This window comes from Ochotona princeps, chromosome 25 (genome assembly GCF_030435755.1).
Source record: "Ochotona princeps isolate mOchPri1 chromosome 25, mOchPri1.hap1, whole genome shotgun sequence".
Taxonomy (NCBI): Eukaryota; Metazoa; Chordata; class Mammalia; order Lagomorpha; family Ochotonidae; genus Ochotona; species Ochotona princeps.
In genome coordinates, this window is record NC_080856.1 from 13248229 (window position 1) to 13309842 (window position 61614).

Consider the following 61614-nt stretch of genomic DNA (forward strand, 5'->3'; position numbering starts at 1 on the left):
AGGAAGCAAGAGGTTGTGCCCATCACAGGAAGAAAATAAAGCAGAGGAGGAAGATCTCAGACAACTCTGTAGGATGAAGGAGATGCCACTGGAAAAAAAAAATCTCCCCCACACACCAAAAAAAAAGAAAAGAAAAGAAAAGAAAAAAGAAAGAGAAAGAAAAAGCCACGTAAACTTGGTCCAAGAACATTAGGTTATTGGAGAAAAGGAAAGCAGATCTAGGGACTGCATTTGTCTGAGTCAAAGGAAAGAGCCTGAAGAATAACAAATGAAAAAGCAAAGTTGATTTCACCCAGCACTGTGGCATAGAGGGTTAAGCTGTAATCTGCCGCACCAGCATCCCATATGAGCACGGGTTCAAGACCTAGCTGTTCTACTTCCAATCCAGCTCCCTGCTTAGCACTAGAGGATGGTCCAAGTCCTTGGACCCCTGCTCCCATGTGAGAGGCTTACATGGAGTCCCAGGCTCTTGGCTTCAGCTTGGTCCAGGTCTAGCTATTGTGGCCACTTGAGGAATGAACCAGTGGATGGAAGCTTACACTCTTGCTCGCCCTCTCACTCATTCTCTCTCTCCCTCCCTCCTCTCCCTTTTTTCCTCTCTCTGTCTCTTCTTCTTTATGTGTAGTAGCTCTTTCAAATAAATGAAACTTTAAAAAAACAAAGAAAATAATGCTCCTATGCCTTGTGACATGGAACACGGATAAGTCACGCATCCCTTCTGACGCCAGTGGATCATGGAGCTCACTGGAGCAGAGGCTGAGGCAGCTGAGCCATGAAGGACAGCACAGCTGACCCCATGAGAGCGGGGAGTAGAACAACGCTTTGTGTGGTAGAGAAAAGCAGAAAGGACAAGTGGGCAGAGAACACTTGCTCCTGAGCACATGCAAGGTTTCTCAGGAATTTCCTGAACCAGCTGGAAAGATCTTAGACCCAGTGACAGGATGACCTGGGAAACAGGCATCATCCACTTAATAAATTGTGTGCTGAAAGATACCAAATATCCACACCTTAAATGAGCCTGTGATTAGCATCCAACACAGAGGAACAAAAGGAGATATTCATATGTATGAGGAAGTACCTATATACACCCACGCATGGTTTAAGGTTGTGTTTGTGTATAGGTACCTATATACACAACCCTTCTTCAATTTTTTTTTTCAGAAATGAGAAGTCTTACTGACAAGCTTGATGACACGTCAAAAGATAGGTACTGACGCATTTACAGAATAGAAACCAGAAGAAATTGGTCCAAGTCGGTAAAGAGTAGTAAACAAGAGTTCATCTCAGGACATCACTCCGTTTGAGGAAAGCATGCCAAATGGGCCCTGGATACACTGTGCAGTCCAGAGGGGAGTTGAGGATGATGTCCAATTGGGTGCCCCTGGCACTAAATGTCATAGCCCTAGATGAGATCTGAGCACAAGACAGAGAGTACAAGGCATCTTGGTATTGAGCCTATAAATCAGCAATGTTGTAACTGGATATGAGAAGTGGAAAAGGGAGAAACTGAAGCTTTGGGTTTAAATCCACTGAATTTGTTAGAATTGTGTTTCTCCAGCTCTGGTCATTGTGTTGCCCTATAGGGAAGAGTTTTAGGGTCAGAATGAACTGTGCCATATATATAGCTCTCTCTGGGACTTTTTTCAGAGCAGTCTTTGTAGATGAAAAGTTCTGAGATGCTGTACAAGGAAAAGTTTGCTTTATTTGGTTTAAGAGAACTTCTCGAGACAGTTCTCGGCATAGCCAGAATGATGAATATCACCTGGACTTATGTTAGAAATATTAATTCCCAGCCCGCCAAGCTTACAGATTCAGGGCCCTGGGATGGGACCCTGTAACCTGTGTTGTTACAAAGCCTGCCACAGGTGCTCTCATATGGGATTTGAGCACAACTGTCCTAGACCTTTATCTGCTCTCTGGGACAGAGTAAAGCTCTCCCTGGATTGACATACGTAGAAAACATGATTTCAAAGTCTAACTTTCAGAACCCTCATTGAACAAAGCTACTGAACATTAGGTCTAATATCTCACCACTTACTTCATTGTCACTAAACCAACACACCACAAAATATTCCTAACATGGTCCAGCACAGTAGCCTAGCAGCTAAAGTCCTTGCCTTGCATGTGCCAGGATCCCGAATGGGCGCCGGTGTAATCCCGGCTGCTCCACTTCTCATCTATGTCCCTGCCTGTGACCTAGAAAAGCAACAGAGGACAGCCCAAAGCCTTGGGACCCTGTACCCACATGGAAGACCTGGAAGAAGCTCCTGGCTCCTGGCTCCAGATAGGCTTAGCTCTGGCTGTTGTGGTCACTTGGGGAGTGAACCAGCAGAAGGAAGATCTTTTTCTATGTCCTTTTCTTTGTAAAATCTGAATTTCTAATAAAAATAAACTTTAAAAAATATTTCTAACAGTCAGAAAAGGCTTTATTTTCCAATAAGCAACACTTGATTACAGGGCAGATTATATATTTTATCTTTATTACAAAATCATATATACTGAGAGGAGGAGAGACAGAGAGGAAGTGGAGCTGCCGGGATTAGAACCAGCGGCCATATGGGATCAAGGCGAGGACCTTAGCCACTAGGCCACGCTGCCGAGCCCAGGGCAGATTATATTTTAAATTAATTTTAAATATATAGTGATCCCTTTGGTCCTCATAAGCAGATCAACATACCTGTATATACTACAAATTAGACAATGGCCACATGCGATGGCTTAATTTTAAACCGGTTAAGATGAAATAAAGCATCAAAGTGCCTTAGTCATGCTAGCCATTACAGATACCCAATGATCATATGTGCCTAATGTCTACCCCACTGGAGAGTTCAGCTGTAGAACACAGGTTGAATAGCACTGGTTGAGATCATGAAGAGTCTCCCCCTTTCCTCTGTGATCAACAAATCCCTCACAATCAAGTCTGAAGAGGAACTCAACGGTGATTTGAGAGTGTACTCTTCATGTCTCCAGACAACACTGATACTGATAGGGGAGACTGAGAAGAGTATCAGCACACACAGAACCAAGGCGGTGCTCTAGAACTGTTGGCTCCAGTAGCTTTCTCATCTTTCTGCAGTTTTAAAATCCCCATGCTGCAAACTCAATAGGTCCTGCCCAGGAAACCCTATGCTCTCCACTACTGTCCTAATCCATCTTCTGTTGCTATAACAGAACATCCGAGACTGGGTCAGTTATAAAAGAAGAAAGTATATTGTAGTTCACATCTCTGGAGGCTGGAAGTCCAATATCAGGCAGCTACACCCAGCAAGGGATCTACTCCATCATAACGTGGTGGGAACACACAAGGATAAGCAACCCTTGAGACCAGCAAAAGGGGGCTGTGCCCGCTCTCTCCCAACAACTCTTTCAAGAAAGTCGTGAACTCCTGTCACTCACCTCACCATCTCTGAACAATCCTGTCTCCCAACACCACTGTAATAGTGATTGTTTCAATAAGGGTTTCAAAGGAGACAACCATAGCTAGCCATATGGCCTTGTTCAACCACCCCACCCCAATTCCGCTGCAGCTGCTGCTGTCCGTTCCCCTGCCACTGCCACTCGGGTCACATATTCTGGCCACTCAGCACCTTTGGAACTCTGTCTGTACTTGGGCTCTCCACTTCATGAAACCATGCTTTCATGGAACTGGTGCCTGCTCCCTCAGCAGCCTCCGTTGCTATGTAGGCACAGGTCTTTGGCCCAGGCTCCACTAGAGTCTGTGTGCATCCAGGGGAGATTTCAGTACACCAAGTACAACACAATAGCATGCTGGTGAGGGTGCAGGTAGTAACAAGAGACAGTGGCAGCAGAAGGTTGGAGGCAATGCCCCAGGCCACCAGCAAGACAGTTCCCAGCATGGCTTAGAGCCATGGTGGAACAACCCATCAATGTGGCTTGTATCTTTTTCCTAGCTACAAATCATCCAAAACCTCATGCTCTAGCTTCTTGGAAATTGTGAGAGCTATCTTTTAATAAACTTCTATTCCGGCAAGAGTAGATTGTAGCACATGTAAACAACATTCATAACAGAAATTCCCTATCCAAGTTAGAGTTCTCCAAAGCACTTACCCACACACATTAATTATGCATCTTGTGTCACATTCTCTGCCAGGAACTAGATATTGAAAAAAAAACACACAGGATTTGTTTTCAAGAGGTTTTAAATTCAAAGAAAGAGACAGTTCCATAAACCAGTAAGAACTTTAAAATATCATGGGTGGGGTTGGGCACTTGGCACATTGGTTCGCACACTGCTGAGGCTGCCCACGTCCCACACCAAAGGGCTGGTTTAAATCTTCAGCTCCACTTCTGGAATAGCTTCCTGCTAGGCGCAGGCTAGGCGCAGGCTAGGAGGGAGCAGGTGATAACTTATGTGCTTGTGTCCCTGACACCCTCATCACCCTCACGGGAGAGCAAGGATTGAGTTCAGGGCTTTTGGCTTTAGCCTGGTCCAATAAAGTATTTACAGAATAAACCAGTAGATTCTCTCTCTCTCTCCATGCCTCTTTCCCTTCACCCTCCTCCCTCATTTTCTCCCTCTTTCTCTTCCTTTCCCTTTTATGTAAGATAAAAGTGAGTGTTTAGAAATATATCACATGTGGCTATGTTAACAAATCAAAGATAGTAACATGGTGATCCAAAGGATAGGACCATCCTCAAGGAGAAGATAGCCCTCAGTTTGATGTGTCAGGCAAGTGGGTGTTTGGCAGACAAGCAACAGGACAGAGGTAGGGGGGAAATTTGAACAATGGCAAACAGATTTCAAGGCCAAGAAAGAATAGTAAAAGCATGAGGTTGAGTGGGGGGGAAAGCAACATAGACAAAAGGCAACAACAGCTCTCAAAACCATGTTAATAATTGTCAACGTAAGAGTTGAACATTCAAAAACTCAGTTTTTTGAGAGTTGGCAAGATACCACATGTAGAACATTCCATACCAGATTCCATGCGGTGGGTCACAATCAAAACACAGGTGTACTAAAAATATTGTGCAAAACTACCTTCAGGCTATGTGTGTTTAAAACTAATGTCTCTTGTGGGTTTTTTTTTTTAATATTTATTTTTATTTGAAAGGCTGAGTGACATAAACTGAGGGACACACAGATAGAAAGATCTTCCATGCATTGACTCAGCCTCCAAATACCCACAATAGCTAAGCTTGGGCCAATCCAAACCCAGATGCCAGGAATTCCATCAAGAACTCCTCTATGAGTGGCATGTGTGCAAGCACTCTGTCCATCTTCTGCTACTTTCCTGGGCTCATCAGCAGGGAGCTGAATCCAAATTATACTATCTGGGACTCAAACCACTCTTCATGTGGGATGCCAATGATGCAAGCATCTGTACCATAATGGCAAAACCTGAGTTACAGAGCAATAACAGTTGTTGTCAGCAAAGAAATGGAGACACTCAAACTGTGTGCTAGCGTTTTCCTCTTGATGACCATGAGCAGCTGTTCCCACACCCGGAGTTATCACCCTCGTCCTGGGGGTCTTTCTCGTTGTTATTGATGTTTGTTTATTTTCATCTACTTGAAAAGCAGAGCGACTCTCTGATCCACAGCCCACTCCACAAATTCCCACAACAGCAGGACTGGGTCAGATGGAATCCAGGAATCTGCATCTCCTTTGGGTGGAAGAAGCCCAAGCACTTGGGTCATCACCTGCCGACTCCCAGGATGCAGTAGAAGCAAGTTGGATCAGAGCAGAGCCGCTGGGGCTTGTAACGGGCACTCTGACACACAATGCAGGTGTCAGACAGCAGCTTAACCTGTTGCACTAGGATGTCTGCCCCCAAACCTCTGGCAGGCATTTTAAAATGCAGATTTTCAGGTCCCATCCCCAGAGATGCTGAGACAGCCCATCCAAAGGTAAGGCTGAGAATCTCTTCTTTGTTATGCTCAGATGATTCTGCTGCAAAGGCAGCCTGGGGATCCACTGACCTAGAAATTCTGAAAGCACAAAGCATAGGCAAATGACTTAAAATGTAGCCAAATTTTAATTTCTAGCCATTAAAGATATGTTGGCCACACTGGGGACAGAAAAAGAAATGACCTTGGACTATGAATGCAAACAGCAATCATCACTATTCACTTTGCCTGACCTTTGTGCAAATGACATAGAGACTTTGGGAAGGCAGCATGAAATTGTCAAGTGTGAAACCTAAAATTGGGTTGGAATGCCGGATGAATGCTGCACATCTCAAAGGCACTCCTAGGCAGCATTGCGTGGGGGACCGGCTGCTCCCTCTCACTCCCTCTCTCCAGCTCTTCCCCGCTCCCCAATCCCCCTACACTCCCACCTCCACCCGAGGAGAAGCTGTCTTCAATGGCAAGATGACACTTGAAAAATCAAATGGAAACTGAAAAATTACTTTTCTGGTTAGCATCTGTGTGGCAATACGTTTGCTGCCTCAACTCAGCCCTGAGCAACTGTCAGGGAAGCCAAAAAAGAGGGTAAGAACTCTCCTCATCTAATTACTTCAGCAAAAGAAAAATGTGCTAATTAACTGACCTTAATAATTCACACGTGTGTGTGTGTGCGCATGTGTGTATCTGAACCGAGGGATCATCAGCCTTATGTGCAAGGCCCGGCACCATCTCGGGGACTGCATCATGTTGAAGCGGTAATCTATTTTTGTTTTCTCAAGAACAAATCTACGGCTTCCAAAATGATTGAAGAACCTTTCTGCAAATTACAGGTTTGCTGTAATACCTTGATTCCTCCAATTTCCTCAGCCCCTCCAGGGAACAGGAAATATTTTTAGAATCACAACAACCTAACACATTAATTGGGTTTCATTATGCTGGTTGCTGATTGGAGCGTTATACAGTAGAGGGGGATGTGTCTCTGTGTGTGTCCTCCACTGACTTCCAGATCAGGCAGAGGAGGGACAGCAATGAGGTTGGCTCTTCTGGACAGTTAATAGAATCATTAAAATCACAGTTTCCTATCAACTATGCAACTGTGTGGAAACCAGTCAAGACAGTCATCGACCAGGCCCCCAGCTTTTGAAGTCGGCCAAAGGAAGGGAAAGGCAGGCGCTCCCCATGTTTCTGAAGACGATAGAATTCCTAAGTCCTCTGTACACATACACCCTCCAAGGGTCCTGGCAAAGGAGGCTGCAGTCTGGCCTTCAGTGCACAGAAAGAGAAGGGGAAGTAAGCGAAGGTGCGTCTGCAGTGAGATGAAATTATTTTCCAAAAGCATTCGGGACACAGACGTGCCAGCCTCACTGAGAAGCATGCTGGTGGACGCTGGGAGTGTGTTGGTCAGAGGATGAGCACAAATGGCAAATAAAGAGTCACAGAGGGGCTGGGAACAGTCAGGGAGGAGACATGGCAGTAGTGGTGGTGGAAACCAGAAGCAGCTGGCCACAGTGGGAAGGGGACGGAACACCTGCCCCTCCTTGCCATGGCTCCAGTCCCTCAGCCAAAGCTGTCAGTGCCCTGTGTGGACCACAGCTGAGCCCCAGCACCAGGAACACAGCCAGGGGATGCTGCCTACACAATGCAGGGATCCTTGCCAGAGGCCAAGGTAGAGGGGAAAACAGGCTGACTCGTGACACCTGACCCATGCCCCTGGGTTCTTGGGTTGAGGCGCACCCCCTCTGTAATTTTCCTTCTGAAGCCCCAGTCCACACCAACACTCTGAATCTGACCTTATCATGGAATGGTTTTATAATTAGGATGATGTCATACAAGAGATAAGCAAGCCCCTCATTCAGTGCCACTGGTTTCTTCACACAATGAGTGTCCTGGGAAGTGACAGACATGGGCACTGAGAGAATTTGTCTTGTGAAGACTGGAGTTGCTGGTATAACCTTAGAACCTACAAGGAGTGAGGCTAGAAACACATCCTTCTCTAGCAACTTCAAGGGGAACACAGCCCCAGGGACGCCTCAACATCACAATTCTGCTTCCAGAAATGGGAGCCAAGTTTCCACCATGCCAAGCCAGCTGAGGGCCCTTTGTTACAGTAGCCCTTGCAAACCAAGCTGCTGTTCCAAGGAAGACAATCTGAGCAGTGGGAGAGGGTTCCAGCCCCCAACACCTTTCTTACACTGAGCCAACTGTTCCATCTGTGTGCTAGAATTGTTTAGCTAAAGACTGTTTGCTGGGTTGTTAAGCAGACCAAAAGAGGTAATACTGAGAGGGGGGATAGCCCCAAGCTTGGCACACAGTGGGTTAGCTGGGATACAGGACCCAGCTGGCCTAGGCTGGAGGACAGTGTTCATCCATCTGGTCTCCCCTCCCGGGTTTCACTCAGTACCCAGCACAGCAATTGCAATGCACATCCTCTCCTGATGGCTACAATCATTTCTCTACATGATTGATGCACACATCACAGTGAAGTGGAAACCAGCCTACATGTGGGTAAAAACCAATCTCACACACAGGACATGGCAGTCACATAGCAGCAGCCAGGTTTCACCAGAACAGCAAAGTCAGGCAAAGAGAACATTGAGGATAAATTTCCAGGATTGCAACAGCCCCAAAGCTAATTGCTGTGTGTTTTGCTTCTATATCCCTGTCAGCTTGCCCCTGCCAGTGCTTAAAAAAAATAGCTCACACAACTGCTCTATAAAGTGTGGAGGCAGGCGATGATCGTGGTCCAGCCATTACAGAGTGATCCAAGCTGGTCTCCTCTAGAGTAAATTAAGGGCTACTTCCTTCCCACAAATGGTTATCGAGTCTCTGGTGGTCAGTTTCCATAACAATCTTCCTTGCTAAGCCACCACTGCAGTAAATCACTCCTGACTTCCAGATCCTCCACCAAATCCTCTCCCTGCACTGTCCTCACTCCCTGCATCTCTATCCATTACCACCTACATCCTTCACTCTGAGAGAAGAGGCCTTCTCTCTTTCCTTGCACCACTGGCCTCCAGTTTTCTGCTTCTGCACTCATACCACCTGCTCTGTCCATCTCCCAGTGCGGGCCCTCCCTTCCATTCCTTAATCATCAAGTGTCTTCCTCCCACACTGAGAGAGCCCTGGACAGGAAAAGGACAGCCCAGAGAGGGCAAGAAGAGGCACTGACCAAGTCACAATATCACCAGGACCCCAGCCAAGCTAAGTCACCCATGGAGCAGTATCTGTGTCTCCCGTCCCGCGGAAGAAATCACCCGATACTGGAGAGCGTTTCAGAGGCACTTTTATTCCAACCTTCAGTTCCTTCTTTGGGACAGAAGCCCCTGGCTTATATATCCCTCCTATCCATTAAATCCATTACCCAGAAGCCTTCAGTTAAGTCAGTTAATTCCATTATTTCCGTTACACAGAGAACCTCCTCACCCCTCCCCCAAGGCCCCTGGCTATCTCTCAATCCTCCAATCAGCTTACACGCCTGAGGCAAGCAGTAAAGGGCCGATCACAGGGCACTTCCTGAAACCTGTCTCCAAGAGGAAGTAGGGTCCAGGCGCCATCTTAGGGCAGGGCATTGTCAGTGCTCCCAACAGAGCAGACCCAGATGAAGTGCCAGGCTCCTGGTTTGTTCAGCCTGGCCCAGATCTTGCTGCTGAAGCAATCCGGGGAGTGAATCCATAGATGTTAAGATTGATAAACCAATCTCTTTCTCTCTATCTCTACTAAATGAATAAATCTTTTAAAAATAAGATCTGGTTCCATGTCACTCAGCACACTAAAATGGCGATGTCCTAAAGACAAAGGCAAGGGGACATGCACAAGAGAGTGATCACTCACCTCAAGGGCCAGGAAGGGCTGTCTTGAGATGCAACCTCACGGCTGCCCACTGGATTCCATTATCTTGGGGACTGTTTGATTTCCATTCAGGTGACTCTGGGAGAGCAGCTGAAGGGAGGAGGGAATGCTTGGACGTGGGCAGGAGAAGGTTGCCTGGAGGGAATGAATGTATGCAAGAGACGAGCCAGTGCAATCTGGGGGTACCAGCTAAGCCTAGAAAACAGATGTGCCAATCTGTTGCTTAAGACCAACAAGATAGTTCCTGATCACCCCTCAGATTTCTACGCTGAGCTTCTCAGGGCCTCTCATAAATAGGCTTCCCTCCTCCACTGAAGGATCTGCCAAGGGTATGGAATGTTCTAAGAACACAGGATATGCAAGAGGCTCATCTACCTTCCCTCACATGGGGGCCTCTTGGCCATCCCACGCCTGCCAGGAAGGTGCTCGTTCAGCAACAAGGGCATTTTCCATCTCTCAAGGGAATGAAAGATTTGCTGCATCGTTCAGCTTCGCACAAGGAGGGAGTCAGCAGCTCCCTTGCTTGATGCGCCTGTCCATGATGCTGTCTCATGCGGGAGACTGTGAGGTCATCTTCCATCCCTGGAACACCTGCCTGGGGCTGTGCAGTGTCCTGTTTCCATCCATGATTTTGGCTTGTACTCAGTTTGCAGTTTTGCTGCCACTGTCAGGAAGGGTCAGAGCAGACAAAATGACAATTCGGCGACTCAGAAAGCTTTGGATCTTGGGTTAGTTTTTTCAGTAGGGGAAACACAGCAGACAGGTGCATAACCGAAGCAAGAACTGTTAGCTCTGTGAACCCCTGAAGCATTATTACAAAGGAGAGTTAAAGGCAAATTTAGACTAGAGCTCAATAAGGGATATTGCAAATGGAAAATGATGAGTCTACTCAGAAAAACAAACATTTACAAGTTCCTGACAGGAGCCAGTCTAGGGCATTCCCTCCCCGGATACAGTAAAGGTTGAACCGTGCAACAGATAATGTCCTAGACAGAAGAAATGAAAAACTGGGACCAGAATGGTCTAGCAAGATAATCTGCCTGCGGTGTCAGCATCCCATAAGAGCACTGATTCAAGTTCAAGCTGTTCCACTTCCCATCCTGCCCTATGCTTACAGCCTGGGAAAGCAGTAGAGGATGGCCCAAAGCCTTGGAACCCTGCACCCATGTGGGAGACCAGAGGAAGCTCCTGGCTCCTGGCTTCAGATCAGCTCAGCTCAGGCCATTGTGGCCATTTGTGGATTGAACCAGCAGACAGAAGATCTTCTATCTATCTGTCATTCTCTCTCTCTAACTCTGGCTTTTAAGTAAAATATATAAATCCTCAAAATTGAAATAGGGGCAAGAACACCCTGAAGCCAATAAACCTCAACAATTTACTTATTTACAAGAAAATCCTTCCGGTTGATCAGGGAAACGAGGCTTCCTCACAGGGTGCTATAAAGTTTTGCCATTGGAAACATTATGGGGAACGGTTCTTCAGAAGTATCTGGTTACCTCCTGGTACCCTCCAGTGCATTCTTTGCCTGCATGTAACCAGGGTGATTTTTTAAAAAATCTAGTACAAACTTTACTTTGTATCTCTTCCTTAAACTCTAGCAACAGTCTCTGCTGTTCTACACAGTCTACAGCTTCTCACAGCCTCACCACCTGCTGAGCCTCCTCACTCACCATCTCCTTCAGGTCTGTGACAGCCCAGATAATGCCAGCCCAGATAATGCCAACTGTCTCTTGACCTTAGACTTTTCACCCATCCCACTCCTGCCAAGAAAACCACGCCTTCCTTGTGCCTAGCTAATTCCTGAACAAGTATTTGGTTGGTTCAAGAGTTCCAGCCTTCTGTAAGGTGTTCGGTAACATACTGGGTTTCTCAAAGATGGCCATACCACCTCTGTCATCCAACATGCCCTTTGGAGCCCTGAGCTGCCCATGAAAAGGGCATTGTTCTCTTGAGCCTGTGGGAATGCTCCAGTTGCATGGAGAGGCTGCTTGCAGGGGTTCATGCGGACAGCTTTCTGCCCAGATGCCTGCCAGACACATGAGTGAAGAGAACTCTCATGGCTCCAGCCCCGAGCCGTTCCAGTCCTCCAGGCTGAGGTCCCAGACGCTGCAGAACATAGAAAATTGATCTCACTATGCCTGTCCCAAATTTCTGACCCACACATTTTATGAGCATAATAAGCTGGTGGTATCATGGCATTCAGTTTTGAATCAGGCTGCTACCTAGCACCAGAAGCTATTCTATTTTTCTTGACCATCCAGGTCTGCATTTGGCTCGTGTTCTCTGGATTTCAAAGGCACCTGGGAGCTTTCCCATCCTGACTTCCATCTTAATTTCTTGTCAACCCACTCATCCCTGCTATCCACTTGACATTCAGTCTGTGGAAGTAAAGACCTCATTTTCTTATGGAAGTTGTATCCCCAGCATGACACACAGAAACTGCAAACAAAGTAGCTAACGAATTGAGATCTTCAGTAAGGCAGTGAGTACTAGAAGGCTGGCCAACAGCTCCCCATCAAAAGGAAAACCCATCCAGAAAATGCCCTCAATGAACTAGCTGCTTTACCTGCAGGTAAGGAAGTCACCTCCTGCCAGCATAAGGGTTAACAAGGGCCAAAACCCAATTCCCACTCTACAACAGGCTTTCAGTGTGTGAATATTTCATCAAAGGAAGACAAGCAGGCATGGGGAGAGAGACCCAGAAAGCAGAAAGGTTAAAAGGTTACGGCTGTGCCTCTCGAAGGCAAATTATACTGTGAATTTTGACCACAAAGGGACTCTGGGAGAGAAACAATGTCTGGCTGACCTTTTATCTGAGGCCTGGAATTAATTATTAATCACAGAGTCTGACCCAAGTTTATCAAGACTCAAGCAGAATACTGATTTCAACAGTGGCCTTTACGGGATTCGAAATATCTAGGGAAGAGGGTCGGAATGTCACACGGGGAAATGATGAAAGGAGGATTAATGTCCTGGGTGGGGAAGAGGCGAGGCAAGGCACACAGCCGTGGCATCAAGCTTTTCCTCAGAGAAACTGGAAGCAGACGTTAAAAAACAATAAGAAAATATTTTAAAACAAGTACTATTATTTCATTTTGGCTCCTGATTAGAATCAGAGACAATGGGTTAGAAACATGTCTTGCCACGTGGAAAATAATCGTTCCTGTCAATAAAACAACATTCAAATAAATCATAAAAGGCAGCTTGAGTAGTGGGATAGAGATTTTCTAAGAAGAAAATTATAATTTTTTAAAAATCTATTTTGACAGTAAAGAAAGATCCCATTTGAAATTTTCCTCTTACTTCACCCTCGTGGTTCCTTTTCAAAAGCACTAATAGAAAAAAGGGAAATTATTACTAAAGGAACTAATTCTGACAAATGTTAGAGTATATACTTTCCAGAATATTCCTCATTCTTAAAGAAAGAAAGGACTGGGATTTCATAGAAATAATTCCTTTACAATGAAAGTAAAAATCATACTGTTTTTTTAAGTATGCAAAACATGTACATAAATACAAACTGATCTCAGAGTATCCTTTGGATGTCCATTTCTTTCTTCTGAAACTTAAAAATCCTTGAATTGTTTTCTTTTGGACCTATTTCAAGAATAGCATTAGGGGTGATTTTTGGTGTTTGCATCAAGAAGAAAATAATCCATTCCATTGGTGTGTGATGTTATTACAGACATTTTCTATTTTAATTTTACTCATCTTAATTAAGGAACTGCCTTCCTCCCAACATGTTAGGATTTAGGAGCATGGCAAACTCCTACCACCTAGTGGAAAAACTCTCCACTCTTTAAATCTACCTCAGAGTTTGGAACACATTAGCTGTTGGTCAGTAGACACAGATCACTTTCAAAAGTGTTCTTTTAAGGCAATGAGCTGCTAAAACATGATTAATCAATGAAAACTTGTGTAACTTCAGCCCTGTTATCATTTCTGGGTAGACAGTGGTGACTGAGCAACAGAAATCTTCTTTCCTGTGCAGCACCTGTTTCCCGTTCTGCATTCGTTCAGTGTTCCTAACCTCAAGGTCTAGGCACGCATGGGTGACACTGGGCACAGTCTTCACCCCTGCACACAGCAAGTGTGACAGATTCACGTCCAGGGCTCCCTTCACTCCGAGAAGCAGTCACATGTTTTCCCTTCCCTCCAGCCTCACACAGGGTCCCCTTTTTTGAGCATATTTGAGGCTATGTTTTTATCCTAAATGGGCAATAATGTGATGTTTATTCACAGGTATGAATTTTTCAGTGCTTTGTTTAGTATGCTGGCCTTTTGCCTTAGAAATGATGCACTGGGGGCCAGTGCACTGGCCCATCTAGCTAATCCTCTACCTCCAAGCACTGGGATCCCATATGGGCGCCGGTTCGTGTCCCAGATGCTCCACTTCCCATCCAGTTCCCTGCCTGCAGCCTGGGAAAGCAGTTGAGGATGGTCCAAAGCCTTGGGACCCTGCACCCATATGGGAGACCTGGAAGAAGCTCCTGGCTCCTAACAGATCAGTTCAGCTCAGGCCATTGCAGCCACTTGAGGAGTGAACCAGCAGATGGAAGCTCTTTACCCCTGTATCTCCTTCTATCTGTAAAACTGCCTTTGCAATAAAAATAAATAAATCTTTTTAAAAAATAAAAGAAGTGATGGATTAAGGATCTGACTGGAACAATAAAGAAGGGAAGGAAAAGAGGAAGGAGTCAAAAGGTCAAGACACACAATCCAATAAAATGCAAGTATTCAGCAAGAATATTTTTTAGGTAATATCATGGATATAGACACATAATGTATTTATACTTTTTTATTGCTCAGAGGAGCCATCATGCCATCCATAAAATAATCTTGCATATGAAGACAGAGTCCTTGGTTAAATAAAACTCTGAAATGGCACAACAAAGGTAGAATTTCTGATCCTAGCACAAAAAAAATTAAATCCATGAATAGGTTGATACGGAGTCAATAAATATCAAGAAAGAGACATGGGCCCAGCACAGTGGCAAAACAAGATAAGCACCTACCTATAGTGTCAGCATCCTGTAGGGCCACCACTCGTGTCCCGGATGCTCCCTGTTTATTGACTGGGAAAACAGCAGAGGATGGCTCAAGTTCTTGGGCCCCCACACCCATGTGGGAGGTCTAGAAGTAGTTCCTGGCTCCTGGCTTCAGACTGACCCAGCTCTGGCCATTGTGATCACTTGAGGGTAACTCAGCAACTTGAAAGTCTCAGTTTCTCTCCCTGTAACTCTGATTTTCCAATTAAAAAAAAAGAAATAAAGTCAATCAAGATCTAACTAAAGGTGATTGCCATGATCATTAAGATTACAAAGATATTAAGAAAGTTTACGTACTATTCAGATATCGAACACATATTGTAAAGAGGAACTGCTAAGCACATCGTATGAGAGGAGATGATTATGAGAAAGAGTGTGAATGTAATTTGGACCATAAAAATCCTGGGAGAATTGGCAAACCATCCACTGCTTAGCTTGGTCTCCTAAAATTAAGTTAGTCCGGGCTTTGGATTTGCTTAGCTCCGGCTGTTGTGGCCCCTTGGGGAGTGAATCAACAGACAGAAGATCTCTGTCTCTCTTCGCTGTATATCTGACTTTCCAATAAAAATAAATACTTTTAAATTAATTTGTAGTCCCTAAATGAAATTTATAGGAACTTAGAAAAGTTGACCCCGACTTATCAATATTAAAGAGAGAGAAAGAATAGGAACCTAACCTGCTTCTGCAAATATTTAAAATAATTTTATGGCATGAAAACCCAGATAATTTTAGCATTTGAGAAGCCATGATTAAAGTACTAATCATTTTTTTGCTTATATGCTCTGCTCCATTTGTTCATCAGACAATAAATTCTCTGCGACAGCAGCATGCCACATTCAGACAAAAATAATTCCTTATGGAATAAGCTTCTTACAATTTCTGTCTTTGAGGATGCATGCATGAATAATGAATCAGGTTTGAACATTTAAAAGAGACCTGAGAGTTAGAGAAGACCAAGGAAAAAAGAAAAAGCGGGGTCATGACTTCCTTCGCCTGAATTCAGCTTAGTTCTCTCACAGCCTGCTCATCCTTTACCTTGTTGATGCGTGGAAAAACTCCAGACACCTCAGCTCCACAGGGAGGCGCTGTGCTGCACGCCAGAGCTGCTTTCTCTTCCTCACCTTCACAGCAGACCTCCCACACTGCTAGACAAAAATCCAGTGTCTACGGAAAAATGCTTAGATGTTCCATGGATAATACCAACCTTTAAGGGGGGAAAGAAATGTGTAGCTGATGCCATGCCTCCACCTGCAGCAGCAGCATCCCAGATGGGCACTGGTTCAAGTCCCAGCCTCCACTTCCAATCCAGTACCCTGTCCGTGGCCCGAGAAAGCAGTAGAGGATAATGGCCCAAGGCCTTCAGATTCTGCACCCACTTGGGAGAACTGGAGAAGCTCCTGGCTCCTGGCCTCAGATCAGCTCAGTTGCAGCCATTCTAGCCGTTTGGGGAGTGAACCAGGGGATGGAAGATCTCTCTGTCTCCCCTTCTCTCTGTGTAACTCTGCCTTTCCAATAAATCTTTTAAAAATAATAATAAATGAAGCAAAAGTAAGACCTTTCTTTTCTTCTGGCCAATTATCTGACTCCTTTTGATCAGGCTTCATTTCTCTTTAGGTAGTAAGAGAAACTTAGAGATAGCACGAGTGTTGTCCAAATTCATATTTTTACAGAGACAGAAAACTGAATTTATAGTGTTATGCTTATCACTATTTTAAGAGTCATTCTACATTGCATAACGGCCAAGCCACTGCTCACACTACGGCGTCAGTTTACTCCTCAGATGTTTAGACATAATCATTCTTCAAATCACCTTCAGTTCACGGTCCATGTTTATCATCCATCTCGGGTGACTAATTGATCATACTTCCAGTTCCACCAGCTCTGAAGAGCAGAGTTGTTTCTAAATCGCTTACAGCTGTTAGATTGAAAATCGAAGGCACCTGACCAGCCCCAGCCTATTCTCATCCTCAGGGAGTGTCAACATTCTCTTGCAGAAGGACCCATAAAAAGCTTCTGATGACAACATTCAAGAGCAGAGGCTGGGCCCGGCGGCGTGGCCTAGCGGCTAGAGTCCTCGCCTTGAAAGCCCCGGGATCCTATATGGGCGCCAGTTCTAATCCCGGCAGCTCCACTTCCCATCCAGCTCCCTGCTTGTGGCCTGGGAAAGCAGTTGAGGACGGCCCAATGCATTGGGACCCTGCACCGGCGTGGGAGACCCGGAAGAGGTTCCAGGTTCCCGGCTTCGGATCGGCGCAGCATCGGCCCGTTGCGGCTCACTTGGGGAGTGAATCATCGGATGGAAGATCTTCCTCTCTGTCTCTCCTCCTCTCTGTATATCTGGCTGTAATAAAATGAATAAATCTTAAAAAAAAAAAAAAAAAGAGCAGAGGCTGCCGCCTGTGTATGAGTGCTGGCTTAGTGGGGATGGAGCGCAGGTGGAACTCAACCCAAGCCCAACTGTAGAGGTTAGAACTTGAAAGACAGAAGGTCAAGGAATCTGACACAGGCAAGGGCTGAAGTGGGCGAGCACATTCTTCTGAAGACATTTGTGAGTTCCCTGACAGATTATCAGTTTGACTGAGAATAAAAATGATCAGATGTCTCCTTCCCTGATACCCAACTTAGATTCATTTGGGACTGGTGCTATGGCTCAACTGGCTAATCCTCCACCTTTAAGCACCAGCATCCCGTATGAGCACAGGTTCATGTCCTAGCTGCTTCACTTTCCACCTAGTCCCTTTCTAGTGGCCTTGGAAAGCAGAAGAGAATGGCCCAAAGCTTTGCGACCCTGCATCCATGATCAAGACTTAGAACAAGCTCCTGATTCCTAGCTCAGCTGCAGCCCTTGCAGCCATTTGGAGAGTGAACCACAAGGTGGAAGATCTTACCTTCCCTCCCTCCCTCCCTCCCTTTCATCCACTGGCTCAGTCCCCAAATGGCCACAGTGGCTGTGGACTAGATCAGACCAAAGTCAGGAGCCATGATCCAGTGTGAAAGACAGAGGCATGAGCACTTGGACATTTCATGCTGCCTTTTCAGGTGCATTGGCCAAGAGCTGGATCAGAAGGAGAGCAGCCAGCATTCACATAGGATGCTGGTAACTCAGGCAGCAGTTTAACCTGCTGCACCACAAAGCTGGCTACCGTCTACCCCCACCTTTTGTTGTTGTAAATCTACTTCCTTTCTGACTCCTTGGAAAGATAGCTTCCGCTCCTACTGCTCTTGCTTCTTTTCACAGCCTCTCCTGGACAGAAGAGATAAATGACCAGACTTTCCTGATGATCTATTTCTTCCACTCCTCCTTCTCTACTGAATATAAATAGGGTCATTATTTTTAGCTGGAATAAAATAATTTGAAACACCATGACTCAAGCAAAGCTTCTTTTCATTAAAATCTTTTAAGTAATAAAAATTGATTCTACCATGATGCTTTGTGACATATTAGATACAAGGATTCCTCAGTTAGTGCAAATGATATGTCCATCAAAATCTTCCCATTTCTGCGGGCTATGATTCACAAAACCAAAGCAATTGTCCTGTGTATCTTTAAACTTCCTAGTTGGCTTCATTCTTACCTAAAAATGTTGCTTTGGAGATAGATGTCCAGTAACAGGAGTCCCTCTGCAGGGTAAGAATTGTGTGCCCCTCAAGCTTTGGCTTTGTGGCCAGGCTAGATCCAGATGGCCACAACACTTAAGAGCTGGAGTAGGACAGTCGGAAACCAGGAGCTTCCTCCAGGTCTCCCAGGTGGGTACAGGGACTAAGTGCTTAGGCCATCCTTCACTGCCTTTCAAAGCACTTCAGCAGCGAACTGGATCAGAACTGGAACAACGGGGACTTGAATCCACATCCATACAGGCTGCCAGCACCACAGATGGAGGTATAGCTTGCTATATCACAGCGCTGGCTCCCCAAACTTTTTGAAACTCATGCCTAGAAGAATCTTCAATGTGTTCATGGAAAGCTTGTTTTATGGATAGAAAAACTATGCATAGGTTCCAAAATTTGTTTTGCACCAAAATAAACTTCTGTTAATTCCATTTTTCTATAAAGCTTTGGGCATTCCCTCATACCTTAGTGAGCTACTTTGCTGGGACTCTCAACCCCCACCTTCCTTGACCCAAAAAGCATGTGATCTTAAACCGTGCAACAGAGAAGCATATGGCCTAAACTGGAGGTTTAAATGGGGAAGTTCTCCCCACTATCCCACGCTCACATGAGTCCTTCCAACAATCTTCATTACAGTAAGTATTCATACATATTAGGTAGTTATTTTGGATCTAAGTCCTGTACTAAGGCCTTCCAGTTTATGAAACAGATCCTTAATTATCTAATTTTATTGATGAGATAGCCAAGACACTGATTTCCTCTAAGTCATGACAGGTCACCAGAATTCAAATCAGCAAATTGTATTCCCATGCCCATATTCTTTTCACTGTGTTGTACTGCCACGACAATGATGTGTAAATAGTTGATACTTTTTTAAGATTATCATATACTTTTTTTTGGAAAGTCAGACTTACTGAGAAAGGAGAGACAGAGAGAAAGATTTTCCATCTAAGAAGATCTGAAGCCAGGAGCTCAACAGATCCAAAGCCATGAGCTGAGCAGATCCAAAGCCAGGAGCCAAGAGCCAGGGGCTTCTTCCAGGTCTCCCACACAGGTGCTGGGGCCCAAGGCCTTGGGAACTGGATGGGAAATAGAGAAACCGGTATATGAGCCAGCACCCATATTGGATCCCAGCATATGCAAGGCGAGGACTTTAGCCACTAGGCCACCATGCCAGGCCCAATAGTTGGTACTTTTAAACACACTAAATACAAGCAGTTCATTTATGAACCCAATACCAAGCACTGTTATAACTGGAGTATTCCAGGATGGAATTGTCAGAGGCATTTCCTGTTGACAGTGTGGGCAATACACACAAAACAGTGCAGATCCGAAAAGATGGAGAAGACTATTGAGTGGTCACTACTGCATGTTGGGAGACTCACACTTACCCTGCATAGACGATCCCTGTTACTGAGCATGAAACAAACTCATCGTGGTAGTGGCATGTCTAGAAAGCATCACAGAGCAAGCAGGAAGGGAAAAACCTGCTTGGTCCTGCTGCTGTATTGTTTCACTTGGCAGAGTTATTTTGTCAGACCATCAGTACTTTCTGAAATGAATTTTACCACAAATATTGATTACAAGTGATTTTTGCCACATCCTATGAACAGGTCAATAAGAGTTTCCCAGATTAAAATTTAGATTTAAAAAAAATGTTCTGCATGGTACCCATCAATTTTAAGGAAAAGATTATATAGCATGAATTGTTTTTTGAGTGTGAAACTAAGGAAAACATCTTTTGTTTATTTTATTAACTATATAGTGATATAAAATGTTTGTATGCATGTATGTGTTTAATTTTCAGGTAAAGCCAAATATCTTTCATTAACTGAAAAGGACAAAATTGAGCCCAGCACAATGGTTCAGCAACTAAATCCTCACCTTACATGCACCGGGATTCTATATGGGTGCTGGTTCGTGTCCTGGCTACTCCAGCTCCCTGCTGTGGCCTGGGAAAGCAGTTGAGGACCTCCCAAAGCTTTGAGACCTGGAAGAAGCTCCTGGCTTCAGACCAGCTCACCTTCTGTCATTGTGACCACTTGAGGAGTGAACCAGTGGAGGACAGAAGCTCTCTCTCTGTCTCTCCTCTCTGTAAATCTGACTTTCCAATAAAAATAAATAAATCTTTAAAAAAAAACGAAAAAAGAAAAGAATTACAGTAAAGTCTTCACTTGACTTGCACAATATATGATAAATAAAAGATTTTCCTATGACTCACATGTTTCCTAAATTTACATATTTATCACCATATCTTTGTCATATACACCTTGCTTGTTGTACTAAAACAAAGCAGGTTTCAAGTATTCCAAATGCATCATGTCCTACAAACACCACAGCCTTATCAGACCTTTTCCAAGCTAACCAGTAGGCTCCTGAAGGATTTATATATAACTTTTCACCTCCTTTATCGCATATCTGAGTACACTGATTTACAAAGATGCTTAGTAAACACTACTTGAATTAAAAATTTAGTCTTTCTCTTTTGACCTTTAGCTCCACGTCACACATAAAACTACTACTCACACTTGCACACAAATCAATATCAAATCAATTGCCTGAGCACTCCTTTATTGAAAAGAATAATCACCTGGTTCTCTAATGGAAGAATTCTGGGGCTCTGGAAGGAAATTTCCAAGGAGTATGAGGCATCACAATGGCACAGTGACCCTCTCCCTTTTGTAAGAAAGCTACATATGCATGGTTAAATTCTCTTGCTTTTTTAGGATTCTCCACGTGAGCCACACTGCTGTCACCCCATTATAGCTGAAGCACGTCCCCCCAGAAGACGAGGCTGGGCTAACGGAACCCCTTTCTAGCTCCTCTTCCCCAAACCCGCTGGGCTTGGAGTTGCACCCTTCATGCTTGCCACACATAAGATCCAGGTCATGTTTCTCTTCAGACAAATACGTTGCCTGGAAGAAGTGACTTTCTCAGGCCTGAGGTGTCAGCAGTCATTCTTGCAAAATCATTCCTTCTTCAGTCCTGGGTCAAGTCCAGTTGGTTGAGCCGCTGGACAATCATGTTGTTGATTTTCTTCAGATCATCTATGTCCCTTCCCTCAGCTGTTAGTCTCCTTGATACATCATCCATCCTGTGTCCGGTTTGAACTACAAAATGGAAAACAGACAAATGTTATCTCAGTTTCCAGTGAGTTACCCTGGGGGACATCAGAGCCTTAGTGGGCAGCTAAGCACTGAAACACACTCTTGTCCAATCCCTGGCTCCCAGAGGCCAAAGGGAGAAGCGAGTGGAGACTGATACTGCCTATCAAGGGAGGTATTTTTACCACCTGTTGATGCAGCCGTTGGCATGTCCATGCAGACTTTGGCTGAGAAACTGCTGTGAGTGGCCACAGGAAACTGCCAGCATGTCTGATGACCTCCCCAGAAGTGATGATGCCACACCCATTCTCAGAAACAGCTTTCAGTCCTTGAGCTTCAGCCTATTGGCTCTGAATTGCCAGTCCCTAATGAATGTGTAGTGATCCCCCTCAGACCACTCCTAAGTCCAGAGGCACAATATTTTCCACACAGAGTCCTCGGCAATACAGTTAAGCAAGGCAATGGACCATTCGGAGGCTGTCCACTTACCAGAGTTAGACTGCAAGAACCACTATACAAAACCATTGCTTTCTATTGGAGTTCCTTCTCATGTCTATTTCTAGCTTTCTTTCAAAGCTTTTCATAGGAGCTCATCGAGTTGGTCACAGGCTACTGGGCTCAGCTGATAAGCAGACATGGGAGGTCCTCCCTCAAATGGTATTGGATGAAATTTGGTCCCAAGACATGAGTGTTGGACTCAGCTGCAGTGCTAGGCAGAGGCAAAACTTGCTTCTGGGGGAAAAGGTATGAGGATACAATACAGTTATGTATCTCTAATTCTAGTTCTAAGATGGACTCCCAATGAGACTGTTAACTGTATCTTGACAATAGAATGCTGGATTCTGCCATTGGCCAGGACTACAATGAAGGACATATAACTACTTATGAAGAACTATACTACAGTAATAATACAGGGCAATTCAGTGTGGGGGTGAGAGGACTTGGGGAGGGGGTAAGAAAAATCCTAGGGCCTATGAAACTTTGTCATAAAGTTATAATAATAATAATAATAATAATAAAGTAAAAAACCCTACCCTTAAAGCCTGTTACAAGCCCTGCTGAGGAGGGGCCGTGTGCCTCATCATTGGCTCCAGTCTCTAGTACATTCTCTCTTGCCTTCTGTGCTTGCTCCATGTGTTGCTTCCTGCAGACAGACTCCAGGGACAGAAGGCAGCAATACCTCTCACCCTTACTCTTCCCGGCTCACTCTCCCTGAACTCGGCCCAAGTATGTCTGTATTCCTCACCCTTTGCTTAAGCCGTGTTGGTACCTGTGCTTAAAATGCTCTTTAAGTAAAAAGGCAAGAGCCTAGGAAATAAATATTTGACCCAAAGTTAGACCACAGCACCAGGAGTCAAGGACACATTCCAGGAGCCAAGTTGAACCATGAGCTACTAAGGGATGACAGCTCTGCCAGTGCTACTTACTGATTAGAAAGATGGCAAAGGAGACCAGAGCCAGGCTGACCGTCAGCAGGATCAGCAGCCCCACGAAAAGCAGACTCCGGCTTCCATGTCCTGAGCTTGCGCCAAGCTCTGGGATTTTCTCCTCTAGAGCTAACAGGAGACACACAGAACACAGAGGCAAACTCAGCACACAATTCAACAACAGACCCGAACAGGAATGGTAGCCCCCTGTAGGCCTTTAACCTGGACACACTCAGTGTCCCTCTGGCATCCTGAGATGCCTTAGGAATGCCATCAGACCAGGGATAATTTGTGAATTGTGTGCTTTCTTCTACACTGGTATGCAAAGAACCAGCAGGCTAAGCCAGTCCCAAGTTCCTTGAGGCTGTGTCAGCGCGGCAGGCCCAAGGAATAGGTTTTTCTTGGGAAAGCAAATGAAGAAGTTGAAGGCTGAAAATCTCCGGGAAACCCATTGTCTTTCAGGAACGATCAGCTGTGACTGCGTCCATTTAAACACAAACGGCCCTGCTTCCTCCTGCTGCTGCTTCCGTGACGGGTGGGCTTTCAAGGCAGGGTTCTTGCCAGCGTTTCGACATTGAACAGAGGCTACAACCATGCTCAGAAAGCCCGTCTGGTTCCCCAAACCATGACTTGTCTGACATTACTCACCATTTGATAAGGTCTAGGGGCTTTGTAATACCTCGCTTAAAATGAAGAAGAAATAGAGAAATGTAAAGCGAGTGGAGGGAGTGGGGCTGACTGACTTGGCACGCTCTCCCACTTCTGTCTCACCGTGCCACTGCATTACGAGCAGATAGCTCAGCGGTTAGGGCCCAGCCATGATAACATCCTACAGCAAGCCCCTCCGCAGCTTTTGTTCCCAATCAAAAAGCAACAGAGCCTGAGACCCAAACATCCATTTGATTGTGACTGCCTGCAATAAAGACAGAGGAAAATCTGAACCCATTAAAATGAAAATGAAAGAGATCATTTCTAAAGGATTTAAAAGGGGAGATGATAGGCATTAAAACCAGGACAATGCGCTTAGCTGGAATGCATATGAAACAGATGTCAAGTAGGCAATTAACGCTTGTGTTTGGGTGCTGGCATGTGAGCTGGCAAAGACAGGGCTCAGACAGATCTCACAATTAGGCGGCAAGGCAGGGTAGAGTCCCCGCAGCCCTTCTTCTAACCCTTTAGCTGGGGAATTGTACTTCACATAGAAAACAAAGGTGACTTTGCTGCCCAACATCATTTAAATTAGCTTAAAAAAAACCTGGATGAATATATGTTTAGCCTGTGCTATGAAGCAAGGCGGAAAGCAGGCCCCATCACCTTTCCAGGGACCCAAACGCCCAGCATTCCTAATGACACAGGTTCAAATGTTAATACAAGGCCCATAGTCCTGCCAGGTGTTCGGAGGGCAGAAGCATCTCCCACGCCAAGCTGTCCCACGCGGCTGCTGGGCACAGGCACTCGTCCACGTCAGCCTCGGCTCTGGCCAGGCGGCGGCACGCACACACATACGTACGGAACAGATGCTGCGACTCAGCCGGACAGAGGTTCAGTTTGTTTAAGTCGTTTATGGAGTCAACGATATAAAGCTTCCTGGCTTCGGGCACCTGGTGAGAGCCTGTGTGCTGAGACGCATGAGTCATTGTAGCTGCAAGAGAGTACCAACATTGAAAACCAGAGGCTGTTTCGGCAGAAGAAAGCTCTCTCTCTCCTTTCTATTTCTGCTTTCCAATTAAAGAGTTAAACAGAAAAAAAAAATCCAGCAACAAAAGAACCAACCAGAGCTCTGGCACACCATATGGCCACTGGTTCATGTCCCCAGCTGCTCCACTTCCCATCCAGCTTCCTGCTTGGGCAGAGCCTGGCCCTAGTCCTTGAGCCCCTACACCTGCGTGGGAGACCCAGCTGGAGCTCAGGTCCGGTGCTGTGGCCATTTGGGATGAACCAGCAGAGATCTGTCTTCCTTTTTCTTTCTGTAAGTCTACCTTTCGAATACAAATAAATAAAATCTTTTAATTCTTTTTTAAAAAAAGAATAAACCACAGACACTACTTTCAAATGAAGGTCTCAGAGAGTGTTGCTTATCCAGAAGAAAACATGTCCATTATGTACAACTCCGTCATTCTCCTTCTCGCCTTGCTTGCCAGGAAGCTCAGGCTCCGTTCATTATGTGGCTGGGATGTAAAAGTGGTGCAGTGCCTACGCCCCGCCTAGCTGCGTCGGCTCTTTCCCTCTGATTTCTCAGTTGTGGCTGTATTTTCCCTGGAACTGTTTTTGTTTCATAACTGATTTTTACATTTTTCCTGTAATTACATTGTTCGTATTCTGGCAATATGCCTCAAACCTTCCTTTAAGACCAGATATAACTACGTAGAAAGACAAAATTATGCTTACAGAGTTCCAAATGAAAAAAAAAAAAAACTCTTCTGGCAAACTATTCTTGTTGCACTGATCAATAAGGCAAAGCTGGGATTTTTAAAAAGATTTATTTTTTATTGGAAATTCAGATATACAGAGAGAAGAGATAGAGAGGAAGATCTTCCATCCAATGATTCACTCCCCAAACACCTGCAATGGCCTAGCTGCACCAACCCAAAATCCAGAGCCCCTTCCTCGTCTGCCACGCAGGTGCAGGGTCCCAAGAATTTGGGCTACCCTCAACTGCTTTCCCAGGCCACAAGCAGGGAGCTGGATGGGAAGCGGGGTGGCCAGGATTAGAACCAACACCCATATGGGATCCTGGTATGTTCAAGGCGAGGACTTTAGCCAGTATGCTATCACACTGGGCCCAAAGCTGGGATTTTTATATTCTCCCTCAGCAAAGGATCAGAGTCCTTAAGTCGGTAGATGCTGGCTGTGAGTCCTCCAGACAAGAATGTCCAAGGGAAGGGCCGCCCACCTCATCAGTGTGCCGAGGTAAGAATCCCACTTCCTCCTTATGACCCCAGCTCCCTACGTCCGCACCATCCGGGAGATCACAAATGCTGAATGAAGAACTTGGGTACCCATTATCCATAGGAGACCTGGATGGAGTGCCTGGCTTCTGGCCTTGGCCTGGCCCTGTCCCTACTGCTATTTGAGGAGCAAGCCAGTGGGTGGGAGATCTCTGTGTTTCTCTTGCTTTATAAATAAAACGGAGGGAAAATGGCAGCCGTAGATACAGTCAAAGGGCTTTGGAAATCGATCAGAAAGTGCTGACTAATGCATGGCCACACAATCCCAACAGTTCTTCTCAAAGCAATTTCTATTTTATATGGTACTAGCACCTGATACTTTTCTATCTCAAACTTCAATGTGTGACCCAGATTACAGGTTGTATATGTCTCGACATGGGATTATCGTTCCAAACACAGCTTCTATTGTAGGCCTGGTGATTGACACGTGACACATTCTTGGACCTTGGACTTGGCACCCATGAGTCTCAGCTTCCCCTTCAGGCATGGACTGTTCTTACCTGATGCTGAGGTTTAGTCACCAGTTACTAAGTGGAGGACCTGCTACGGAATCACAGCCCTCCCTCCACCTCCAAAAAAGGATGGGAGAGCGAAGTGGAGCTAATAGACTCTCCAAACTCCTTGTCTTGCTAGCTGCTCAATAGGTGATTCCCATAGAACTAAAATAACCTAAAAACCAGGCTCCCTCTGCCTGAGTGCTCTACGAACAGGAGACCACCCCAAACCCCTCCTGCCCACTGCAGTGTGCACCAACATAGGACAAACTCCTACCCTTCCAGAGAGTGTGGGCCACCGCACGCCACTGGCCACTGTTGTCCATCACAGCTAACACTCAACCCTTTTTCCCATGTAAATAATTAAACACACATAAATATTGCAGCAAATAAAGATAACTGTGAAAAACTGCACCCCGCAGGTGTCTGGTATCAAATCCCACCCGAGTCGCTTGCCACGAAATCACAAGAGCTATAATTGGACTTCATTGAAGGCTAATAAGCAGCTTTATTGAGTGAGTCAGGGTAATTTGTTCTTTACTTCCGTTTCCGAGCCAGGGCCTCTTCACATCCAGGCAGCCATTTTTTTAAAATGGAATCCAAATGGTTTCTATCAGAAGTTAAAAGCACAGAGCACAGGCAATAAAAGTCCCAGACTCAAAAATGATAATTCAGGCTCCTTAGACTAATAACATGCAAATTACTTACCCCCCGCCCCCAAAAAGCCCGAGAGCCTTGGCTGCTGGGTTAACAAGGAAAACCCCTGACGACGAGAGAATGCAACCAAACTTGCTACCGACTCGTTACCTTCCTTTGGCAGACTGGGCTGCGAGCAGGCCCTGGAGCCCCAGCGTGAGGCCGTTGGTCTATATTTAGTGTTAACACAGCCAAGCAGTGTAGGATTCCAAATGCCAGCTTCTCTCGCGCCGTCTGAAGTGTCCAGGAAATATCACTCCCAAACTACGCTTTGAAGAAACAGCCGAGGGGAGCGCCCTGTCTGATCGAGTTGGTCTCCCACGAGGTACTTATTGGGCTGCAGTTAGTGCCCTTATAGGGCTAACGGGACTGGGAGCCAACAGACTGGCAGCGTTTCTGCGGCGACACGCTTCCATATATGAACGTCCTGACTCCAGACCAATCAGGGAAGGCAATCAACAGGGACGGAATGTGGCTGTGACACTGTAAGTGGCATGCTAGCAGGAAGCTCCGGGGGGGGGGGGGGGGCTCCTAGAAGCTAGAGAAAGCAAATTAAGCGTGGGGCTGCATGGGAAAGGCAACGCTGCAGCTCGTCCACGGCCTTCCTGTGGTGGAGGTTTTTGTGTCTGTGTTCCTCCCACACCCCAGGAATATCAGCCTTTCCTCGTGCGCATGCCGAAGGAGCTTCTGCCCTCTAGCGGAAGCAAAAGATGCTGCAGGGGTGGGAAGCTCGGCCACATGAGCAAACCCCAGAACCCAGATCCCAGGGCTCCTGAAGGTGATGTCCTTTACAATCTCACCTTGTGGTGCCAAGCCTAGATGCGCCCGAGCCATCCTGGGAAGTAGTTTGCAGATGTGGGGCTAGTACTGTGGTGTAGCACGTAAAGCTTCAGCCTGCAGCGCCGGCATCCCATATGGACACCAGTTTGAGACCCGGCTGTTCCTGCTTGCAATCCAGTTCCCTGCTACTGGCCTGGGGAAAGCAGTGGAGACTGAACTAAGTGAGGCCTCAAGGCCCTACCCACATGTTCCTGGCTCCTGGCTTCAATGTGGCTCAGTCCCACAGTGACCATCTGGGCCAGAGGATGGAAGATCTTTCATTTTCTGTATCTCCCTCTCTGTAACTGCACTTCAGATAGACAAATCTTTAAAACAACAACAAAAAAATGTGCTCTGCAAAATTTCTACACCTGTAATCTGTATAAAGTTCACTGTTTTTAAGGAAAAGGATTGTCATTTTCCTAAGCTTCATCTACACCCAAGAGCCAATATGTAGGAAGGTTATGTCATTCACACTGTAACTGTTTTCCCAGAAACATTATATTTGACAGCTAAGCTGAATTCCTCTGAAAAATGGAAGTCATATCCTTTTATCATGTCCAGTTTTTAAAAACTTCCCAACTGCCTGTTCTATCTTAAGCCATCTACCCTTCGAAAAAAGAGAACCGCCTCACTTTGGAGTATTTGCTATGCGTTTTACCTTCCTCCCGACCCTCCCCTCTCCCCGAGGAGGAAAATAGGCATGAATTTGATTCCATGTGCCACTTCTGACCCAGCTACCCAGCAGGTTGCACCCTGGAAGGCAGCTCAAGAACCCGGGTCCCTTGACCTCCGGGTGGGACCCCAGGGTGGAGTTCTGGCCTCAGCCTAGCTCGGTCCCCACCATTGTGAGCATTTGGGAGTGAACTAGCAAATACAAGTTTGTTCTCTCTCAAATAAATTCAAATGAAAAGTTCCCAAACAGAAAATGGAAACGAATCCATTTGTCACAGAACCAATGGGTTCTAAGAGGCAAACATAAGACTTAAATCCAAACCTCACATCAAAAGCTGAATCCCACTACACCAACCCAAGCAAAGAGGATGAGCCTGACTTCAGACCAGTTAGGCTTCACAGGAGATCTGTAACACGGCCTGCTTCACTTTATTTGTTGTGAGACACGAGCAAAGTTTCCAAGGATTTCTTGCTTGCTTTCTTCAAAGTCTGGTACCTCAAGGTGACCAGACTGAATTCCCAGGAAATGCAGTAAATGCCAGCAATGGGCTGTCACAGATGCTGTCTGCTTCAAAATGAAAGCTTCAAGGAATTGGGCCGGGACCACATTGCTCAAGCGAGCAAGATTAACCACAAATCAAGCACCCTGTCACACCACAAGATCCCCAATAATCTCAAGCCCAATGTTGTTCCCCCCTCTTCCCAAAACCTCACAAAGGGGCAAGATGGCAATAAAAATCCCAAAAGCACAAGAATGAACACAGGAAGCAACGTTGACAACCTCCGTGTGTGGTGGCAAGGAGGTACCAGTGACCCCGCTTCACCAGGACCCTACCTGGGAAATGAACCAACAGCCTACAGGCAGGTTCAAGCCTTGCAGACATGAGTGACAAGTAACTGAATCCAGGCAGGTAATTTAAGGTTAGCCAGAAATAAAACGCATGAGAAACGCTGGGAAATCATGCTAAGGAAATGTCCCAGAAATGAACTGATTAGGAAAAACATGTCAGGCTCAATTCAGTCCAGAATATCTCACAAGTCAAGAACTTGAGTATTTTCCAGGGAGCAGGTCTTTAGCCTAACCATTAGCAGACTACCCGAGTTTAACTTCCTGGATCCAGCTCCTGACACCAGCTTCCGCCAGCATAGACCCTGGATGTACCAGAAACAGCTCAAGGAACTGGGTTTCCACTACCTGCAGGGAAGACCTACATGGAGCTCCTGGCTTCACCCTGCTCGTTGTGTGCACTGAGAACGGTGAACCAGCAGATGGGGGCATGGGCTCAAACAAGCCCACCAAAGCATGCTATCACACACTCAACGTACTAGAACAAAGAGATTCTGAGAATAAATGACAAAAATTACAGATTGCAACATTACACTGATCAGCAGGATGATGGTGTTACACCTTTAGAATTCCTCATTTGAACTCAGAATTTTAAAAATTCCTACCTAAAAATCTATATAAGCAGAATGACCTCTTTGACACCTGCTCCCACGAAACCACTGAAGGAAGTTCTCCACTTTAACAAGGCAATGTGCTAATTAGTTGTCCAGAAAACATGGAATCCAGTTCAAGAAATCATCAAAATGACAGAGGTATCTTTAGAAAGCAGCTGTATATCTCAAGAAACTGGACTGAAATACAGAATTCAGTTTGATCAATTTATTTGGGGTTGTGAGGGAAAAATTAATGCATGTAACAATATTTTTAAGGATTTATTTGAAAGGGAGAGAGATCTTCCACCTGCTGGCTCATTTCCAAACGGGCCCAGAGGCCCATTTGGCTGGGCCTGGTCCAAAATTAAGCCAGAAGGCAGAAACAGTAAATAGTAAACACCTTTTCTGTCTCTATTTTTTTGAAACATAGTAAGAACTAAGCATATGGATATGAAATTATAAAAATAAGGGAAAAAGACTATTTGTAATCACCTCCATGGTTCCAATCTACTTGGAATACATAGTGACAACAGATAAGCTTTAGATCCCCGTCTCTCCCACTGCAGTACACTGGAGGAATGGAACTCAGGAACGGCACTTCCACAGCCCAGCCGGAGCTCCGCAGACCTTCGAGGAATTGTTGATGTGGGATGGGAGGAACAGTTCGGGTTCTGGTGCTGCTCTCCCCATGGACCTGTTCCCCCAACCCTCACTGCTCTCCTTAACCTACACAGGTGACTTGCACTACAGAATTTCAATATAAATCCTACTGAATGTCAATACACTGTCAAAATACTTTCAACTTAAAAAGATACATTTTCTTCAATAATTTGAACATGCTCAAACACATACGGACTAGTTTGTCTCCCACTTTCCTTCCGTGGCTGGGTCATTTTGTAGCTCAGTACCAACGTGTTCCTTTTATTAGAAAAGAAGCATATTTGGTGTAAAAAGATCTTTATTTCAAAGTCAAAAGCACAAGGTCTCATTCACTCGGGAGGGAACACCCAGGGCCAAGCTGCTGGCCGCACAGACGGCTGGGACGGCTGCGGCGTCATTCCTCATGAATTACTAGTTTCCACTTCCAGGTGAAAACTTCAGCAGCTCCTCCAGAGTCCCTAGCTCGCCAGCACCGGGGCCCCGTTTAGACACTGCATTCCTGTCATCAGAAGACAACCTCATGCATAAGAAATGAAACCTTGGCTATGACTTTTTTTTGCATCAGGAAATCATGTGAAACACAGTTATTTCTCTTTTCATAAATAGGTTAAGACTAAACATTACATTTTGTTTACTGATTATATTTACACAGAATACTCAATGATCAGAACTCACCATTTGCAATACTGTACATGAAACTACAATATAACCCCTGGTACAAAAAATTACTAAGTTGAGCGAAGATAAAAACTGTCTCTAAAGTTTAAATACATTAGAAATAGCAAAACAACAACAACAAAAAATTTAAATCTTCAGGTGCTGAAAACCTAGAAGAATTCTCCAACATCTGCTCTCTTGTCTCGACATTTGCTGCGAGCCTTTGTTCGCGCTTTGAACGCTGCGGAGTTATATAAATGCTGCAATCAAGGAACACATGGGGGCCAGTTAGACTTAGGAGGTCTACAGCAAGGGGAAAAGCGCAAAAAAAGTCCCAAAGAAAAAAATGAATCTAATCCTACAAATATTTTAAATATCTGTAAAACACATCTGCATATACAAATGGAGAAAATCAACATGTAAAGTTAATTAATGGCTATTCCTTAGTAAGAAAATTTATTAATTAAATAAGAAAATCCCAGTATGTCAAATTGCATCAGCATTTAATCTCATAGAGAAAGATAAATCATAAATAATATGAACTAGTCTAATTTGCATGTCAGCCGAAGTAAAAACAAAGTGACCCACACTGAGGCATAGCAGGCAAAGCCAGCGCCCATACGCTGGCGTCCCACAGAGGCACCAGTAGTTCCACTTCTGCCCCAGCTGCTTGCTAAAGCGCCTGAGAAAGTAGTAGGCTACGGTTCACGTACTGGGGTTCCCGCACCCACATGGGAGAGCAGGAAGAAGCTTCCGACTGCAGCTTGGCCCAGCCCTGCTCATTGCAGCCATTTGGGAGAGAACCAGTGGATATAAAATAAAATCTGTCTCTCCCCTCTGTGATCCTGCCTCTTGGACAAGTAAAATAATAATAAAATAAAAAACAATAAAATAACAAATGAAATAAAGAACAGAGCTCGGGTGTCACTCTAATACTAACTAAATCAACACATCTAACACTTCTAAAGGCCACTGCTGTCAAGCATGTATACTTCATGCACTCATTTGTGCTGGAGGCAACCAAAAGTCATGGGCTAACTCAGGAAGGTGGCTTGGGAGCTTTATGTAAATTCCTAATTTGACCCTGGATCCCACAGGACATTTCTTCAAAACAATCATTTAAAAGAAAAATGCATGTGGCGATATTAACATTTACTAAAGTTTTCATATTAGTATTTATTAAAGTTCCATTAAAAGTAACTTATTCCACATCTTACACTCAGGACAGCTGTAATTATAAAACATCAAACACTGTTGAGTGTGGAAAAACCAGAGGCCGTGTATGCTGTTGGGAAGAAGATAAAACGGTCCGGCACCAATGGAGGAACCATTTGGCAGTGTTTCAAAAGGATGAAGAGCTGTCCCACGACCCCACCACTCCAGGCCTGCCTCTACAACCCCACAAACTCCTCAGTGAACGTTCAAGGCAGCGCCACTCATGATGGCCAAAAGGAGATGGCAGCCAAATGCCCAGCTGCTGATAAATGAACAAATGCTCACACAATGCAGTACCATTCAGCCACCAACAAGACAGTGGCTCAACATAAGTAACGCTCTCACTAAGGTCACGTGGTAGATGACTCAGTTATATGAACTATCCCGAATGGGTAGCTCCACAGAGGCAGCTGATTGGTGGCCGCCCATGGTGGCAGGCATCAGACATCAGGAACTGCTAGTAAGTGCTACAGGGCTGCTGCTTCTAAGATTTTAAAAATGTTTTGGAACAAAAGGGTGGTGATGGCTGCATCATCCTCACTGATGCGTTCGCTGCTCTACTGTATGCACTAAAAGCATCTGCTCTGTGGACTGTAACCTTGATAACAGGCACATATAATTAAGAATGCATGAAATGTTACATAAAATCATTTTTATTTTAATTGGGTAAGATTTCCATCCACATCTTCCCCTCCCCCCAGTGTAGTCCAATTTCTGCACCCTCAGCACAGCTGCTCTGTATGACGTCATGGAAAAGCGCAACCTCCCATCCAGGCAGACAGAACTCAACACCCTTCAACAGGCCAAACTAAAGCACTGGGCTGCACTTAGTTCTTTCAAAAAGGAAAAGCAAACCTACCCTCTCAAAGCGGGAAATCTTCATAGTTTTGAGCGTTGCAGCATCAAGCGTCACTGGGGGTCCGAGTTCAAAGACATTGCGGAGGAATTCATTTGACTGGAATGAATGAAAAAGGTGCGGAGGCTTGGGGTTAGACCTGAGTTTCTGGGTTTGCGTGTTTGTTTTTACAGCAGAGTGAATCTGATGAGCGTCTGTGGAACCTAGAAACACGGACTCGGGCCACTTGCTTCCTGTTTCTCAGAATGCCTCGAACCCAAGAAAGCTGTGCAGCTACTGCTTGTCATACAAAGACATCAGTAACATCCCACCCCACTTACTTACTAACAAAAAGAGAAAGGAACCACTTCAGAGCTACTCAATTTTACTTTCAAGAATAAAGTTCATATTTCCTAACAAGTGGAAGCAGTTCAGACATTGAATGATAAGGTAAATGACACTGAAGCCTGCTCACTCACCTGCAAGTGGTACTGCATCCCTGATCCCAGAACCTCCTTGAAGGTGTCATAGGTGTGCTTTTTGACCCAGCTGTCAATATACATGCGCTCAGGACCAAATTTAACAGTTTCTGTCGGAAAATCCCGTTCCTAGTCAATGGAAGAAACAAAATCATCACAGGGACCAAGACAGTCCCAGCAGACCTTGGCTGAGCAAAACAAGCTCTCAACAGACACACATCGACATGTAGCTAAACAGCCACTCCACATCTGCAATGTGGACAGACCACATAAACCAGCCTAGGTCATGCTCAGCTTGAAGGCCCAGCTAAGCAGGAATCAACCACCTGGCACTGTACAGAGGCTTCAAATACTGCCTGGCAGCTTAACTGTTCTCTAGTCCTTAGGTTCCACTTTTCCTTACAAAGGAGATAATTTGCTGTTTTAAGACTACAGTGGAATAAGAAAACTTAACAGTTGCTGGTCTAAGGAGTACACGAGCTTTAACAAAGGTTTGGTATTGGGTCTCGAAAGCCAGAGTGAGAGACACACAGGTCTTCCACCCACTAATTCACTCCCCAGATGGCCGCAACAGCCAGGTTTGGGTCAGGTCAAAGTCAGGTACCCAGCCACCTGGAGCTGTATGCAGGTCTCCCAGACGTGGCAAGGGTCCAAGCACTCCAGACATCTTCCAGTGCTTTCCACGGCACATCAGCAGCAAGCTACACTGCAAGTGGAGCAGCCAGCATTTAGTCCTGCCTTCACAAGCTGCAGCTTAGCCCGCTGCAGCACAGTGCCAGCACCTCAGGAGGGCTTTTAGATAAAAAATTACCCTTTATGTCAGCTCAACAACCTTCTTTTCAGATTTATCAGTAAAGCAAAATACTCCGAAATACCTAGGTTCCTGCGGAAGAGCAGAGCCTTGTCTCGGCAGTGCGTTCAAGCCAAGGCTGCAGAACAGGGAGCCCAATGGAAGAGTAGGCAGATGAGAGGACAAGAGCCTTAGAAGGGTTCAGAGGGCAATACAGAACAGGAGGGCTAAGAGGGGCATTCAGGACAGGACACGGGCAAGGGCTGAGACAAGAGTTCAGGACAGGAATGGTTTCCAACAGTGGCAGCGTTCACCAAGCAAAGGGACAGGAGACCTGTCACTGCCTCCTGTGTCCAATGATACCTCACTCCTGCCTCTCTCAGTGCTGAGAGCTAGGACTGTCCTACATCCTATGGTGCCGATGGGCGCAATGGTCAGGTTCCTCTGACCATACAAGATGGAAGGCATCAAAGCAGTACATGTGAAATCTGATCTAACGCAGAAAATCAAAAGTCCTAAATAGAAGAATAATCTATACTTACTCAAGAAAATAATCACACTTAATTTAACCGCCAATTTCAATTCTTATTCACATCTGCACAAGGCTATGCTTTTTTTAAAAAGATTTTATTTATTTTATTACAAAGTCAGATATACAGAGGAGAGACCGAGAGGAAGATCCTCCGTCCGATGTTTCACTCCCCAAGTGAGCCGCAAGGGCTGATGCGCGCCGATCCGAAGCCGGGAACCATGAACCTCTTCCGGGTCTCCCACGCGGGTACAGTGTCCCAATGCATTGGGCCGTCCTCGACTGCTTTCCCAGGCCACAGGCAGGGAGCTGGATGGGAAGTGGAGCTGCCGGGATTAGAACTGGTGCCCATATGGGACCCCGGGGCTTTCAAGGCAAGGACTTTAGCCGCTAGGCCACGCCGCTGGGCCCAAGCTATGCTTTTTATTTTTAAGACTATAAAATTCAGAGTGCAGGTTCAAGTTCCAGCTGCTCCACTTCTGCTCTAACTCCCTGCTCTCTATGTGGGAGACCCTTAGGAATTGAGAGTTGCAGCTGGACCCAAACTTGCTGCTGTGCTCTGGGGCACAATCCAGCGGACGGATGACCAGTGCGTGGGTCCCCACTCCATAGCTTTGCCTTTCTCTCATCCACATTCCCACCTAAATTTTCACATACACCATCACTGATTGACACTCTGATGACAAGTTGATTCTTAAATGAAATGCCCTCGGGGCCCAGCGCGGTAGCCCAGTGGCTAAAGTCCTCACCACGCATGTGCAGGGATCCGTACCAGTGCCAGTTTTAATCCCAGCTGCTCAACATCCCATCCAGCTCCCTGTTTGTGGCCTGGGAAAGCAGTGCAGGATGCGACCCTGCACCTGTGTGTAAGACCCAGAAAAAGCTCCTGGCTCCTGGCTTTGGATCAGTTCAGTTCCTGCTCTTGCGACCACTTGGGGCATGAACCAGCATATGGAAGATCTTTCTCTCTGTCTCTCTGTAAATCTGACTTTCCAATAAAAATAAATAAATCTGCGCCTGGCACAGTAGCCAAGTAGCTGAAGTCCTTGCCTTGCACACAACGGGATCCCATGTGCGATCCTGCTTCCCATCCAGCTCCCTGCTTGTGGCCTGGGAAAGCAGCCAAGGACGGCCCAAAGCCTTGGGACCCTGCACCTGCGTGGGAGACTCGGAAGAGCTCCTGGCTCCTGATCGGCACAGCACCGGCCGTTGCAGTCACTTGGGGAGTGAACCATCGGATGGAAGATCTTCCTCTCTGTCTCTCTTCCTCTTTGCATCTATGCCTTTCCAATAAAAATAAATAAATATTTAAAAACAAAACACCCTTCTATCACTCTCTTTCTTAAATGAAAAAGATTAAGTACTTTTATATCAGCATTAAATTTTTCTTTAAAAAAAAAAAAAAAACTCGTACACCTCTGTCAGTCAAGACACGAGTCTCAAAGATGGAGAAATGTTTTTGATCAAAGACGACACTCAGTCAACAACATGACCCCCCGCCCAAGGCAGCCAGGAGCACCTCGGAGGCCCCGAGCTCGGCGCACTCACCTCCACGGCCCGCAGGACGTCCCGGAACACCGAGCGCTGCTTCCGCTTGTCCACCTTGGCTCGGTGCTTATTTCCATCCGTGGCCAAGGTCCTCAGCATCTGCGTCAAAGACTCCATGTCTTCATAAAAAAAGTCCTGGTCGAGAAAAACAGTTCAGTCCTACTATGAGGGGTTTCCTCCCCCCCAAGTCTCTTTTGGAGTTATAGCTGAATAGAGCATCAGAAATCTTGAAGCCATTTACTACATTTCGGCTCACAAAGAACATTTATATTACTGTGCAAAAATTAAACCCAGAGGTGCCAAGTGCACGATGACACGCCATCCACAGGACACTCCCCTTCTAAGTATGTCCACATGCAGTCAACAAATGCCACTTGCTGAACAGAAAACACTTTTGTGGTTTCCAAGAACTTTACGGAAAAACAGATACATGGAAACTGACACAGCTTAACTCTTCTGGCTCTCCAATTCAAAAATCACACATTGCCAGATTTCCAATTATTCTTCTTACAACAGATCAGTTATTACTAAAGAAACTGAAAACACTGCTCATTTCTGAATTACTGGCACGTTTCAAATAAGCAATATGGCATTGAAGTCAGGCTCAACACAAGTGGTTTAAGATGCTTTAATCTCTTATGGGGAAAACTGCAAAATGCGTATCTATTTGCTATGACTTTAAACACTGAAGGCCTTTTTGTTATGGTTAACATGGTCGTCCATTTCACTGGTCTCTTTTTCTCAGGTCTTCTTATTCCCAGCTATCTTTCACAATCACATTAAAAAACTAAAAGAACTCACATGTAACATAATTAACCAAAACTATAGAGTACAAAATGAGTGATCTTCAATGTTGACTATTCGTATGTTTGTAACATTCTTTGCACCACAGCTTATAATCATTTAACTTATTCTGTTAAGATAAGCAGCTATTTTTCTAGGCAATCTTCAAACTATGGATATGGTTAATCCCAGAAAGTCTAAATGTGATTTCTTTTAATGTCGAAAATGAAATGAGAAAAAAATTTTGTCGGTTAAAACAAGCTTGAAATTAGTATGATAAATATTCCAGCTTTTAAGTGTTAAGATACTATCACACCATTCAATGTTTCAGATTGCGTATTAATTGTTCCAGCAAACCTTTCCTTCCAATGTTCTAATTTAGTCTCATGTTGGAATTAAAATAGACTCATTATATTACTTTATTTAAATTTCCATACACTTAATTCCATCAAAATATGGGAAATAAAGAGTTTTGCAGTGGCAGGCACATGGCCAGTGCGCACAGGTCAGACTGCCTGGGTGCCAGGCCTGGCCCAGCTCCCACGTGGGAAGCAGCAGTCCCCTGCCCCTCACATGGAAGCCGTGATTACAATCGCAGCTCCAGGGCTCAGTCAGGCTAAACACCCCACAGTGCACAAGACAGTTCCAGATTCCCCCGCAAGAGCAAAAGTCTACAGCCCAAACTAGCCCTGCTAACGTGGACACACTCCAACATAAGCTGATCTTAGCAAAGAATAAAAATGGTCACTTGAGTTCATGGTCTGTGAACCACTGGGGACAATAAAGCACTAAAACTAGGAAAAATAACTTAACAGTTTTAGAGAACAGGGTTCATAAAATGCTTGAGCACTAAAAAGAAAATGTTACACATAGCAACAACAACAACAACAAAAAATGCCCACTAACAGCATCCAAGAAACTACTTATGGGAGTTTAGGATGACTGTACAATAAAGTTGTATAATATGGGACAAATAAAAAGCGGGCCTCCAGACACCACCAGATTCTAATTCTTATCAATATTCAGAGGAATCATTACTACAATCATTACCACACAGCAGGGTCAAGCAGAGTCTGAAATCTACTACTCACTGTATCGCACGGTAGAAATCAGGAATAGCCACCCTCCACATGATAAACACACAATTAAATTAGATAGCAATTACAAATTGCCCAGCCACTCCCAAAGCGTAAATGCTTATGCTAATATTCATGATTTAGAAGGTTTATATAGAATTTACACCTTTCAAATATCTGTGCAATTATACTATGAAGATAGTTTCAATACCAAAAATAAAGTAGATTTTGCAGTCAGAATAGCTAGGTGTGAATCAGACATTCATCTTTTTCAGATCCATAAAACACTAGAATTATTACATCAACACTACAATGATTACATCAACAACATATGTTGCAGCTTCCACGTGTAAAATGCAAAGTTAAGTATCATCCATGGGTTTACTTGCTAAAACTACAGTCAGCAACAATTAAGTATAATGCACAGTGCTCAAATATTGTTCCAGCAATTTCTACTGCAGTATGCTCTCAGAAGGTCTAGACCAGAACTGCCAAGAAATGGGGTAATCGATCACAGGTTCTCTAGCTGTGCTCTAAAGTTACAGGACCAGGTTTTCAGCATGAAGATATCAATGGAAAAATGGTCCTTGGGACTTGTTTGCTAATTATATACTTACACTCTCCATCCCTCTGGCCAGTTCAAAGAGGAGTGCCAAAGATTCACCAGCAGCTATCCTCATGTTTACATCATCACAAGAGAGGAGGCTGGGAAGTTTGTGGAAATGCCTAAAAAATAATTAGTCATTACTACAGGAATGCAACCAATTATCCCGATTAACCATTGTCTTTATAAAGTAAGAAACAAAATACATACACCTCGAGCTTTTTCTTGACTTCGCTGATGGGACATATGGTCAGCAACAACGTCCATGCAAGGAGCGAGCTGATATGAAGCACCGTGTTGGGGGTGCTGCAAATACCATTCGTGTCTTTGTCTTTCAGATAGGACTTGGTGAAGACAGTCTCCAAGCATTCGAGAGTTGAATACAGCTCCTAGTGTATGAGAACACGACATGAGACCATCACCCTAAACTAGAAATGACAACAGGATACTGGCATCAAAGGGCTCTACTTACAGTAATGTCATCTGTGGCAATAAAACAGCAAACACCAAAGCAAGTCGCACACTAAAAAACAAAAAGTCACAGAACACATACAGACGCTATTGTTTATAATCTCATTCCTCATTAATTCTGTATTTCCTGCCTTTATAATTTTAATTGGAGACCTTCCTAATAACAGCACTCTAGTAGGACCCATTTAGAGTATTTAACAGAACCTCGTAGCCGAAACAGCCGAGTGTCAACTCAACTCTATCACCAAACTCACAATATGACCTTTGGAAAGTGATTCTGTTTGTTCCTCTTGGGGTATAAAATCAAAGGGAATAAGGTGTACAAACTAAGTACTTAAAGTCTATATCTATTCCAAATTATTAATCTATGTCATTAAACCATTTTGAAAGGATGAGCTAACGGCCCCTAATGATGACAATGATGAACTAACTGCCAGAGATGCCTGCTGGATCATTTCAAACTTCAAATCAGTGATAGAAATGACACATAAACATTTGAGGAGAAGCCCATTTGCTCTTTTAGATCTTTGCCAGGAGCCCGGAACTCTGGGCGACCTCCTTATGGGTGTCAGGAACTCTAGAACCTGAGCCGTCATCTGCTGTTCCCAGGATGCACATCAGGAAGGAATCAGAAGCAGAGGACGTAGGATTCCTTAGGGACGGACATGGCATGTGGGGGTCCCAATCACCAATTTAAGCCACTGTTCAAGCCAGGGAGGAGAGGAAGAAGGGAGGAGGGATAAAGGGAATATTATTATGTCCTTATAATTTTATCTACAAATCACATTGAATCTGTTAAGAACTAAAAGTTAAAATTTTAAAAAAGGGCCTGACGTGATAGCATAGCTGTTAAAGTTCTCGCCTTAAACACACCAGGATCCCATCTGGGCGCCGCTTCTAATCCCGGTAGCCTCACTTCCCATCCAGCTCCCTGCCTGTGGCCTAGCAAAGCAGTCAAGGACGGCCCAAAGACTTGGGACCCTGCACCCGCGTGGGAGACCCAGAATAGGCTCCTGCCTCCTGGCTTCGGAATGGCTAAGCTCCAACTGTTGGGGTCACTTGGGAAGTGAAACATTGGACGGAAGATCTTTCTCTGTCTCTCCTCTTCTCTGTGTATCTGCCTTTCCAATAAAAATAGATAAACAAATAATTAAATTAAATTTAAAAAAAAGCCACTGCTCCAAACACTCTCCCCTAGGAAACTTCCTGAAGTCTCAGGAAACTGAAAAGAACAGCTGTCATGTTTCCCTACTCACTAAAAGACAACCAAAGATAAAATATGAATAAAAATCCACATGCCTGAGTGACATCCTAGATAAATCTGTGCATCTAAACGTCTTATACTTACAGTTTGCCTGGCCTGGACACTAGCTGTCCCATCACAAATTATTTTCTTTAGGATTGGTCCAAGAGTTTTTAAAATCTCTTCACTTTCGATTCCAGGGCCCAACTGAATGCACAGGACAGATGCCAACGCGGCAGCCGCTCGCTGCTCGTCACTCTTCCCTACGAAGGACAAAACGCTATGTTCAGACTGCTTGACTGAAACAGCAATTCCCCAGATTTTCCTTAATTAATTGTAAAAGAGCATCTATGAAACTCTCACTATTCAGCAGGTTTTGACAATTTATACATTAGTGAAAGTAAAGTTACAATTTTAGAAATAAACGAATCTCACTCCAATCCCACACCCACCACTTCCTAGCCAAAAGGTGCCCATTAGGCACTCTGTCTCTTGTGGGAAACGGAGACAAGTGCCTATCAAGGGAGTAGTACAATGGGTCAACAAAAACCAAACGAACTTCAGAAAGCTCACACAAAAACGGAATTTCAGTGCCAGCTTATTTTGGTGCAAAAAGACTGAAATCCAAAAATACCTTTTCATAATACATATTTTCCACAATACAAAAAACACACTTTGCACCAAAACAACCTCATTTTCCACCTATGAATTTTTTTTGGTGCCAAGGTCTTTGAATGAATTCTAAGCATTTCAGACGTTCCTGACAGAAGAGGTAATCCCTCAGGGATTCCCTAACAAAACTTTCCTAAATACTGGATTAAAGTCAAAGGTTCTTTTCAAAATACAGAAAACCCATTTACATAAATTAACCTTTTTGAGACCTGTATACCTCAAAGGGTTTGGGCAAACACAACTCACTACCTGATAAACTATAAACTTACAAAGCAGGCAGACTAGAATGGAATTTTTCAAGGTCACCTTGCCTAACTGACTAAAGCAGGCTGTTTCACTGCAGAGCACCCGCTAAGAAGTTCCTGAAGGGAGTGTGCGTTTTGTGGGCATTGTAGGGAAACAGCTGTTAGGAGGCTGTCTACGATGTTCCCATGCTATATCTGAGGCCCTAGTTCAAGTCCCAGCTCCAGCTCCCAATTGCAGCTTCCGCTACTTCCCAGCCCCAACCATTGCAGGCGGATGTGAGGACTGAAGTGCCACGTAAGAGACTTCTATCTTTTCCTCTCTTACTCTACTGTTTTTTAAAAGATTTATTTTATTGGAAAGTCAGATTTACGCAGAGGAGAAACATAGAGAAAGATCTTCCATTCATTGAATCACTCGCCACATGGCCCCAAAGGCCAGAGCTGAGCCAATCCGAAGCCAGGAGCCAGAAGCCTCCTCCGGACCTTCCACGGGGGTACAGTGTCCCAATGCCTTAGGCTGTCCTTAACTGCTTTCTCAGGCCACAAGGAGGGAGCTGGATGGGAAGTGGAGCAGCCAGGATACAAACTGGCGCCCAGATGGGATCCCAGCACATGCAAGGCAAGGATTTAGCCACTGGGTTATTATGCCAGGCCCTTTCTCTACCTTTCAAATGAAATCATTTTAAAAGCCACTACACTGCCTCGTGAAATTTGGCTCTGCTATCAACAACAGCCCTAATAAATAGTGGAAGCCTGAACCTTTACTCTTTCATTTAGGGTTTTGTTCATGACTAAAGTTTCCATCCGCTTTGAGACAAAGTGAGAATAAACATTCATTTTAAAGAAACATGCATGCTTCCCACATTCTTGATGCTAACTTTCTTGTGTTAATGAAGTAATGATGACAGTAAAAAGCAATTCTTTCCCTAACATTCTAACTGGCAAAATAAGTACACTGGCCAGATGTGCATCTTGTTTTTGTTCCTCCTTAAAACTGTAAAGTCTGGCAACACTAGACTTACTCTCTCTGGTCTTTCTTTATGCTTCAAAGTTCCATTACCACAACAACGTAAATTCTAGAATCTTTACTACAAAACTTAGCATTCAAATCCAAGGGATATTCTGAAAATGGAATCCATCACATAAGCATGTTTCCAATAAATGCAGGAGAAATGAGTTAGCTAACTACAGAATTTCTCAATTTTGGAAAAATAAACAGCGTGGCTTTTTTACGTAATACTTTATGTTGGTATCCAACACATGTTATAAAGCTGTGGTAATAGAACACGGGAACAGCAGTCAGCTGTCCTGATACAGAAAAGGATGACAATCTGGCCCCACTTCTTTCCAGTTTCCACCTGCTGCCAAATGAACTCAGGTTCTGGCAAGTCTTACTCTAAGTTACAACGGCATGGAGTATTCCTCAGGTGTTCGGGTCACACAGACGAGTTAGTGTTCCAGCACCTTCACACGTTACTGCAAAGCAGGTCCTTAGTCACTCGGCAGCAGTGACTCAGAGCAAGGCCTTACCTTTCCTCAGACAGCGTTCAACGCTATCAGTTAGAGTCATTCTTCTCTCCAGAACAAATTCATAGAGCATTTTTGAAGCTAGTGCATTTTTAACACCTTCAAGAGCTGCTTGCCTTGTTTTTGCACTGTTCACGACAAAATGTAAGATGGGAAAAGAAACATCTGTCAGTCTGACTCTTAAAAATAGACCTTATTTCCTTCTAAATGCTTTTCATCAAATTTTTTTAAATTGTCATCACGTTTTAACCATTTCTCAATATTTTTTCATCCACAATTTTCAATTTTTCAATTGCGAATTTGAAAAAGTTTCCATTTTTACAGCACATAATACACTGTATATAATAGACTTTTGTTTATTAGTTTGAAGGCCACAGCTTTAAACAGCTATATGCTACAGTTTCAAAATCCAAGACAGGCTCTTTACACATTTCTCTAAGTTCACACTGTGAATGCAGCAAAAGGCAGAACCCTGCTTCTCTCTTCCGGGCTTTCGAATTCCTTCGGTTTAAGTCAAGTCTAGAGCAACCACAAAGGAGACAAAGCAGTGTTGCCATTTTCATGTCCGACAAAACAGTAAACAGTCTCCAGCAAAGTGCAGTGGTCAGCTTTAGTTCAACAAATTGACTTTAACTACACTCAAACACTGCTGTGTTCATGTCACTAGGTCAGAACTACTGCTAACCAGTAATGCTACCATCCATATTAAAAGTCCAAAGAAACAACAAGCGTTAAAAACCCAAAGTAAATAAATCAAGCTGTGGGAAAACACACTGCTTCATCAGAAAAACAAAACTAAACAATAACAAAACTGATACGAATCATGCAAACTGACTATTCTTAACACTTCTTACCTCTTGTCAAGGGTCAGGTCGATTAATCCTTTCAACTTGTACTCTAAGTCTTCCTGAGTTCCCTCCTCATCAAGGACTTCTGGTCCTGAGGAATAACACAATCACCATCATTTAAATAGGAAAAAAGCCTCCACAGAGGGAGGAATGGTATATCTTGGCTACAAGAACTTTGCCACTTAAAAACACTTTTTCATCTAAAAGTTGCAAGCTTGAAGTTTCACACGCATACCATCTTCAGCAACACTGGAAGGATCGCTGTAGCCGCTGCCGTGGCTCATTGTTTCTATCGAAGCGTCCTCATCACTGAAAGGCTGAACGTGCCGATGCTGACCACCTGTCGGGTAAAGAGGAAAGGGACAGACGATCTTGACATGTAACTTACTTCAGAGAAATCCAGGCCCCAAAACTGAAACTTACTTTTTATTTTATTTATTTCTATTTATTTGAAAGAGATAAAATGATCTTGCATCTGCTGGTTTACTTTTCAGATAGCCACAACACCCCATGATGACATTAGACTGAAGTCAGGGCTATGACCTCCACCTGAGAACTCCATGTGGCTGACAATGATCCAAGGGCTATGATGCACATTACAAAGAAGCTGGATCAGCAATAAAACTGGGGTGACTGGCTCTGTAGTGTAATGAACTGGGCCACTGCGTGGTATGCTGGCATCCCATATGAGGACTGGTTCAAGGTCCAGCCATTCTACTTTCTTTTTCTTTTATTTTCATTGGAAAGACAGATTTACTGACAGCAGGACAGAGAGATATTTTTCATCTGCTAGCTCACTCCATGGGCCACGATGGCCAGAGCTGGGCCAATCAGAAGCCAAGAGAAAAAGTTTTTACAGAAAACTTAAACTAAGGAAAAAAGACTAAAATTTTGATTTGGCACCAAAGCCTATCAAAAAGCTGCCAAATCAAAAATTTTAAAATACTAATGCATTCCTAAAAAAGTGAAATTCTCAAAACTATAATCTTTCTACTTCACTAAGGAAAAACTGCATAATCACTTAGGGACTTCTGCATTCATGAAATGACTGCCCAGTCATAATCTCTTATGAGCACCGAGTTAACTAAGTCCCAAGTTCTGCCCCGACAGTGGCCTCAAGGCCCTATACACTGTACGGTCCAATGACCGTGGCCTCAAGGCCCTATACACCGTAGGGTGTAATTTCTCTTCCCAGTAATTCATGGATTGCAGCAAATACCAGTAGATCCCTATGTTCATTTTCTACCTTAAGCTTTTCTTTTCTTAATCCCCTAAATTTCAGGCTGCTATTTGTTTTTTTTTTTGTAATGGAAGGTGTCTTTTTCAAAAACTATGTATAAAGACAGAACTTAGTGTATTTCTTTTATTAACATAGCAGATGCCCTTTTAAAATCTGCCCAGTGTGAAAGCTGTGACAATCAGAACAGTAAAGTATTAAAAGTAATGATGTCCACATGACAGCATTTCTAGGAGTGCTTGGGGTAGAAATAAACAAAGATCTATGACATCATACTCTGTTCCTGGATCTTTCTTCACTCATTGCCTTACAGGCTGAAGTCACAGCAATAAACGAGTGTACATCTGACCACTCCCATTAACACCCACTCAAACGTCAACTCCCTTTTTTTAATTTTCCAAGGTCAGCCTGTCTCAGGGTATTCCTTTGCATTCTTAACTCTGGTCTTGTCTGACCAACCAGCCTAAGACTCACAGGAAGAGGGGCTTAAGAGAGCCCAAAATGATCTCCTGACACCTGCGTCAAACACGTTGTGTTATTTATCGCCATTAAAGAGGTGATACTCTGTAATTTGTAGATGACTCACCAACAGGATGTTGGTTCTTTCAAAAAAATACTCTTTCAGAGCCAAAGCAGTGGTGCAACCACCACTTGTAACAGCAACATTCCATATTCAACTTCAGGTTCAAGTCCCACTGCTCCACTTCAGATTCAGCTCTCTCTTACTGTTCCTGGGACAGCAGCAGACAATGGCCCAAGCCTTGGGCCCTGCCACCCATGTGGGAAACAGAGATGGAATTCCTGGCTCCATCCCGGCCCAGATCAGGTCAATGGGAGTGAGCCAGGAGTCAAAAAATAGATCTCTGTCACTCTGCCTTTTAAATAAATTAATCTTCTATTAAAAAAATAACTTCAAACTACAGTAAGTGCTGCAGTACTGTGGCACTGTGACACAGTTACCTATACCTGGTAAGAACTCAGTTTTATTGGCTTCCTAGAACTATTAACTTTAAAAACAGAGCTTAAATATACAAGAGATAAAGGGAAGCTGGTTATTTGAAAAGCTCATTCCACTCCCGGGGTGGGTGCTGTGCTACAGCGTGTTAAGCACCCTGGACATCCATCCCAGAGCACCTACTGGAGAGTTCCAACTGCTTCCCACCCAGGTCCCTGCTGAAGTGCCTGGGAGCAGACAGCTCAAGTCACTGGGCCCCTGGCCACCTGCACAGGAGGCCCAGATGGAGTTTCTGGCTTCAGCAGAGCACAGCCACCTCTTTTGACCATTTGGGCAGTGAAATGGCAGATGGGAGATTTCTTTTTCTTTGTCTCCCTATATCTCTGCCTTTAAATAAACAAATCTAAAAAAAAAATCCAACCCTTCTTGATGTCATTAAAAACATCAACCAGTGGTGTGTGAGCTAAAGTTTGTAACCATATTCTGTCTTCTCAACTATTATTAATTGAATATGTAAAGATTTCACCTGGTGCAACTTGTTACAAAGAAGTCAATCCAATGGCCATACACTTCCCCATTTCCAAATACAAGAGGCAACCTGTGTAAAGTTCCTACAACAGTCAAAGGGCGTATATTTTTATAAACTAGTAAAAATTCGTTCACATCTGTTTATGCTAAACTAAAACCGACGAGACAGCAGCAGCCCTCGAGGCAGTGTGAGGCGAGGTCAGCACTCCACTGGCCGCCAAGGCTGTATAAACTTGCATGAGGAGGGCAGGCAGCCTGCCAGGAAGCTTCAGATGGCAAACACGTGCTTGTGATTCACAGGCCATTACCAACAATCATGTTTGACATTGATAACTGGCACATTTATTTTTCCGGTGTACATGGGAATATCATCCGAGGGTCAACAAGCGGCAACTGTGTCCACAAATCTAACAGCCAACCTTAGCTGCGACGCTGTAACATGCTACTATTTAACACCATCATCTCGACCAAAGGAACTTCTGCAGGAAATGATTTTTTGCAGTTTACTATTTAATTTGAGCTCCACAGTGTCTCCCAGTAGGCTTTGTAACTTTAGCCAGTAAGGCAATAGCACACATTTAGTTACGCACACCCACCCAAGCAAGCCTTCAGCTTTGCAGTCGGGGGCACAATAGCCCTAAACTTCCAGCCAATTGCAACGGGAGCGCCCACCACCCCCACCTAACCGGGCTTTCCTGCAGAGAATGCACAGAATGTAGCACAAAGCAAAACGTGTTTGTACCCCTGGGGTGTCGGAGATCGCCTCGGCGGGTGGCAGTGGGTCTGAGGACCACCGCAGATGCCATACTGAGACGCGAGCTTAGACTAGGGTGGGGCAAGGTCCCCAAGCCGCCAACGCCTCGGCCTGAGCAAGTGGACACGCGGCACACGAGCAAGAAAGCAGCGGGACGCGAAGCCACCCCAAAGCCTCTGCGTCACCCCCGTCCCTCTCTGCCCAGACCGCGTGACGCAAGTGCCCATCCAAACCCGCCGGACGTTTGGCATTCCCGAGAACTCCACGCTGGAGCCTGGAGGTGGCGGATGTTAGAGACGAGGAGGAGACAGAATGAGCCCTAAGCACGGCTCTGCTCCACTTTTCGCCAAGGGAGAGCTCGCCACAGCCTCTAAGGCCAGCTCCTGTCCCCGCCAGCTCCAGGTCACCACGCACACACCCGCGTCCAGGCACCCCACTCCTCCCCGCTCCCAAGGCCGGGTGCCCAGTAGTCGGACTCGCAAGCCAGACACAAATCTCGCGAGGTCAGGACCCCGAAGCACGCTGGGAACCGCAGTTCGCTAGCCCAACTACGCGCCCTGGAGTCGCAATGTCTGCAGGAGTGAAAGAACTACAACTCCCATCGCGCCCTCAGCCGGGAAGCTCGCCGGGCCGGCCGGCCGGCGACAGAGACGCCGGCGCCGGGGAGACCCGCGTTACCTGCTGTTGCCGCCGTCGCCGCCACCGCTGCCCCTGAGCCGCCGCCGCCGCTGCCACCGCGGTGGGGAGTGTTCCTCTTCTTGTTCTTCGGCATCGTGGGACGCCCGGTGCCGCCTCAAGTCGGAGCTTAGCGAGGATCAGCCGATAGAGCTGCACTTTTTACTGGTGCGTCTGTGCGTCGGGCGGCTGAGAGGAGAGTCTTGGGCTAACAAGAGAGGCGAGAAGCGGCGGGGGTAAGAGTGGGCGGTGGCGGCAGCAGAAATCCCCGTGAAAAGCTGTGATCGGAAACGATACATGTTTCTCTCTAGCGCGGGAGCGAAGGCGGGGCGGGTGAGGCCTCGACGCCTTAAGTAGCAGGACCGTCGGCCGTCGTCATCGGCCGTAGGCGGGACTCGAACTCTGGCGAGCCAATCCTCGCACATCTCCCCACCCGAGTCCTCCCCGGGAGGCGCGGGCCGCCGAACTACCACTTCCATGATGCCAGTCGGCTTCCAGCGCTCCCGGGACAAGCCTTGATGGCCCCACAGCCTTCTGGGAAACGTGGTCCTAGCGGGGACGAGGCCCACCCTGCAGCTCCGCCCCGCGCGCCGGCCCATTCTCTGCCCTTGCCGTGGCGCGGGCTCCCGCCTTGGGCTGGGCTGCGCTCGTCACCGGGGCGTGAGTCACAGGGCGGGCATGGGGGAGTTCCCAAAGGTCGCTTCCATCGTCGGGCCACGCTGTCCTCGTGGCCGCTCTGGCTTCGGCGGGTCGCACGTTCTTCTTTTGAACTCTCTGCCTACCTCCCCGCGGCCTAGCAGGGGTTCTACCGGTCCTGGACACGCCCGTGGTTTCGGTGGCTGAGTTAGTGCCTGTGGTGGAACCCCTGTACCGCCTGGCCTCCCACTCCCCAGAATGCGGGCTTGTGTCTTAACTAGTGTGGTTCCTGGCTAGCGCCTGTTCTAGTCCAGAAATCTGGTGAATTCGTGTTCTGGGTTTGTGTACAAGAACGCTGTAGCTTTACACGATTCCACCTGCCAGTCAGGAGGTCGATTTAGGATGAGAAACACCTGGTAAAACAAACAGGAGCTATAAATATCAATCATCGCAGCGGTGTTTGGGGTTTGTTGCTCAGGATGCTTCCAGAGCTCGCCTTGCTTGTTATAACACTTGTCTGTCATGTATTTAGGATCTATTCTTAGGACAGACCACACTCGCTGACTCACCACTGGAGTGATTGAGCACCTCACCAGAGCTGCCTCCTCCTAGGTCCCAACTGCATCTCAGACCAGCATCCCCACAACACAGTTTGCTGTCTTCCTGTCTTCCCTTTGGCTGTTCTCTGTACTGTTATTACCCTCCCATATGTTGACATTCCAACATTCATACCAGTGTGTGTGTGTGTGTGTGTGTGTGTGTGTGTGTGTATCTCCTCCCCTCCCCCCGTCCCTTCCTTCCTCCTTCCCTCCCTCGTTCTCTAGTGGTTCTCCACTCCCCCCAAAAAAGACAGCTTTAAAATAAAGTTTTTGCACTCGTACTCCTTCTTCCACTTATAAATGGTTCCAGTTCATGCCCTTGGAAAGTTTAAGGAATTTCCCGTTCTTTTGTCCATGATTCAGGTGAGACAATGCTGCCGTATTTATTTAAATAGCCCCCACTTTATTATACAACTGATTTAGTGTAATTGCTCAGAAAGAACTATTGTTTCCCATTAACTATTACAAATATTAAGCACGTAGGAGCTAGCACTGGCATCTCACATAAGTGCCATTTGGACGCCTGGCTGCTCCACTTCCCATCTGGCTCCCTGCCAATTGCCTAGGAAAGCAGAGGCTGGCCCAAGAAGCTCCTGGCTCGTGGTTTCACACTAGTTCAGCCCCAGCCCTTACAGCCATCTGGGGAATAAACCAGCAGACGAAGATCCCTCTTTGTCTCTTCTTCCTTTTCTCTGTAACTTTGCTTCTCAAATAAATATATTTTTAGAGTTTGACCTTAGGGCCTGGATGCAGGGAGCTTCTAACAGCCTCGGGGCTGCTTGGGGTATACAAGTCAGGTCAGGATATGTTAAGTGATTGGGGTTTTTTTGGAGGGGGGTTGTTTTCCCCTAACTTACTTGAGACAGGGAGAGAGATGTCCCATCTGCTGTTTGGGTCCCTAGATCCTCACAGCAGCCGGCCTGGGTCCTGCCGAAGCCAACCTGAGATCCCACATGGCTTCCAGGGCCTCTGCTACTAGAGTCATTACTGATGCCTCCCAGGGTCTGCCTCAGCAGGAAACTAGAGTTAGGTGTCAGAACTGGGTGGTGACCCAAACTTAGTCACTCCAGGACTGAATGCAAGCATGCCAATCAGCGTCTGCACCATCATGCCAAACGCCACCCCTAAACGATCCTTTGAGAAATAATTATTGAGCAAGTGTTTCTGGGTCAAGGGAAGGAAGAAACTACACAACATTAGATTCATGAAGTGTAACCTTCAGGATAGGGAATTCTGGGAGATACTTTGATAAAAATCACCTTTTCATAGTTTTACATCGACCGTGCAGTTCCAGATCAATACAGGTATCGAAAAAAATTGGGTCGTGTTGCTCATGGGACAAATGGCTTTCAATCCCACATATTGTTTTCTAGCGTGTTTAAAGAAATGACAAGACGCCAAACACTGAGTCACCAAATGAATACAAATACGAGGAAGAAGGGGGAAGCCCAGGAGCAAGGCAGGGGAGCTTCAGCCTAGCCAGGTTTACCGTTTTATTCAGGAAAGAACGCCATTGAGGACTCTGCCTCCATCTGCTTGGTCACAAGAGTGCCATGTGACAGACCCTCCTCTGCCTGGAGTGACCGGCCTGAGGTCTACAGTTGCCACTCAGATCCCAGAAGGGTGCTTCCCCCTCTGCGTTCTCAAGCAGCTTCCGTACCCAGCCACCACCACCACACCTCCCCACTTGAAGTATTCAAGCACATCTCAACTGCCTGATGCTCTTCTAGTATAATCATTATTATCTCTCCTCCCTACTCAAATGTTAGAATCATGGGAAGAGATCCTGTCTGTTTTATTCACTGCTATTCATCCGTACCAAAATGGCACATGGCACTTAGCATTCATTTGAGTGATAGTTACTGCTTAAAGGCATGGATAAAAAGTTGAAGAGCACTTCTCTGTCCAGGACATCCTCTTACAGAATCTCCTGCTCATCCCTTAAGCCACAGATTCTGGCCGTGCAACATGTCTGATTTAAATCTTACCTTGCCTTCTCCCAAGTGCCAGTAATTATACATAGCATCATTCTTTCTTTTTTTTTTTTTTAACTATTATTTAAAAGGCAGAGTGACAGAGATGAAGATGAAGAGACAAAGAAATATTCCATTCTGTGGTTTATGCCCACACGAGCCATGGCTAGGCCAGTCCAGACCCAAAATCCAGAAACTCCATCTGAGTCTCCCTTTTGTTTGGCAGGGTCCCAAGCACTTCTAGGTATATCAGCAGGAAACTGGACTAGGAGCACGGAATAGGCGGAACTCGAACCTGCACTCCAATGTGGGATGCCGCATCACATTGCGCACTGTGCCACAATGCCTGCCACTGGACTGTACTTATTTGATTACTTGTCTGTTTCCCCATCAGAAACAAACTCCACTGGATGAAGTGCAGTCTGTCTTTTCTGAACCACACTGGGTCTTCCAATATACTTGCAGTACCTTGGCATGTATTAGAAAAGGGATTTAAACCTTGCTAAGTGCAGTCCTACTGTCTCTTCAACACAGAACAATGTACAGATCAGTATGTAGCAGCCTAGGGTAGATAATACCTATGTGTGTCTAAGGAGAAAGTATATTTCCTCTGTTTCTGAGCAGGTCTCTTAGAAGTAGAGGACCAAGGTCCCAGTGCGGTGGCCTAGCAGCTAAATTCCTTTCTTGAAAGCGCTGGGATCCCAGATGCGCACTGGTTCTAATCCCCGCAGCCCTGCTTCCCATCCAGCTCCCTGCTTGTGGCCTGGGAAAGCAGTCAAGGATGGCCCAAAGCCTTGGGACCCTGCACCCATGTAGGAGACCTGGAACAAGCTCCTGGCTCCTGGCTTCAGATAGGAACAGCTCTGGCCGTTGCGGTCACTTGGGGAGTGAATCATCGGACAGAAGATCTTGCTCTCTGTCTCTCCTCCTCTCTGTATATCTGACTTTCCAATAAAAATAAATAAATCCTTAAAAAAAAAGTAGAGGACCAAAAGTGGGAGGAAGGATGAGATTAACCTCCGTGAGTAGTGTGCACTCGCATGCATTTCAGGTAATTCTTACAGCAGCCCAGTGCCAGTTCAGGAAAGAGCAGTCTTACCACTGTGTAGGTGAAGAAATAGGCTCGTGGAGGGGTTTTGCAACTTCCCTAGGGTCATACCACCAGTAAACAGCAAGTCTGATGAAAAACGAGGCCCCTCTGATTCCAAAGTTACCTTTGTTGCATGGGAATCTGGCCGCTAGTTCCCAGGAGTCTTGGGTTACCCTTGCGTTCCCGCCAGAAGTGGCCCCTCTGGGCCCCTCCCTGCCTTGATCCCCTTTCTTTTAGGGGCTTGGCCACTTGTGTGTGATACATGTCCAGAATTTGCGTGCTGAAGGTTGTTTTCAGCTTTCCATTTTTCCAATAAATATCTTAGGCTTTAAAGGAATTGTATTGTCAAATAGTAATGTTATTCAAAGTTTTTAAAACTATTGTTACATTTTCAGTTGTATTACGTAATTTTTAAAGTGCAAAACTTGAAATCCCGGTTTAAGAAAGGATAGAGTGGCAAATTTAGTTTAAATCCTTAAACCTCAAAATATATTTTGTTGGCCTTACTTGTATGTGGGAGGCATTTGTTTGTAGTTTTCAGCTTTGAAAATTGCATATTCGTTTTCTAATGAAATTCTGACCAAAAAGCAGCACAAGTCAGGTGTCTTCTAAAATGACAATCTTTTTTTATGCTACCAGATTGCACTATTATCAAAAATATATTGGACACTGTGTTAGAAGTATGAGGCACCAGCAATTAGCCGTCCCATATGGATGCCAGTTCAAGACTTGGTTGCTCCACTTCCAATCCAGCTTCATGCTAGTGTGCCTGGGAAAGCAGTGAAGAATAACCCAACTGTGTGGGTCCCTATATCCCTATGAGAAACCTGTGCAGTATCTCAGACTCTTTGCTTCAGCTTAGCCCAACCCTGTCATTGCAGCAATTTGGGGAGTGAGCGGGTAGTCACAAGACTCTTTTTCTGTAAATCTGATTTTCTAATAAAAAATTAAATCTAAAAAATGAATAGTATTGGTCCCGGCACAGTAGCCTAGGGGCTAAAGTTCTCACCTTGCATGCACCAGGATCCCATATGGGCACAAGTTCAGGTCCCGGCTGCCCCACTTCCCATCTAGCTCCCTGCTTGTGGCCTGGGAAAGGAGTCAAGGATGGCTCAAAGCCTTGGGACCTTGCGCCCACGTGGGAGATCTGGAAGAGGCTCCAGTCTCCTGGCTTTGGAACAGCTTAGCTCCAGCTCTTGCAGCCACTTGGGGAGTAAACTTGTGAATGGAAGATTCTCTCTGTGTGTAAATCTTACTTTCCAATAAAAATAAGTAAATCTAAAAAGAAAGAAAGAAAGAACGAACACTGTTATGAGCCATGTGTTCCATATTAGGTTTAGCCAGAAAAATAATTGTGTGTGTGTGTGTGAAATGCTGGAACTCTTCCTGGCAACAACATGTGTATACATTATCTCTTCTTCAAGGGTGAAAACTGTCACTGCACTTTGTCATTTGGACATCCTTTGACACTTCGTACCAAACGTCATCTTTCACATCCTGCAAACGTTGTCCTTTCCATCTGTCTCTGCATGTCAACACTGAGCTCTGGCCAAACGGCCAGAGGATCTGAAAATTTGAAAAAGACCTAAGGGACCAGCACCATGGTGTAGCAGGTGAGGCCTCCTACAGTATACCTGCATCCTGCAAGGATACTGGTTCATATCCTAACTGCTCCACGTCTGACCCAGCTCCCTGCTGGTGGCCCAAGAAGAACAGTGGAGGATAGCCCAAAGCCTTGGGCCCCTGCACCCACATGGGAGACCCAGAAGAGGCTCATCTACTGGTTGACTCCTCAGATGGCTACAATGGCCAGAGCTGGGCAGGCTGAAGCCCAGGAGCCAGATAAAGGATTCTCTCTCTCTCTCTGTTTCTCTCCCATCTTCCTGTATAAGTATGGCTTTCCAATAGCTTAAAAAAAAAATTTAAGACTTAATATCTGCCCCATGTAGGAAGCTCTTTGATAATATGGTTAAGATCCAGGTCCCTAATTCTATTCCAGGGTTCAGATTTTAACCAAACTATTGGCAAGGAATTTTTTTAAATTTTTTTTTAATTGGAAAGTCAGATTTACAGAGAAAAGAGAGACAGAAAGATCTTCTGTCCGCTGGTTCACTCCTCAAATGGCTGCAATGGCCAGAGCTGAGTCAGTCCAGTGCCAGTGATCTATTGTAATCCATCAACATCTGATATCTTTAAGAAGAAAGATAATGATAGAGAATAAAATTCACAATACATTTAAAAACTGAAGATACACTAAGGTATGAATTCACATATTACCAAGAGCCCAGTAAAACTATATAAACACGATTACCTAAACTGACCAGATAAGATATATTGTTGCTAAGATCAACTTTGATTTATTCTGGCTGATAGAGTTCACATACATTGTCTGATCACATAACTCTCTTTCTTTTCTTTTCTTTTCTTTCTTTTCTTTCTTTTCTTTCTTTTCTTTCTTTCTTTCTTTCTTTCTTTCTTTCTTTCTTTCTTTCAGATGCATTTTTACTGTAAAGGCAGATCAGATTATGAGAACTAGAGACAAGGAAGAAAATCTTCTATCCACTGGTTCACTGCCCAAATAGCCACAGCTGAGCTGATCCGAAGCCAGGAGCCAGGAGCTTTTTCTGGTCCTCCCACACAGGTGGCAGGGTCGTGGCTTTGGTCGATCCTCTACCGCTTTCCCAGGCCATAAAAAGGGAGCAGGATGGGAAGTGGAGCAGCCGGGACATGAACCTGCACCCATATGGGATCCCGGTGGTGTATGCAAAGTGCGGATTTAACCATATAACCTTTTCTATTCACAAACTAGTGCACAACACACAGCCACAGCAAGTTTCCTCAGGCTCAGTTTTGGACTAGTAAATTCCAAGTCTGCCTCTGTCGAGGTGAGCGTTCATTTCTCCTGGCTGATGGAGTCCATGTACATGGTTACAGTCAGATCATGTACGTTTGCTGCTGATGAATTACTTACTACACACAACCTCACATTCCTCTAGTGTGGACTAGCGAATTCCAGGTCCGTTTCCTCTTAGTGAACTCCACAATGAAATAGTATTGCTTCACAATTACATTTATCCAGAAAAATGAATGTTCAACATGACAGTCTCATGGCAAAGTCTGTGAAACCAAAGCCAGCCTCCGGCCACCAACAGTATCCACACTGGCTGGTGTTTTACAGTGGAGCCTGGAGCAGTCTAAAGAGGGAACAAATTTGAGGCCCTTTCATCCCTCATAATGACCATTGTCCTGGAAAACCTCAACTTCTCTGAGGAGAAACCCTGGAGGAACTCCTAATTTGGTGGTGACTGTGACAACTGAAGCTTTCAGAGCCTATAGGTGTATAGGTCTGCAGGGGGTTATGTATTGGACCTGCCTTTGAGGGAACACGGCAGGGGAGAGCCAATGTCTCCATCTCTTGCTGGGATCTGAAGTAAGATCATTGTCACCCAGCAAAGTATTACTCTGCTTACTATTCAGCAAACCTATACGAGGCTCCTTACAATTTAAGCCATGGTGAACATTTGTTCACGGAACAACAGCATTCAAAACTAGAAGTGCCAGGTTGGCATTTGAAACCTCTCAGAAGGGGGTGTTAAACAATGAAGGGTGTTTTGAAAATAACACTTCCCAAAATGTGTTATTCAACAGTCAGGTATTACACAATCGTCTATAAGCCAAAATATGATTGGCTCTTACAAGGTCTAGGTGTATGGAAAGCACTATGTTACATTTGTTTAATATGTTTGACTCCTTCTGTACATGTACAGTCCAGAAATCCCCCAAGGAGAATTCAGATGGTCTGTGAAACCTCTGAAACTATATGCAAAATATTATGAAGTTGAGAGCCAAAATGATTTAATTCTATCCCATTGACTGCAATTTGTCTTTATGTAATAATAGACTCAATAAAAGTTTCATTAACAGATCTTATAATGATAATATAATGACTTAATTATTATGGCATGTAGGATTTAATAACCCCTCCATGGTTTTTTTATAATCTATAGCAGACATAAAAATACACCCCAACCTGGCTGCTGTAGCATCATCATCATTTTATGGGAACTGCAGTCACTGCTAACCATAGGAAAATTTAGGGGGTGTGGCACTTTGGTGTAAAAATTTCAGCTGCTGCCAGTGGTGCTGGCATCCCGTATGTATGCTGGTTCAAGTCCCGGCCTCTCCACTTCTGATCCAGCTCGCTGCTTATGTTCCTGCGAGGGCAGCAGAGGATGGCCCAAATCAGGCCCCTGTACCCCTGTGGGAGACCAGAAGGAAGTGCCTGTATTCTGGCTTCAGACCAGTCCAGCGCTGGCTGTTACTGCCATTTGGAGAGTGAACCAGCAAATAGAGTATCTCTCTCTCTGTCTCTCTCTTCCCCACCCATTCCCTCTCTCTCTGTGACTCTACCTTTCAAATAATTAAATCTTCAAAAATAATTTTTTTGAAGGATGCTACATATCCTTTCTCTTGCTGGGAGTGAGACAGTCCTGCAATGTGGAGTATTACTTATACCAAATAAAATGGGGATTGCAGGATAGATTTCAACACTTTTTACCTATCAGCCAGCTGCCTTTGTGCAGTACACAAAACATACAACTTTATACAGCAGCCTCACTGGGCCCCCAAATGAGAATATGTTATGACTCTTTGATAGTTTCACAAATTAAAATACCCTTTACAGTCAAAAATATATCAGTTACAAAAATATGGACAATATTTGACAAATTCACATGTTTTAACAATGTAACCTCTCCAAAACTGAGAGGTCTTACAGGGTTATGCCCATTCTGCGGCTCAAAACATGTATTTTCAAGATTGATTGATTGATTAATCTGAAACACAAAGTTAACAGAGGGAAGGAGGGATACCAAGATAAAGAGATCTTCCATCTGTTCATTTGCTCCCCAAATGGCCACAATAGCAAGAACTGGACTAGGCTATAGCCAGAAGGCCAGAACTCAAACCCACTCTCCATCTTCCTATTTTCCGAGGCACATTAGCAGGAAACTGGATCAGAGCAGCTTGGACTTAAACCGGTGCTCATATAGCTTCCCAGTGACACTGGCAACAGCTTAACCTGCTGCATCACAATGTTGGCCCATCAGTAAACTTTATGTAACGAATATATTCATGCAGACGAGAGAGTTTGGGAAAGTGAAGTGATTCTAGCACCATTGTGTTGTGTTTGCACTCACAGGAAGGAGTCAAGCCCTGTTTGAAAGATGGCTCTCTGGATCTCTCAATCACAGCTTAAAGTAACAATCCCCATCCCCCAACCTCACTCCCAGGCGTGGCTGTATCATTGGCTGCGTTGTTCTGTGATGGGCATGTGCCCAGATCCCATATGGGTGCCAGTTCGTGTCCCAGATGCTCCACTTTCCATCCAGCTCCCTGCTTGTAGTCTGGGAGAGCAGTTGAGGATGGGCAAAGCCTTGGGACTCTGCACCAGTGTGGGAGCCTTGCTCTTGGCTTCAGATCAGCCCAACTCTGGCTATTGTGGCCACTCCGGGAATGAATCAGCGTAAGGAAGATCTTTCTGTCTTTCGTTCTCTCTGCAAATCTGCCTTTCCAATAAAAATAAATCTAAAAAAAGAAAAGAAAGAGTTACTGGGCCAAGAAAGCATGTAGCTCAGCAGGTGTCAGGACATCTGTGTCCCTACTGGAGCACCTGGATCCAGTGCCAACTCTGCCTCCTGACTCCAGCATCCTGCCCATGCAGACCCTGGAAGGCAGCAGTGATGGGTTCTTGCCACTTGGGGGGGAGGACAAGATTGAGTTTCTGGCCCCTGGTTTCAGCCCCTGCCAGGCCCATGACAGGCGTTTGGGGTGCTCTCTGTCCAGTTATCTCTCCACATCTCAAAAACCAGTCATGGAACAACAGACAGATGGAGATAGAACGTGTAGACCACTTTCCACCTTCAGAAATGGGGAGATGATTAGAAGGGATGGCAGAGACACACAGGTTTGTTTCCTAAGCTTGTTTGAAGATATCAGTGGAGCGAAAAATGAAAAAAAAATGTTATAGGGTCTATCACTGGAGATTTTAACCTTATTTAATCAAATGGACCAGTCTCTTTAAAGTCACAGGGAAAACAAAACAAAACAACAACAAAAATAAAAACAACAACAAACGTCACAGGGAAGAAGGGGAGAATAGTAGAGCCTACAAACAGAGTAGACAGGAAGTAGAATAAAAGTCTACCTTCCTGGCAGCCTCCCCCAGCTCCTCTCATTATAGAGAGCTAAGCTCCAAACATTCCCATCGCTCCTCCTGCTCAACATTGCTCCACCAAAACACATTACCTGGAAACCATACCTCCCTGTTCTCTAGTTTGTCGGGTCAATGAATTAGATAAATGACTTCAAGGGAGAGAGACACCTTGCCTTGCCTCCCACACGCTCCTTCATGAAGTTGAAACATTCTTTATTCAGTACATAAACAGATCACCTTCCATGTCCCACAGCTCAGAATATGGAGGCAAATAGGATAATTCCTTGCCTTCCTGGAGCTTGACTCTGAGAGCCATGCGTCCACATCAGTGTGACTCGTCGGAAGACAATTCCTCTGCTTTTGTGACCTGGTTAAGTTAGCAAAGTGAAAACTGTAGGGATGAGGTACATGGCATAATTGACACCAACGTGGACACTGCACATCCTCTTCTGGCAGCTGGAAGAATCCAGATCTAGACCATAGATCAGTGACAGAAATAACACAACATGTCCATCTTGAAGACATATTAGGAAAGGAAACAGTTATTTGTTTAGGAACATATGTGAGCGTTCCTGGCTGGTGGGTCTTAGGAGGCTTGATTTTCTACCAACAGTATATACTGCCCCGCCTCTCTTCCTTGCTCACCACCTTGCTGGCCTGGCTTGAATTTTCCCCCATGTTCTCCTGCATAGAACTGATCACTTCTAGGTATTGTTGAATTTCAACCAGCCCTTTCTGATCCATGCCAGGCAGGCAATAGTGGACACAGGCGAAGACAATGGCTCTGAAATCAAAAGGCTTGAATTAAGGGTCTCAGTTTTCTCACATGCAAATGGAAATGATAATCACACCTACCTTGTTGTCAGCCTCTAAGGATTGAACAGGATGTCCGTGGAAAGTTCTCTCCGTACAACGTTGGCACCTAGCAATCACCCATAAATGTTAAGTATTATGGGGCATGGCTACCAGGCACACTGGCATCAGCCCAAAGCATGACCAGTTCAGACTCTTGTTTCCAGTAAAAAGGAAAAAAAAAAAGAATAAAGGAACATTAAATGCTGGGATAAGTTACCCATACACCCTTTATAGAACAACCTTGTGCTCTTCGAACTTAGGCTGAATCAAGAGCCAGAAGAATAGCCCGGTTTTAAGGGCAGTCAGCCTTGCTAGGGCCTCCTGGGTTGGCCTTCGAAATAATAGGAAATGCTGAGTCATCCTGCCGCTGGGGTAGGATGGGGGCGGGTGGACTGTGGTCCTGAGCCACAGGCCTCCCAGCAGAGCGTTCCAGGGCCTCTGGTCTCCTGGCCCACTTACAGCTGACCTTCTGTTTGTCACAGCCCTCTCTGCACTCCAACCTCTCACTCACTGGTTCAACTGGTTATTTTTCTTCTCTGTGCATGAGCCACCTGTTGTCAGTTCTTGAAGTTCAGCCAAACCAGCAGGTACTCTGAGCCACCTGGGAATTTCCACCTTCAAGTCAGCGGACGCCACAAGCAGAAAAAAGTGCCAACATCTGTTCTGCATACATTGCTCAGATTCTTTTAAATGAAAGGGAGAAAGAATTTTAAAAAAAAATCACAGGGAAATGGATGACTGTGAGACTGGTGTTTTCTAGAAGATGGTTGGAGTACAGTTACTTTATTAATTCCCTAATCGTATCTGTACCATCTGAGCTCCCTGCCCAAGTTATAAGACAAACTACCATCTATTCTCTGTTAGAGTCTCCTCATAATAGATACCAATTTTGGTGATTCATAGACCCTTGATCTACACCACAGGACTGTGGGATGAATGGCTTGTTTTGACGACCAAGCTGCAGAGTTCTACAGTAGATTGCAGATGTCATGAATTACAGAGCTGGTCAACCCTATGGGAAAAGAAGCAACGTGGAGTCCCCAGCGTGGTGGCCTAGTGGCTAAAGTCCTCGCCTTGCATGCACCAGGAACCAATATGGACGCCAGTCCGTATCCCAGCTGCTCCACTGCCCATCCAACTCCCTGCTTGTGGCCTGGGAAAGCAGTGGAGGACGGCCCAAAGCCTTGGAACCCTGCACCTGCGTGGGAGACCTGGAAGAAGCCCTGGCTCCTGGCTTCAGAATGGCTCAGCTCCAATCTTTGCAGCCACTTGGGGAATGAACCAGCGGATGAAAGATCTTTGTCTCTCCTTCTCTGTAAATCTTTCCCCCAAAATAAGCTGTATGCATATATATAAATTATATATATGTGTATAAGCTATGTATGTGCAAATTTATGTGTACATATACATATACACATATACATATAACTATGTGTACATGTGTATGTATATATGTATGTATGCATATATATGTGTGTATATACATATGTACAGCATAAGGAATGCTTTCCGGCATCTTTGCTGACCAGGGAACCGAACCTGGACTGACCAGAACACTTGCCTTTGGAGTTTTGAGCTTGCCACGCTTGATCCCAGCCCCTCTTCTATCTCTGCCCTGGTGAAATTCAGAGTGGTTAGAAGCAGCATGTGTGAGGACTGCCTCCTCCCCATGCCTGCTTTTGCAACCCTGACCACAGCCCCTACAAGTGACAGAGATGGGAGGGGCTGAGTGGGGCGGAGAGTAGCCACCACCTGGCCACTTCCTCATCTCTTGGCTATTAATCTAAATTTGCACTCCTAGCCAGCCCTGCCACTTGAGTGATGCAAATGACAGCCATCTCATTGTGCACATACCGCATTAGCTGGTTACCGAGGGTGGCTGGATCCTGGTACAGTACCTGCCCTGGGCATCCCTCCAGCAGTGCCTCACTCGACTGGC

At 45.2% G+C, this 61614-nt stretch overlaps 3 protein-coding genes across 4 annotated transcripts; all 3 read right to left on the reverse strand.

Annotated features, from left to right (window-relative positions):
* Nucleotides 1-20994: 20994 nt before the first annotated feature.
* LSMEM1 (leucine rich single-pass membrane protein 1) lies at nucleotides 20995-24542 on the reverse strand. The gene is made up of 3 exons (XM_004592541.4): nucleotides 24416-24542; nucleotides 22906-23034; nucleotides 20995-21484 (listed from the first exon to the last, which is right to left on the reverse strand). Exons 1-3 carry the CDS (start codon nucleotides 24540-24542, stop codon nucleotides 21354-21356), a joined length of 387 nt encoding a protein of 128 aa, XP_004592598.2. The 3' UTR covers nucleotides 20995-21353.
* A 6598-nt stretch (nucleotides 24543-31140) lies between these two features.
* On the reverse strand, nucleotides 31141-60001 carry IFRD1 (interferon related developmental regulator 1). Of its 2 annotated transcripts, none has more exons than XM_058681337.1 (12): nucleotides 59676-60001; nucleotides 44395-44499; nucleotides 44166-44250; nucleotides 43315-43439; nucleotides 40973-41130; nucleotides 39626-39676; nucleotides 39364-39542; nucleotides 39167-39275; nucleotides 36691-36825; nucleotides 33824-33952; nucleotides 33369-33464; nucleotides 31141-31554 (listed from the first exon to the last, which is right to left on the reverse strand). In XM_058681337.1, exons 2-12 carry the CDS (start codon nucleotides 44441-44443, stop codon nucleotides 31465-31467), a joined length of 1206 nt encoding a protein of 401 aa, XP_058537320.1. In that variant the 5' UTR covers nucleotides 44444-44499; nucleotides 59676-60001; the 3' UTR covers nucleotides 31141-31464. The 2 variants fall into 2 exon arrangements, with proteins under 2 accessions (XP_058537320.1, XP_004592510.1); XM_004592453.3 differs by lacking the exon at nucleotides 59676-60001 and adding an exon at nucleotides 48312-48454.
* On the reverse strand, nucleotides 48449-48801 carry LOC131483384 (uncharacterized). Its single transcript, XM_058681338.1, has one exon. The coding sequence runs from the start codon at nucleotides 48785-48787 to the stop codon at nucleotides 48449-48451; it is 339 nt and encodes a 112-aa protein (XP_058537321.1). The 5' UTR covers nucleotides 48788-48801.
* Nucleotides 60002-61614: the final 1613 nt, after the last annotated feature.

Excerpts from the sequence above, each read along its gene's own strand:
- IFRD1 (XM_004592453.3), bottom strand. The coding sequence starts at position 48,405 with ATGCCGAAGAACAAGAAGAGGAACACTCCCCACCGCGGTGGCAGCGGC. Across the intron at positions 44,500-48,311 it reads GGCGACGGCGGCAACAGCAG|GTGGTCAGCATCGGCACGTT; the intron begins GTAACGCGGGTC and ends TTTACCCGACAG. Across the intron at positions 44,251-44,394 it reads TTCCAGTGTTGCTGAAGATG|GACCAGAAGTCCTTGATGAG; the intron begins GTATGCGTGTGA and ends GTTATTCCTCAG.
- LOC131483384 (XM_058681338.1), bottom strand. The coding sequence starts at position 48,787 with ATGGAAGTGGTAGTTCGGCGGCCCGCGCCTCCCGGGGAGGACTCGGGT.
- LSMEM1 (XM_004592541.4), bottom strand. The coding sequence starts at position 24,542 with ATGACTCATGCGTCTCAGCACACAGGCTCTCACCAGGTGCCCGAAGCC. Across the intron at positions 23,035-24,415 it reads TGAGTCGCAGCATCTGTTCC|CTCTAGAGGAGAAAATCCCA; the intron begins GTACGTATGTGT and ends GTCTCCTGTTAG. Across the intron at positions 21,485-22,905 it reads CTTTGCCATCTTTCTAATCA|TTCAAACCGGACACAGGATG; the intron begins GTAAGTAGCACT and ends TCCATTTTGTAG.